The 72,089-nt window shown below is 41.8% G+C and overlaps 1 non-coding gene across 1 annotated transcript; it reads right to left on the minus strand.

Annotated features, from left to right (window-relative positions):
• Positions 1 to 31,488: 31,488 nt before the first annotated feature.
• LOC111747648 (small nucleolar RNA U3) lies at positions 31,489 to 31,606 on the minus strand. Its single transcript, XR_002783627.1, has one exon. It is a non-coding gene; the product is annotated as a small nucleolar RNA U3 (small nucleolar RNA).
• Between the last annotated feature and the right edge of the window lie 40,483 nt (positions 31,607 to 72,089).

Consider the following 72,089-nt stretch of genomic DNA (forward strand, 5'->3'; position numbering starts at 1 on the left):
TCACAAAGCCAAGAGGAAGAGCACAAGAAAAAGGTCATTCCTTATCTGAGTACATGGAAAGGCCTGGTGAAATTCAGATGGTCTCTGAGCCCAGCACCTGGAGAACAGAAGTTTTCTAAAAGTGGCCTTGGCTTAACCTACCCTCCTCATGGTTAACTCAGTAATTAGCCTTTAAAAACAAGGTCATGCCACAAAATTCTGGCAATCTTTGTTAATATTTTATATATATTCTCTCCTCTCCACTCCTAGGCAATTGCCTTAAAGCAGGCATGCATTTTTCACCTAAATTATGACAATGTTCTTTTCGTTTGCTCTCCTTGCCTCCACTTAAACACTTTCAATATTCCCACTTATCTTTAGGGTACCATTCAAAATCTACCATACAGTGGACAACAGCCTGCATTTTCAGGCCCTGCAAATAGTGGCTGTCCCTTAATAGCTAACGCCTGTCCTGTTCCTCTCCTAACCAGAGGCGGATTTGCCAGGAAACTACTGCAGCTTGAGGGTTAGGGCCTCTCAGTTCACAGCTCCTTCTAGAGTCCAAGACATTATTTCAGTGTCACGATGGGTCCTTTTTTTAAGAACTTGGCTGGTTGACAGTTCCTGTGGAGTTGACTCCAACTCATGGCGACTCCATGTGTGTCAGAGTAGAACTGCTCCATAGAGCTTTCAATGACTGATTTTTCAGAAGCAAATCTCCAGTTCTTCTTCCAAGGCACCTCTGGGTAGACTTGAACCTCTCTATCCTTCTGGTTAGCAGTGAAGATTGTTAACCATTTGTACCACCCAGAAACCCCATGTTAAGAAGTTGTCAAGTTGATTCCAACTCATAGCAACCCTATGTGACAGAGTAGAGAACCTCATGGATGACAACAGCTTCAGGTACTACCACATATTATATCCTCAGTGCATAGATGAGATACAGGTGAAATGTGTGTAGGATGAATAAATGAATGAAATCCAGAATGTTGCCATCTAATTTATCTAGTCATAACAATACCCAAAAGACCCACTGCCATTGAGTCGATTCCGACTCATAGCGACCCTATGGGACAGAGTAGAACTGCCCCATAGAGTTTCCAAGGAGCGCCTGGTGGATTTGAACTGCTGACCTCTTGGTTAGTAGCCATAGCACTTAGCCACTATGCCACCAGGGTTTCTGTCATAACAATAGCTAACATAAACTGAATGCTGATTACATGCAACTGACTATGATAAACAAGTTGTGTATAATATTTGATTTAAATCTCTCAATCCTAAGAATCTGAGTTTGTAGCTAAGAATATTGAGGCACAAAGAAATTAAATTGCCCATCCAATTCCCCCAGTGAGCAAGCAGTGGGACCAGGGTTTTAAATAGGTAGACTGACTCTTGGGCACTGTGTTACACTGCTGCTTCCAAGGATGAGCCCAGCTCACCTGAACTCTGAGTTTTCTTCCAGGCCCTTAAGGAGCACTGAAACCTAGCTAAAGAATCCTTAATGCAAATGAGAATACCTAGAAAGGACAGAAAAGAGGCTGTTATGTTGTGACCAATTAGGACGCCTCAACAATGTGGTCCCGACACCTGGGCCATCACAGAGGAAAGTGCTTTATGCTTTCATTGATCAAATAAGAAAGCTTAATTTTATGCATATCTCATAAGCTCTCTCGTGATTTTAGAGTTGTGAGCATATGGCTAAGCAGCATGTATAATAAGCTATGAGGCATTGGGGGTTCAGTGGGAGAATTCTTGCCTTTTGTGTGGGAGACTCAAGGGCACTTAACAACAACACAATAAGCTACAAAGGAATAAATGAGCAGAGTTGAGTGTAATATAAAGGCTAGTCTTCATGCTCTGTGTGGGCATTGGTGTTGAACATGAGTGGGTTCTATGCTCTTGCGATCAGCGCAAGAACAGCCCCTCCTTTGTCTTTTTCTTCCTCTGGGTTCTCTCTCTCTCCTGTTCCTTTTCCTATGCATCTTTCAGTCTCCCTCACTTTCTGGAATCTGCCAAGCAGCCCTCCCAAGTCCTACCTGATCTACTTCCTGATCCTGCTCCCCAACCCCCTCCTTCTTATCCTCCTCCCAGGCACCAATTCTAAAACAAAAGCAGGTGTGCTTGGGGCTGTGTGTAGCCACACCTGCACCTAGTTCAGTAGGGGGCTTTCACAGCATTGCTGGGCATCCAGGTTAGAATTCCTGTGTGCAGGAAATAGAATTGAGAATGCACTTCCCACAGCTAGCTGGGTATGACTAACTATAAATACCAGGCACCTCATTTAGTGAAGCTCAGATGTGATATAACTCTATGGACTAGGATGGCCATCAAGTGGCCCTGGTGGGAAAGAGAATGTCATAGATTTGCTGAGAAACAAAAGCTTCGATTTCCTTATCAAGTTTTTTTTTAATTGTTCATCCAACATTCCTGAATATTTCAATCGTTAAAACCCATTTTTGGGATTTTACCCATTGTAACTCTTTTTTTTTTTAAAGTCCATATAAAAAGATTGGCATGGGAGCTCTGTTGTTCGTATTTTAGATTCTGACAATCTGGCCTTGCCTGATATAAACCAAAACCAAACCTACCGCCGTCGAGTCGATTCCGACTCATAGCGACCCTATAGGACAGAGTAGAACTGCCCTGTAGAGTTTCCAAGGAGCACCTGGCGGATTCGAACTACCGACCTTTTGGTTAGCATAGGAGCTACTAAAGTCCATGGACTCAAGACTCATGGAGCCAACGTTTCCTTCTATTACCCCGGCGTCGTGAAAAAAGATAGGGTAGTGTTCAGGAGTCTATCTGCAGATGCTAATCTTATCATGATACCAAGAAATCTAAGTGCTATTTGTTTTAAGGTTTTCCATCATCATCAAGACCAGTGAGTAACTCAACTTGCCTCATAAAACAATTCACATAGATACTAGGACTAGTGGGTCTTTGAAGACACTGTCAATCACGATATGGCCACTTTGTATCCAACTGCTCCTAAATCCTGCTGAAGGCTGGCTCCTCCTAGCTGTCCAGCAATTCTTTGAGATCACTAATTAACACTGGGGCGTAGACCTCTGCTTGCCCAATGGCTATATGATGAAATGTCAGCTCACTCCACTAGACCATGTCACAAGTAAAAGGTCCCCTTTAGAATTAATCTGATGTGGTTAAGTCAATACCATGTTTATCACTTGCTTGTTTAATTTTTGTTTGATCTTCACTACAGATGAGATGTGGTGGTTTCTTAAGTCTCATGTCCAAAAACGAGCTCAGCAAGGAAGATGTCCTTGGGGAGACCAGGGCAAGAAAGAAAGAAATAGGTCTTCGAAGGCACTGAAGAAAGATCACTTCCCACCTCCAAGGAGAGTTTAGTTAGTGCTACTTGTCTCATTAACTACTTATGTGACATAGACAAGCACCCATGACTCCTGGAGCACGCTTACCCCCTTATTTAATAAAGGGGTTGAAATGGATTATTTTCTTTATGTCTCTTTCATTAAATTAGTCAATATGTTAATTAATCAACTGGCCTTCAGCTGCTCCTCCAGCCCCAGATTGGCTCCCTACCCTCTTGCTCTCCCATACTGGGGAGCTCACCCTGATCTTCCCACGGCTGCTCCTTCTCATCCACAGGAGTCCCCCAGTGGCAGCATCCCCAGAGGCTTTCCCCACAGCCTGGCCACCTGCAGAGATTCCCGGCTCTTCACCTACTGCATTTGGATAGCAGGTGAAGACTTTTAGTGTACTGCATTGCAGGTTTTGCACATTTGTGTTTTTTCTCTCCCACTGTCAGCTCCGTAAGAGCAGGGCTTCCCTCTGGTTCACAGTCATGTCCCCAGCTTCCCCTTCTCCCTTTTCTCCTTCCTTGTCCACCTCTTCTTCTTCCTTCCCTCCCTCTTTTCGTTTCCATTACCAGTATGACCTCATACGTTCTTATTCTATTCAATGGGTTATAATCTATTACTGTCCTTATTTATTTTGGTGCCAAAATTATTCAATATTTGGCCACTGGGAGTCTTGAAAATGTGTTTGGATGTAGAATAGTTCAGTAGATTTTCAACCAAAAGTCCTGTTTTTCCTGATATGAATTATATAGTTTAAATAAAGCTGAGAATATTTCTATGGCTTATTTGGAAAATGGTTACTCTTCCTGACGCAGTTTTATGTTACAATTTCACCCCTCCTACCCTATGGAGCTAAGTTCTACTCTGCAACACATGGGGTTGCCATGAGTTGAAATTGGCAGCTAACAACAACATTATAATCATACGCTTCTAGAATTGCAAGTTGTCGCAGATACGAAGTGCTACAATTCCCCTTGCACTGTCTTTTTTCTCTATATATAGATGTTCTGCTATCCTGTGTGAATATCTCCTGTAATGAAAAGCTCACTACCTTATGAGGTAGCCTGCTTGATTCAATAACAGTTCTATTCATTCATTTATTAAAAAATTTATTGTATGCCCATAATAAAGTACACATAACAGAAAGATGAACAATGGTATAAGGCTACGTGGATTTTCATTATAATCTTAAGAGAACCATAGAATCGGAGCTTTTTACACACCTACAAATTTTTGTTTTGAAGTCTTCAATTTAAATTGTTTGCTCCTATGCACACATATTGCAAATTCTTCTCTCAGAATCAAGATAATGCTAAAATGACTTCAGGGGAAATTCAGAGAAGAGAATAAAGCATTTGGAATTTCAAAACATGTTCAGACCACATTACTTTATGTCTCACTCATTTTTACTGTACGGGACCTCATCATCTGATGCATAAGTCTCTGAACTATTTCTTGCTGAAGCTCTTCAGAAAAGGGGTGTGTTCTACTTTTATCTGCTTAGTCTATGCCCTATTGTATTCTGCAATGGTCAGGTCACTCCTGAAATCCTTGACACTAAAATTAAACTTTAGGGGGTTTAAGAAGGCATTGATAAATGACTTCAGACTGAGTGCTCAGAAAGTGAGGATTTAGAAATCTTGGGACTCCAAGAACTGATGATGCTTAGTATAGAGAAGGAATGGCGGAGAGGGGGCAAGACAGTTACTCTCATTTAAAGGGCTAACTTATATAAAAGGGACTAAAATTTTTCTTTATTGATCTAGGAGAAACAGGGAAAACTTAGATCCAATGGATATAACTACAGAGAAGCAGATTCTGACTAAATACAGTATGAACATCCTAACCCTACACTGACTAGCCCAAGCCCAGCCATCATTCAGACACTGCACGTTCTCCAGCTTTGGTCTCACCTGCCCCCTTCTGTGCCATGCGCTGAGTCAATACTGCTGACTTCGAGCCTGTGTCTTTGCTACAGCGCTCCCTTCTCCTCCAGCCTCTTCCTTTCACAGCTTCATCTCAACGTGTACTCGCCCTTCAAATACATCATCTATGGACTTGTTCCTGACTTAAACCAGTTGCTGTCCGGTCAGTTCCTATGTGTGGCAACCTCACGTATGTCACGGTAGAACTGCGCCCCACAGGGTTTTCAATGGCTGATTTTTCAGATGCAGATCACCAGGTCTTCCTTGCTAGGTGCTTCAGTGAGCAGCTGAGCATGTTAACTGTACCATCCAGAGACTGCTAGCTCCTCATAGCATTGCTGAAGCAATTTATTTGTATGCTCCAGAAGTGACACCTTTATTCTTTGAACATTCATTCAACCAATAATAAGTGAGCCTCACTTGGAGCCAGACTCTTACACAGCTGGGAAATTGGCTTTGAGCCAGAGGGAACCCCGCTCCCACGAAGCTGACACTTAGTGGGAGAGAAACAACGCAAGTGTGCAAAACCTGCAATGCCGTACACTAAAAGTCCAGATGGAAATGCGTGCTATCCAAATGCAGCAGGTGAAGAGATGGGAATCTGCAGGCTGTCAGGCTGTGGGGATGTTGCCACTGGAGGATTCCTGTGGATGAGAAGGTGAAGCCCCAGCCTGGGGGAAGTGAGAGTGTAGGAGCCAGCCAGGGCTGGAAGAGCAACTGGAGTGGGGGGTGGGATGGAGTGGTAAGGCAGGGTGTGCCAGAGGGCAAAGGTACAAGGTGTGCTTAGAAATGGATGCAGGGCTGGTTCTTACCCTAGAAGGCTTCCATGAGGAGCTTGGATGCCATACTTGGTATAATGGGAGCTGTTGAGGGCTTTGTGCAGGGAAGTGAGGAGGCTTATTTGAGAAGTAAGATGGATAGTTCGGTGGTTAAAGTATGGGTTCTGGGGACACTGTGCTTATATTTGAATCCCAGCTCTGCTGTTTACAAGATATTTGATCTTGGGCAGACTATTGAACTTTTCTGGGCCCTGGGCTGCAAAAAAGAGAATAGTAACTTCCTAAATGATATTTTTAAGGATTAAATGGCTTAGTATAGGTAAATAATAAGTGTAGTCCCTAGGTGGTACAAATGTAGCATGTTCAGCTGTTAACTGAAAGGCTGGCAGTTCAAGTCCACCCAGAAGTGCCTCAGAAGAAGGGCCTGGCAATCTACTTCCCAAAAACTCAGCCATTGAAAATCCTGTGGTGCACAATTCTACTCTGGCACACGTGGGGTCGTCATGAGTTGGTGTCCAGCTATATTTATGTTCAAACCACATCATTCAGACTGCTGGGTGGAGAATAAAGGAGAAGCTTCAAGGGGCTGCAAACAGAGCAGGTAGGGCCTCTTGCCACCGTCCAGGTAGGGGATGATGGCGGTAGCAGTAGAGCTGCAAAGAAGATGCAGTTGGACATGTTTTGAAGGAGATATGCCTTAAAGGTAAGAATGTGTTGGTGGATTGGATACAGGGTTGAGTAACAGAAAGTGAAAAAGGACAGCTTTCCTGGCTTTAAAGATGGATAATTTGAGCAGCCATTATCTGGAACTGAGAAGAGTGGATAAGGAGAGGTTTGTGAGGGTTTGAAAGACCAGCTAATCATTCAAATGGAGATATACTGAGTCAGGAGGATGTACAAGTTATTTCCTGAACTGTGTGTATTTTCATTGAATATGCTTTAAATACTTGGTGCCTCCCTTAATTCAAAATGACTTAGTTTCTTGTTAAGTGCCATGGAGTCGGTCCTGACTCATAGTTACCATATGTATCACAGAACGAAACACTGCCCAGTCCTTTGCCATCCTCACAATTGTTATGCTTGAGCACATTGAAACAGCCACTGTGTCAATCCATCTTGTTGAGGGTCTTCCTCTTTTTCGCTGAACCTCTACCAAGCATGATGTCCTTCTCCAGAGACTGATCCCTCCTAACAACATGTCCAAAGTATGTAAGACGCAGTCTCGCCATCCTTGCTTTTAAGGAGCATTCTGGCTGTACTTCCTCCAAGACAGATTTATTTATTCATTCTCCTGGCACTCTGTGGTATATGCAATATTCTTCACCAATACCACAATTCAAAGGCATCAATTCTTTGGTCTTACTTATTCACTGTCCAGCTTTTGCATGCACAGAGGCGACTGCGAACTCCATGGCTTGGGTCAGGCACACATTAGTCCTCAAAATGACACTGTTCTGAACCCGAGAAGGTGGGTCCTTGTCCTGTGTGCTCAGACTTGCCAATTATCTGGACAGTCTTTGAGAAAGAGAAAGTAACTCTGTTGCAATACACACAGCAAGGAGCCAGGAGGAAGTTCCTCAGATCCGGCTCCCCGAGCGATGGGCGAACAGGGCTTACATGTGATTTGGGCAGCAAGATGATGGCCATGCAGGCATACTTAAAAAAAAAAAAAAAAAAGGCATACTAGGGAGGGAAAATTCTAGAAAGTGGCCAGGAAACAGGAGGTGACGTGGTTCTCATTGGACCTCTTGCTTTGGAATAGGGTCTGACTGATGATTTTCCTTCTGATTCATTCCACCTCTTGCTGCGTTCTCTGTTGAAGTCTGCTGGCCCTTCTGGGCACGCAGGGTGGCCCAAATCTGGCTTGGGCTAGTTTAAGGACTAATGGAAATTTACTGGCATTCATAGGATCAGGTTACAAGCTCCCTTTGAGTTCTAGCAATTCCTTAATCTTAACGGATAAGAGTCAGTGACTCATCGGCTACTTCCTGCTGACAAGGGGTAGAGTTTTAGAGACCTAGGAACAGGCAAGGAATGATTAGCTCCTGGAGGTAGCAGGCAAAAAGGCTTACTAGATGGTGCCCAGCTACCAGCACCGACTGCTCTGACAGGGATCACCATAGAGGGTCCCCGACAGAGCTGGAGAAAAACATGTTACTCCTGAGGTTCACCCTTCAGCCAAAGATTAGACAGGCCTACAAAACAAAATGAGAGACAATAGATAAGTGGTAACTCTGGTGAAGGGTAAGATAGCCAAGGTCACGGAAGCTCCATAGACACATCCAAACTCCGAGGGACCAAACTACACAGGGTGAGGGCTGTGGCGTCCATGGTCTTAGGGAACATCTACCTCAATTGGCAAATCATAGTATAAAGAATCTATGCCAGGCAATGAGCTAAGTAGTTTTCAGTTTTATCTGATTTAATTTTCACAATAATCCTAAAAAGCTGCCATTCTTGTTTACTGCCATTTTGCAGATAAGCAAACTGAGCCACCTGGAAGTGAAGCCCCTTGACCCAAAATCAAAAGCTAGCAGAGCCAAGATTTGAACCCAGGCAGATGGTCTCCAGGATCCTTCTCTTATACTGCCACCAGAAGCTTTACTAGCTTTCTCCTGTCTCCAAGCCCTTTCATATACTCAGAGGTTTCCTTTCAATCCAATTAACAATCTCTCTGTAAACACCGCTGATGGCTTCCAACTTCTAGGCACCAGTACTATTCACCAGCTTCTGTCACCTCGCTCCACCCCTAAGACTTAGGAGGGCGAAGAGAATGGCCGATCTTAGGTGCTAAGAGAAGCAGAAGAAATTGCCTCGTATAAGCAGAACACACAGCAATAACCACTTAAATGCAAGTCAGCCTCACCCCAGCCCAGGAGAAATGGTGCAGGGGATGGGGAGCCCAGATGCTAACGTGTTTAAGCTAATGTTACCTAAGATACCTGGAAACACTAAGTTCCTGGACTACTTGATCATCTGAAGCACTACTTCCCCAGACTGCCTTAAGGAAAGGTCTCCCACAGAGCATTTCACAGCAGCTCAATCGGAGCCTGCTTCTAGGGGGTCACCCGGACTCTCAACAGGGCAACGTAGCAGTTGCATGCAGCCAGGTTGGTCTCTCAGAATACACGTATTCACCCACATTGCCCGCACTAGCTGAGGTTTCTAATTAGACCTCTTAAGCACGCAGTCAGTGCAGTAGTTACTGTGGTCTCCAGGGAGCACGTAAAAAAAAAAAAGCTTCCACCAAATCCCTAAATGTCCTGACTTTGGATACAAAGGCTCCTCTGTTATTGCTTTGCGAAGTCAAGGAGTAATTTCATTGAGGAGAGCTTTGCTTAACTTAGATGCCTTTTCCTTTCGGAAGGGGAAGGCTTCTGAACCTCTGGTCAAGGTTATCTACAAACACTAAAGAATACTTTAAATCTCCTGTCATAACTGTTAAGTCCACTTGCCAGTCTTCTCTGGGTCTGGTCCCGCAGGCTTGCACCCCAGGCATAGGAGATAGGGGCCTGATTTCGGATTGTTCACTACCTTCTAGATATTTTGTATATTAGGCTCTTTTATCAGTTTGAGTAGCCAGTGAAACATTAGCATCCCGACATAATGTCTGCTCTCATGAGCTGCCTTTATTATCGGGTGCCATCAGGTGTCCTGGTATTAACAATTGTCCTTGGGAACTGTAGTACATTATTCAAGAAAGGCATCTCTAGCAGGCTTTCTTTCCTCTTTGCTGTCACAGGCCTGCCAGGATTTGGGGCGAGGTAAGAATGGTGACTGTCTCGCCAGGCTCTGAAGCTGTGTGCTGCCTGTACTTGGCAGCTCACTACCACCGATGAAGCTGGCCAAGGGCTGGGACTGCAGACTCATCCCTGCCTGGGGTGGCTGGAGGGACCCTGTGTGCCTGGGACAGAAGCAGAGGCCATGTTCAACTGTCTAGTCTGTTGGCTCAGTAAGTTGTCCTCTCACTGTTATTCCAACCCTGGGCTCCTCATGGATTGCAGGAGTCTCTGGGCCCCATCAGTCTGAGTCATTGGCTGACAGCTGTGGGAGCCGTATTATGGATTTCCTGCTTGGACTTGGTTGGCCAAGAGGGGCACTCTGGTTTCCAGTGGCCTTCTTGTTTGCAATAGGCACTCTGTCCGGGGCCTAGATTTATGGGGCGTTGAGTTGGCCACCGGCTCTTTTGGGGCCCACAAGGACTTACCCCACACGAGGCCTGCCAGGATGGTGGGTTACCTCTCAGAGCTGCTGCCAAGAGCATGGCCTTTTTCCTCATACCGGTTCCAGTTATTGAAGACTTTAAAAGCAATGTCAGCAAGTTGTGAAGTATTCATTCCTAGACCTTCTTCTAACTTTTGAAGTTTCCACTTGATGTCAGGGGCACTCTGGCTAATGAATGCCATATTTATTAACCTGATCTTCAGGGTTTATATCAGTAAAATGTCGGTATGCTTCGTTCACCCATTCTAGGAGGCTGGAGGGATTTTCCTTGGGGCCTTATACATCCTAAACTTTCCCAAGGCTCTTCTGTTTTGGTGCCCCTTGCTGTCAAACAGTTTTTATATTGCTCTAGTTGTCCTGCCCCAGCTGGTATATATGGCAGATACAGCCTGGGCTGCCGGGAGTCTAGTACCATCCTGAGGGTTGAGGTTTTGCAACCTGTTGCCCTCTTGGCATGCCTTTTCTAAGACCATCTTCTGTTCCTCTAAAGTTAAAAGAACATTTGGAAGTGACTGACAGCCCAACTCAGGTGATGCTTGGCAAAGATGGACACAAACGAAGCTTCTGTGCATTTTGAGTCATCTCTGTTCTTCTAATTACACAGATCAGAGGTGGAGAATGGTAAACCCTCTAGGCTGGCCGTTGTAATCCAATCTGGCAGGCATTTGTCTCAGCAGAAATTGCCCTAAGGAGACTTGGGTGCATTCCTGGCCAAATTGTACCCCACTATGGGTGTGTGCTGGGGAGACTATTCCTTGGGCAGGACAGGGAGTTTCTGACTCTGCAGGGACTGGCAAGCTATTCATCTGAGGGATGGTGGATGATTTCCCTGGAGGGAACGGAGGGGTATGGCTACCTGGGTGAGGCTCAGGTTTTTGACCTAAACCCCTGCTCGATAAACAAAAAGTCTGTGTTTCTCCCAGGAAATCCTAGTTCCCCTTTTAGCATCTCCAATTAAGTATTGGCTGCAGGTGGAATTACATGCTCTCTATAGTACATTCAGATAAACGCATAATCCTAAACACATAACCATTTTTAAGAAGATTCCAAATTTGTCTTCTCTTCACACCCTATCTTCCCGTTTATATGGATATGACCTTTGGCCTCTGGCTGGATGTAACCAGAAGACCCTGGCCCCCTATAAATCATCCTGTTTATCTGGCCTATTTTGCCCACAGGACTCTTCAGGTGGGGCTTTTCTCCCCTTCCTTTTTCCCTGCACCATTAGCTTACACTGTTTTTGTAGGTTTTTATTTTGTCAGAGAGACAGAAAGTCTTGTATGTAGGGGATTTCATTCTATTTTTTCCCTCTTTTGTCATAGTTAAGTGGCCCCAAACAGTAATTAGAATCCACATGAAAAAACAAACAATACCAGTAAAGGTACACCATGTTGATTTCCTGTATTTCACTCACTCACTCAGAAACAGAACCAGCACCTGAACTTAACCAAAGTCAGCAACCATAAACTAGGCTGCCCACTCTCTGCCCCCGGCTAGGGCGAGTGGCGGGGCAAGATAAGGAGGATGCTTTTAACGGGGCTTCCATCCTCCCTAATTGTGTTGTCTTAGTCCTACCTCAATTCTCCAGATAATGCCCCCCGCCTCCAATCTCAACCACTTATATTTAACAAGAGAAATTCCTAGGGCACTTACCTAGTGGATGTCCATACTAGAGTTAGGTTCTAATTCTCATAGTAAAAGTGCCTCAGGCTGGTCACCACCTGGGTCAAGGTTAGGAGACCCACCCGATCCTCCCGAATGAGAGGATCGTGCATGCTGATGGTTGGTGGAATTTCTGTTTGTGGTAGAGGGGGTGCTGGGTTCTGGATGGAGGCCCCACGTTGGGTGCCAAAATTGTTACCGAACTCTAGAAGGTGGGTCCTTGTCCAGAGTGCTCAGACTTGCCAATTATCTGGACACCATGTTTGAGAAACAGAAAGTAACTTATTGCAATGCTCAGAGCAAGGAGCCGGGAGGAAGTTCCTCAGATCTGGCTCCCCAAGCTATGGAGAAGCAGGGCTTATGTGTGATTTGGGCAGCAAGATGATGGCCACACACACATAGCCGGGAAGGAAAAATCTAGAAGGTGGTCAGGAAACAGGAGGTGATGTGGTTCTTGTTGGACCTCGCACTTTGGAATAGGGTCCAGGTGATGATTTTCCTTCTGATTCGTTCCACCTGTTTCTGCATCCTCTGTTGAGGTCAGTTAGTGGTTACAGTTGGCCCTTCTTCAATGCGGGGCAGGCCAAATCTAGCTTGGGCTGGGTTTAAGGACTAATGGAAATTTACTGGCATGGATTCATAGGGTCAGGTTATAACATCTTTGCTTTTGAACACTTTAAAGAGCTCTTTTGCAGCAGATTTGCCCAATGCAATACATCATTTGATTTCTTCATTGCTGTTTCCATAGGCATTGATTGTGGATCCAAATAAATGAAATCCTTGACAACTTCAATCTTTTCTCCTTTCATCATGGTGTTGCTTATTGGTACAGTTGTGAGGATTTTTATTTTCTTTATGTTAAAATGTAATCCATACTGAGGGCTGTAGTCTTTGTTCTTCATCAGTAAGTCCTTCAAGTCCTCTTCGCTTTCAGCAAGCAAGGTTGTGTCATCTGCATATTGCAGGTTGTTAATGAGTCTTCAATCCTGATGCCACATTCTTCTTCACATAGTCAATTTTCTCAGATTTATTTGCTCAGCATACAGGTTGAATAAGTATGGTCAAAGGATACAACCAGTGCTGCTATAACAGAAATGCCACAAGTGAGTAGCTATAACAAACAGAAATTTATTTTCTCACAGTTTAGGAGGCTAGAAGTTCTAATTCAAGGCACTGGCTCTAGGAAAAAGCTGTCTGTTGGCTCTTGGTAAAGGTCCTTCTCTCTTTTCAGATTCTGTTCCTGGGGTCCTTGGCATGGCATCTATCAATCTTCTAATAGGCTCCTTTTGTATCTCAAAAGTGATTGGCTTAAGACATACCATAAACTGATTTGGCCTCATTAACACAACAAAGAAAACCCTTTTCCCACAGGTATAGGGGTTACTCTAAACTCCAGAGCAAGCTTCAGAGTATCTTCTGACATCCATTTTGGTCTTTTCTTTCTTTCCTGTCTTTTTAATGACCTTTTGCTTTCTTCATATATGATATCCTTGATGTCATCCCACAACTTGTCTGGTCTTGGTCATTAATGTGCAATGCATCAAATCTATTCTTGAGATGGTGTCTAAATTCATGTGGGATATACTCAGTGTCATACTTTAGTGGACTTATTTTAATTTTCCTTAGTTTTTTTTTTTTTTTTCAGCTTCAACTTGAACTTGCCTGTGAGCAATCCATGGTCTGTTCCAAAGTCGGCCCCAGCCCTTGTTCTGATTGATGATATGGAGTTTTCCATTGTCTTTTGCCACAGATGTAGTCAGTTTGATTCCTGTGTATTCTATCTGGGGAGGTCCATGTGTATAGTTGCCGTTTATGTTGTTGAAAAAAGGTATTTGGAATAAACGAGTCATTCGTCTTGGAAAATTCTATCATGCAATCTCTAGCATTGTTTCTATCACCAAGGTCATATTTTCCAACTATTGATCCTTCTTCTTTGTTTCCAACTCTTGCATTCCGATCATCAGTAATTATCAATGCATCTTGATTGAATGTTTAATTAATTTCAGACTGAAGACGCCAGTAAAAATCTTCAATTTCTTCATCTTTGGTGTTAGTGGTTTGAATAATAGTTGTATTAACTGGTCTTCCTTGTAGGCATATGGATATTATCCTATAAATGGCAGCATTGTACTTCAGGATAGATCTCAAATGTTCTTTTTGATGATGAATGTGACACATTCATCTTCAATTTGTCATTCCTGGCATGGTAGACCCTATAATTGTCTGAAACTTGCTCTTGAACATAGAGTAGCTAAAGCAAATGGAAGAAATTATGAAGTCAAAGAGCTAAACAGGTGATTCAAAGAGTGGCTTGAGAAGACAAAGTATTATAATGAACTCTGCAAAGACCTGGAGTTAGAAAACCAAAAAGGAAGAACATACTTGGCATTTCTTCAGCTGCAAGAATTGAAGAAAAAATTCAAGCCTCAAGTTGCAGTATTGAAGGATTCTACAGGCAAAATACTGAATGACACAGGAAGCTTCAAAAGGAGATTGAAAGAATACACAGTAACTGTACCAAAAAGAACTGGTAAATGTTCAGACATTTCAGGAGGTAGCATATGGTCAAGAACCAATGGTACTGAAGAAAGAGGTCCAAGTTGCACTGAAGACATTGACAAAAAACAAGGCCCCAGGAATCTATGGAATAGCAATTGCAATGTTCCAACAAATGTATGCAATACTGGAAGTGCTTACTCCTATATGCCAAGAAATTTGGAAGATAGTTTCCTGGCCAACTGATGGGAAGACATTCGTATTTGTACCCTTTCCAAGGAAATGTAATCCAACAGAATGCAGAAACTTTCAAGTAATATTATTAATATCACAAGCAGGTAAAATTTTGCTGAAGATCATTCAAAAATGGTTATAGCAGTACCTTGACAGGAAACCACCAGAAATTCAAGCCAGATTCAGAAGAGGACGTAGAATGAGGGGTATCTTTGCTGATGTCAGATGGATCTTGGTTGAAAGCAGAGAATACGAGAAAGATGATGACCCGTATTTTATCGACTATGCAAAGGTATTTGACTGTGTGGATCATAACAAATTATGGATAACGCAGCAAAGAATGGGAATTTCAGAACACATAATTGTGCTCATGTAGAACCTGTACATAGACCAAGAAGCAGTTTGAACAGAACAAGGGGATACTGAGTGGTTTAAAATCAGGAAAGGTGTGCGTCAGGACTGTATCCTTTCACCATATTTATTCAACCAGTATGATGAACAAATAATCAGAGAAGCTAGACGATATGAAAAAAAAAAAAAAAACATGGCATCAGGATTGGATGAAGACTCATTATCAACCTGCAATATGCAGATGACACCACCTTGCTTGCTGAAAGTGAAGAGGACTTGAGGCACTTAGTGATGAAGATCAAAGACTACAGCCTTCAGTATGGATTACACCTCAACATAAAAAAAAAAAAAATCCTCACAACTGGACCAATAAGCAACATCATGATAAAAGGAGAAAGACTGATGTTATCAAGGATTTCATTTTACTTGGATCCACAATCGATGCCTATAGAAGCAGCAACGAAGAAATCAAACAATGTATTGCATTGGGTAAATCTGCCGCAAAAAACCTCTTTAAAGCGTTCAAAAGTACAGATGTCACTTTGAGGACTAAGGTGAGCCTGACTCAAGCCATGGTATTTTCAGTCCCCTCATATGCATGTGAAAGCTGGACAATGAATAAGTAAGACTGAAGGAGAATTGGTGCCTTTGAATTACGGTGTTGGTGAAGAATATTAAATACACCGTGGACTGTCAGAGGAACAAAGAAATCTCCCCTGAAGGAAGCACAGTGAGAATGCTCCTTAGAAGGGAGAATGGTAAGACTTTGTCTCACATACTTTGGACATGTCATCAGGAGGGACCAGTCCCTGGAAAAGGCCGTCATGCTTGGTAAAATAAAGGGTTAGCAAAAAAGAGGAATATCCTCGACAAGACAGATTAACACAGTGGCTGCAACCATGTGCTCAAACACAGCAACGATTGTGAGGATGATGCAGGACTGTTGTACACAGGGTTGCTGTGAGTCAGAATCAACTCAACGGTCCCTGACAACAACAGCAACAATATTTATTGAGAATTTACTCTAAGCCAGGCAATTTTCCTGGGCTCTGCGTTTTTAAATACATGATCTCTTTTAATCCCCATATCCAGTTTATGAAGCAGATACACTTATCATTTACATATTACAGATGTTGAACTTGAACCAACCAACCAACCAAACAACCCTTTGCTGTTGACTTGATTCTGACAGGGTAAAACTGTTCCATAGCGTTTTCAAGACTGTAAATCCTTACAGAAGCAGACTGCCACATCTTTCTCCCTTGGAGCAGCAGGTGGCTTTGAACTGACCATTTTTGTTAGCAGCTGAGCACTTTAACTATTGTGCTGCCAGGGCTCCTTGAATTTGAACCAAGCCCATTGCCATCGAGTGGATTTCAACTCGTAACAACTGCATAGGACAGAGTAGAACTGCCCCATAGGGTTTTCAAGGAGCGGCTGGTGGATTCGAACTGCTTGAACTTGAACCAGGTAGAGCTAAAATAACTTTCTAAGGGCTCAGAGTTCATAAATGGCAAACTCAGGGTTTAGACACAGTCAGTGTGGTGCTGGAGACACTGGTATGAAGCAGAATGCCACACCGCTTACCCTCGTTTATTTAGGATAAAAGCTCACTACACTATTAAGGGAAAAGGAACCTTGAGGTGACTTTATCATTCCAGATGTTATCTAATTAGCCTAGGTTTTACTTATTTCGAAATGGAAATAGTCCATCTCCTAACTTATTTGTACCCCTGTACCTTGGACACTAGGAGCCCTGGTGGCAGAGTGGTTAAGGGCTATGGCTGCTAACTGAAAAGTTGGTGGTTTGAGCCCACCAGCTGCTCTGCAGGAGAAAGATATAGCAGTGTGTTCCCTTAAAAATTACAGCCTTGGAAACAGTTTGGAGCCATTCTACCCTGTCCTATAGGGCAGCTATGAGTTGGAATCAACATGGGTTTGGGTTTTTTTTTTTTTTTTTTTTTGGTTTTTACCTTGGATACTACCTTACACGTAGTAAGTGCTCAATAAATTTTACTAATAATCTTTATAAATATACCTGATGCATATGGAATTGTACACTTTATAAGGCATGTTCATTTAAATGACTCCATTCAATTGTACGATATTATCATTCAGGTTTACTGTCTCCTATACAACAAGTACTGTGCTCAAAGCTTGTCCTGGATTCTTGTCCCTCTTTCTTGTAGCTACTCTATGAGGGAGGTGCTATTACTCATTCCATCTCATATTGGGAGAAACCAAGGCACAGAGAGATCAAATAACCTGCCCAAAGCCACACAGTGAGCCAGTGGCAGAGCCTGTATTCAAACCAGGCAGTCGGACGACACAGCCCATAGGCTAAATCACTATTCTGACTGCTTCCTCCAAGCCCTGCTACCTTCCGCGAGGACATGTTGAGTTGAAGACAGGTAACACAAGTATAATGGTGATCCCGCTATAGAAATGATAATTAAAATCAATCAATTTGGGCTTCTGATGAGTTCTTAATTAGAACAGATCTAATACTTGCATTTGAATGCTATCTCAGTCGGTTCTTTCATTACCCTCTCCCTCTAGTTAAAGTTTCAAAATGAGAACACCTTTGTTGTTTTGTTGTTAGGTGCCATCGAGTTGGTTCCGACTCATAGCGACCCCATGGCGCAACAGAACAAAACACTGCCCTGTCCTGAGCCATCCTTACAATCGTTGTTATGCTTGAGCTCATTGTTGCAGCCACTGTGTCAATACACCTCGTTGAGTGTCTTCCTCTTTTCCACTGACCCTGTACTCTGCCAAGCATGATGTCCTTCTCCAGAGACTGATCCCTCCTGACAACATGTCCAAAGTATGTAAGATGGAGTCTCGCCATCCTTGCCTCTAAGGAGCATTCTGGCTGTACTTATTCTAAGACAGATTTGTTCGTTCTTTTGGCTGTCCCTGGCATATTCAATATTCTTCACCAACGCCACAATTCAAAGGTGTCAATTCTTCTTTGGTCTTCCTTAGTTGTTGTCCAGATTTCATGTGTATATGATGCGATTGAAAATACCATGGCTTGGGTCAGGCGCACCTTAGTCTTCAAGGTGACATTTTTGCCCTTCAACACTTTAAAGAGGTCCTTTGCAGCAGATTTACCCAATGCAACTCGTCTTTGGATTTCTTGACTGCTGTTGATTGTGGGTCCAAGTAAAATGAAATCCTGGACAACTTCAATCTTTTCTCCATTTATCATGATGTTGCTTATTGGTCCAGTTGTGAGGATTTTTGTTTTCTTTATGTTGAGGTACAATCCATACTAAAGGCTGTGATCTTGGATCTTCATTAGCAAGTGCTTCAAGCCCTCTTCACTTTCAGCAAGCAAGGTGGTGTCATCTGCATAATGCAGGTTCTTAATGAGTCTTCCTCCAATCCTGATGCCCCATTCTTCTGCATATAGTCCAGCTTCTCATATTATCTGCTCAGCATACAGACTGAATAGGTATGATGAAACAATACAACTCTGACTCACACCTTTCCTGACTTTAAACCAATCAGTATCCCCTTGTTCTGTATGAACAACGCCTCTTGATCTATGTAAAGGTTTCTCATGAGCACAATTAAGTGTTCTGGAATTCCCATTCTTCTCAGTGTTATCCATAATTTGTTATGATCCACATAGTTGAATGCCTTTGCAAAGTCAATAAAACACAGGTAAACATCCTTCTGGTATTCTCTGTTTTCAACCAGGATCCATATGACATCAGCAATGATATCCCTGGTTCCACATCCTCTTCTGAAACTGGCCTGAGTTTCTGGCAGTTCCCTGTCAATATACTGCTACAGCCATTTTTGAATGATCTTCAGCAAAATTTTGCTTGTGTGTGATATTAATGATATTGTTCTATAATTTCCACATTTGGTTGGATCACCTTTCTTGGAAATAGGCATAAATATGGATCTCTTCCAGTCAGTTGGCCAGGAAGCTGTCTTCCATATTTCTTGGCATAGATGAGTGAGCACCTCCAGTGCTACAACCGTTTGTTGAAATATCTCAATTGATATTCCATCAATTCCTGGAGCCTTGTTTTTTGCCAATGCCTTCAGAGCAGCTTGGACTTCTTCCTTCAGTACCATTGGTTCCTGATCATATGCCACCTCTTGAAATGGTTGAACATCGACTAATTCTTTTTGGTATAATGACTCTGTGTATTCCTTCCATCTTTTTTTGATGCTTCCTGCATCATTTAATATTTTTTCCCCATAGATTCCTTAACTATTGCAACTCGAGGCTTGAATTTTTTCTTCAGTTCTTTCAGCTTGAGAAACTCCAAGCTTGTTCGTCCCTTTTGGTTTTCCATCTCCAGTTCTTTGCACATGTCATTATAATACTTTACTTTGTCTTCTCGAGATGTCCTTTGAAATCTTCTGTTCAGTTCTTTTACTTCATCAATTGTTCCTTTTGCTTTAGCTGCTCGATGTTCAAGAGCAAGTTTCAGAGTCTCCTCTGACATCCATCTTGGTCTTTTCTTTCTTTCCTGTCTTTTTAATGACCACTTGTTTCTTCACGTCTGATGCTCTTGATGTCATTCCACAACTCATCTGGTCTTTGGTCACTAGTGTTCAATGCGTCAATTCTATTCTTGAGATGGTCTCTAAAGTCAGGTGGGATATATTCAAGGTCATATTTTGGCTCTCGTGGACTTGCTCTGATTTTCTTCAGTTTCAGCTTGAACTTGCATATGAGCAATTGATGGTCTGTTCCACAGTCGGCCCCGGCCTTGTTCTGACTGATGATATTGAGCTTTTCCATCATCTCTTTCCACAGATGTAGTCAATTTGATTTCTATGTGTTCCATCTGGCGAGGTCCATGTGTATAGTCACCGTTTATGTTGGTGAAGGAAGGTATTTGCTGTGAAGAAGTCGTTGGTCTTGCAAAATTCTATCATTCAATCTCCGGCATTATTTCTATCACCAAGGCCATATTTTCCAACTACTGATCCTTCTTCTTTGTTTCCAACTTTCACATTCCAATCGCCAGTAATTATCAATGCATCTTGATTGCATGTTCAATCAATTTCAGACTGCAGCAGCTGATAAAAAGCTTCTGTTTCTTCATCTTTGGCCCTAGTGGTTGGTGCGTAAATTTGAATCACAATCGTATTAACTGGTCTTCCTTGTAGGCATATGGATATTATCCTATCACTGACAGCACTGTACTTCAGGATAGATCTTGAAATGTTCTTTTTGACGATGAATGCAACACCATTCCTCTTTAAGCTGTCATTCCCAGCATAGTAGACTATATGATTGTCCGATTCAAAATGGCCAATACCAGTCCATTTCAGCTCACTAATGGCTAGAATGTTGATGTTTATGTGTTCCATTTCATTTTTGATGATTTCCAATTTTCCTAGATTCATACTTCGTACATTCCAGGTTCTGATTATTAATGGATGTTTGCAGGTGTTTCTTCTCATTTTGAGTCGTGCCACATCAGCAGATGAATTTCCTGAAAGCTTTACCCCATCCTCGTCATTAAGGTCGACTCTACTTTGAGGAGGCAGCTCTTCCCCAGTCGTCTTCTGAGTGCCTTCCAACCTGGGGGGCTCATCTTCCAGCGCTATATCAGACAGTGTTCCACTGCTATTCATAAGGTTTTCACTGGCTAATGCTTTTCAGAAGTAGACTGCCAGGTCCTTCTTCCTAGTCTGTCTTAGTCTGGAAGCTCAGCTGAAACCTGTCCTCCATGGGTGACCCTGCTGGTATCTGAATACCGGTGGCATAGCTTCTAGCATCGCAGCAACACACAAGCCCCCACAGTATGACAAACTGACAGACACATAGGGGGAGAACACCTTTACATACTAGTAATTATAAAACAAGTGCATCTGTGTAATATCATACCATTTTGGTTGCTATATCATGCCATTACTTATTTTAGTTTTACATTGTTAGAGTGTATTTCGCATTAGTAGTACCTAGTAACGCTAGCTTATTATTCCCTTTCATCAGAAGTCATCTTACTATAAACTAATGCTGCAGCGTCCTGGAAAGGTGAATAATTTCCTCACAGTTACTGCAGGTTCAGTTTGTCAATTCCATTTACATTGTGAGGCTCTATTTACCCAAACTGAAACCAAGAGTGGATCAGAAATCTGGATAGCTCAACAATTTAGAAAACTATTCTAGTTTATATGGGTTGGCTACTTTTACTTTTCTTTAATAGCAGTTCTCCCCCTCCCCGCCGCCCCCCTTTCTCAGACGTACCATTTTTGAACAATTCCCTAACCTTTGTTTTTAATACTCCTGGTATTTGCTGGCGTACTTGCTTCCTTATCTATTCATCTTACCATTTCTTCTCCCCATCACTTTTCTCTTCTTTAGCTGGGAGTTAGGGGTTGTAGGTAAGAAGCCAACTGAGAATACAGCAAGTCCTTACATTCTTACTTGTCTTTTATTTTTATGTAAATTTGCCCTCACTTTGAAACCATTGAACCAACCCCTACTCCCAACAAATTCGTCATCACAATCGCCTTCACTTGCTGCATGTGCAGCTTTAAATCATTGAAAAGGCTTTGAGCCTTTTCTCGCACTAGCCTGTAAAGACCTATTGCCTTCCAGCTGATTCCAACTCATAGCGGCCCAATAGCGCAGAGTAGAACTGCCCCATAGGGTTTCCAGTGGCTGGTGGATTAGATTTGAACTGTTGACCTTTTGGTTAGCAGCCGCAGCTCTTGACCACTGCTGCCACCAGGGCTCCTAAAGTGCAGCTAAATAAGAACCGTATGCACCTGTTCTGACTTACCTACAAATTCTTAAAGATACACTTAGGAATGAATCTCCTTTGTAACCCAGGGACTGCCTCTAATGATAAAGCACGAGTATGTTTAATTTTTAGATCCCTTTGGGAAAACTGAAATGTCCCTGCAGCAATCTCCAGGTTGAGCTCCTGGGGGTGTGGAGGGCAACAGAATTGAAACAGAGACAGCAGGACACCACCTGCTCTGTGTTGGTCACTCGGAGAGGCATGGAAGGGAGTCTGGAGGTCACGGCCATCAGTAGCTCCCTTCTCTGAGCCCAACAGAGAGTGTACCATCATTCACACCTCATTGTTTGTCTTGCACTATTAACACAGAGCAACGAGCAGCCTCATCACTTATCCTGCACAGAAACCATTTCTTCCCTTCTGCACAGGCAAATATTTACCGGTCTATGGGCTTCCAGGTGTATCAGCATTAGGGAGGCCCACCGTGACATGCAGCCAAGTCAACCTGGGGTCAGACGCCAAGGGGCACAGGGCTGGGTTTCACTTTGCTGCCCTGGAAACAAGAGCAGAGAGGGCAAGAGGGATTGAATTCTGGGCATTGAAATACTGTTGTCATTTTGCCCAAAGATCGTATTGAAAATAATCTTGGTCCCAGGTATAAGTTTGTAGCCTCCACAGTTACCTCATTGTCAATCAACATCAAGGCTTAGAAATGAGGAAAGAAGAAAAAAGGAGAAGAAAAAGAAAAGAAAAAAGAAGAAAGGTGCTTGCAGCCGGTGCGTGGCTGAGTAAGGACACAGTTCCTTTCCGTGACTTTCCCTGCACTGGGGTCATAGCTTGATTGCCTGACCCAAACCACAGTATGTGAATGGCAGGGTCCATCAACAGAATTAAAAACCCAACAAAACAAATTATCAGATTATTTTGGGAAGCATAACTTACCTTGTAATAAGGGTCCGGGACCCAGAAAAGTCCCAGAGCTGGAGAAGTTGTGACATTATCAACAAATAAAACACTGACTGAACTATGCATTATAACAGTTTTTTTTTTTTTTTTTTTAATATTATTGTGGTAAGCGTGTATGTGACATACTTTTTTGCGGGGGGGCGTTTATGTAACAAATTGTTTGCCTTTCAACACTGGTCATATCTACAATTCAGTGACATCAGTTATGTTTATCGTGTAGTACAACCGTCACCATTATCTGTTTCCAAATTTTCCCAACACGCCTAACAGAAGCTCACTGTTCCCTAAGCAACGAGTCCCCTCTTCCCCTGCCTCCTTCCTGCCCCTGGTAACCACTAATAAACTTTGGTCTCTATACCCTTGCCTCTTACGGATATTTCATATAAGTAGGACCTTTTTTTTTAGGACCATACAATATTCGTCTTTTTCTGCCTGACTTACTTCACTCAGCATCATGTTTTCAAGGTTCGTCCATGCTGCAGCATGTGTCAGACTTCATTTCTCTTTCTGGCTGAGTAACATTCCATTGTGTTTGTACCATATTTTTTTTTTATCCATTAATCCAGCATTACAGAAGGTTTTGACTATTTATCCTCAACTAGTCCTAAGAGGATAGTACTTTGGTCCCCATTTGATGAAAGAGGATCTCTAAGTCAGAAGGGCCCATGGGTCGTCTTATCCACAAGAGAAGATGGCAGAGCCAGGAGTCACTTCTTGTTCTGACTCCAAAGCCTGCCCTCACTTCTCCACAGACTATTTACTGCCACTTTAGCCCCAGAAAAAAAAAAAAAAAAAAACAGCCACGGCTCTGGAAACAAGTCTAAAAGCAAACAGATTCCGTCGAGTGCGCTTTGGGGAGAAGCCCCAGCTTGTAGAGGGCTAGGGAGAAGGAACCCAGGACTGAGAAAACTGAGGAGGAAGTGGCCATGGTGCTCAGAGCCTCGCCCCACTCCCACGCACCCCAGACCTTGCACTTAGAGCAGATGGTGGCCCACGTTTCCTCACAGGTCCCACACCCATTGTTCTGCCTCTATTACGCGGCCTGACTGTCTATCATAGAAGGAAGTGAAATTGGTCTGGAATGGTTTCCTCTTCCCACAGTCTTCTTGGTTGTTATGAGGACTGTGTTATTGATATATGACTTTTTAAATATAATATCTTTGCAGATATGAAAATTAAGCTGATTTATCTATTTAATGTCCAGAACTGTCAGGACTGTTTTTTGTTTTTGTTTTTTTTTCTTTCTATTCTAACAGGAGAGACAATGCATTTGCCTTTTTTTTAAGTTCTGTAAGACTTCCTTCTCATACCGTAGTCTGTCCAAAAAAAAAAAAAGTGACTTAATTTCTCAGGGTCATCAAACAAGATTGGTTGGAATACATCTGGAGTCAACAGTTTTCTCACTGTCAGAGCTTGATTTCCCTTCTTCCCAGTCCCGAGCCCTAGGCCAGCTGAGCCCAGTTAAGTGCTTTTATAAAGGTAGGTGAAGGAGGCGAAGAAAACAGGTGAGGGTCTGCTTCCTCCCTCAGCCTGGTGTTTTACTTGGCTTTCTGGGACTCACCGATTTTTTCTGCTGCCTTCTGTGTCCTATAGAAGGCCTATCCCTTCTCGAGCTCTGGATTTTTTATTTGACTTACAAACAACGTATCGTTTTTTTTGTTTGTTTTCTTTATTCCTCTGGAGGAGTCCCTGGGTGGTGCAAACAGTTAAGCACTTGACTACTAGCCAAGAGGCTGGCAGTTTGAAGCCACCCAGAGGTGCCTCAGAAGACAGGCCTGGCGATCTGCTTCCAAAAGGTCACAGCCTTGAAAACCCTATGGAGCAGTTCCACTCTGACACACATGGGGTCGCCATGAGTCAGAATCAACTGGATGGCAAGTAACAACAGCATTCTTCTGGAACCCCATTTGTCTTTCAGGCCTTTGGCTCTTGTAGGTTGATATTTTCCTATTTTTTTCTGTCAGTATTACTAGTTATTCCTGTGGCTCTTGAAATGTCTGTTAAAAAAAAGTTCCATATGTTTCTTGTAGAACTTTGTGCTGAAGATTTTCTTCTCATCGAGTTCCTTTTGCTCACATCCAAACCAGGAGTGAGGAGAAGCTCATGCCGATTGTGCTTATTTTCCCCTTTCTTTAACACCATGAGTGGTATCACCTAGATGACCCTTGCAGTGCTAATGTTTACAAAGGCATTTTTATATGCACTTTCTTATGCTAACATGCATTATCTCATTTAATCTCACACAACCCGTGAGGTAGGTACTGTTATTGCTCCCCACTTTATAGGTAAGGAATCTGAGTCTTAGATGATTAAATAATTTACCCTCATCCCACAGCTTGCATCAACAGGGCTGGGATTGGAGAACAGAGGCTCCCACTTCAAAGCCAGGCCACAGCTGGTGAGAGGCCTAGGTTGGTAGAAATGCTGAGAACAAACTGACACATGTAGCCCAGAAAGTCTTCGTTTCTTCCCAGTCCTCATGCCCCCTCAGGAGCCCCTGAGTTACTGAGTAGATGCTGCCACTTTTTCACTTGCTTTTATCTCAGCGGCGTCACTAGGGTTGGAGTCACCCGGTGCAGTGACTTAATGGTGTCACCCTCCCCAGGGATCTCCTCCCCTAACAGACCACACGGAATGCTTAGTAATGTTTTTTGTACTGTTACTTAGTAAATTGTAATTCCTGTACATCACTCCTTCTTTTCCTTTAATTACTACTTCATTCTCAAAAAAGTTATTGATATAAGTTCACAGATACTAATTAGGGCAATACTGTAGCTAAACCTGCTGCCGTCCAGTCGATTCTGACTCATAGTGACCCTAAGGGACAGAGTAAAACTTCCCCATAGGGTTTCCAAGGAGTGGCTGGTAGATTCAAACTGCCGACCTTTTGGTTAGCAGTCTGACCTCTTAACTGCTGTGCCACCAGGGCTCCACTGTAGCTAAAGCACCAGAAAATTTGACAAAGCCAACAACTATAAAAACACCGGTAGCACGTGCGGACGAAACCACAATATTTGAAGCATCCTTGTAATTGGGTAATAATGACAGCTCTGACTGGAATGCACTAGAAGGTTCAAAAAGTAAATTAGCATAGAGTTTTAGCCTTGTAGGTATACTGATACATGCAAGTTCAGCTTATTAAAAATGTTTTTGTTGTTGTAACTAACTAAAAAAAAACAAACCCGTTGCCATTGAGTCGATTCCTACCCTATAGGTCGATTCTGACCCTATAGGACAGAGTAGAACTGCCCCGTGGGGTTTCCAAGGAGTGCCTGGTGGATTTGAACTGCCAACCTTTTGGTTAGCAGCCATAGCTCTTAACCACTACGCTACCAAGGCTTCCTATAACTAACTAAAAAAAAAATTTATTTTTTATAAAAAATAATAAATTTCTGCTGAAACACTGCACAAAAATTTTATAGACAATCATTTTGGTGTTGCCCCTTGACAGTGTCAGTGGGTGTGGTCCATGCCCCCTGTGCCCCCCTAGTGATGCCACTATTTCATCTTTAAATATAACTGCTTTCATTTGTAAAAATTAAATCAAGAACCCAACCTGAATTATGTCATCTTCTATATTAGGAAGTAATTTAGAAAAATTATTGACCTGAAAGATTATATTTGCTTCCTAAAGGGCCATTCTTTCTCTCTGAAGCAGAACTGTCCAAAGCACCTCTTCACTGGAGAATCCAGCCCCTTGTCTCATACGTGGAACTCTGGAGTTGGGACAGAATTTTCACACTGTTTTATCATCTGGTGAGAGTTTTAAGGGGAAAGTTCAACATGAATTTGGAATTTCCTGATTTCTGCAGATTTGAGTTATAAGCTTGACATGACTAGAAAGGAAATCTCAAAAAAAATTTTTTTTTGGAGTGTTTTATTGTGAAAATGTCCCCAAACATTTTCATCCCATTTTCCCAGAGAAACCTGACAGCACGGGGAGGGGCGGAGAAGGGGGGAGATGAACAAAACCCAATGCCACATCCTTGAACTCCTTTGTGTACTCAGAACAATGTCCAGTTAAAACCAAACAATATTGCTGCTAAATAAGTCTAAAATAGTCCTTGGTGAGTGCTCTTGCCCGTCGGAACAGCTCTAGGAGAAAGAAGGGCCGTTTGTAGAAGTGATAAGAGCCATTGATTCTCCGAAGAGCAGGGTCCGAAGGCCCTCGAGATACATTATCTTCCCAATAACCATGTCCTCAGCTCATTTGTGGCTGGGGGCCGAGCGTGGAGTGGACACCACCACTGCACCCAAAAGGAAAAGAGAAGGCCGTGCAGGGGCCGGGGGTGGGGTCAGCCTCGTAAAGGCGAAGTCACGAAGTCTGGCTTTCTGGCCAGATTTCCTCTGAAGGTGAGGTGTGGCCGGCGCTGTGTGTGTGGACCGCCGGGGAGGGGACGCGCGCCCTGCCTTCAGGCGGCAGGACCTGGGCGCTGGCCGGCCGCCAAGCAGCCCGACGCCAGGCCGGGCTCTCAGCAGTGGGAGCGGTCGCGGGCCTGGTTACACAATGGTATTATCTCAAGCCAACCCCTGCAGCAGAAACACACAAGGCTTCCTGTCCTCGCTTTGCAGCACAAACTGTCCCATTTCCAGCTACCTATGGACACACTCACCCACACTTGGTCGCCAGGCTTGGCATATGAAGGTCTAAAGCCACTTCTTCCTTGGGAATTGCAGACGCTGCAATGCCTAATCCATTGTATTTTTTATCCCCTCTGGAAGGACCTGCGCGGTCATGAGTCACACAGGGAAAGGGATTAACTCTCAAAACAATTTCTGTAATGCAGGCAAATGCCTGGAGCTTCCAAAAGCAGGGGGAAAAAAGTCTTTAAAGCGACAACACCATATACAACACAATTTGTGTTGGTTCATCTCATTCTCTTTCCTATTTTTTTTAACCCCCAGGTTCTTTTTATACAAGGAAAGCAGAATAGAAGAGGAAGCTAAGTGACTGTTCGAGAAATCTTGCTTTTACTAATAACCACTTCCAATAAATTTTGACTGAATTCAATACTCTTAAACAGAGCAGAGATTCACTTAAAAAAAAAAGAAAAAGCCATAAAACCTGTACTACCATTGTTTTCAAAGCAACAAGCAAGACTGATGAGATGGTTATTATTATTCTTTAAGATACCTGTTTAATGTTCTTGGCTTTGCAACATTGCAATTAGGTTATTCAGCATCTGACCAAGTCTTTCAAACTACTTACCCATGCCAGAACTTTTAAAATATTAAACAACCTGCTACCAGAAATCAGGGGTCTATTTCAACAGTTACCAGAAGTGCTCTCAACCTTCTGCTTCAAGGTCAAGAAGTTTTTGGCAGGACAGTTTTCAGAGGAAGCGTAGACTCCGTTCCACGCAGTGCAGTGACCTCAGCAGTGTGAGCAGGTGGGTTTCAGGGAGAAAGCCAGGCTTGCCAGCAGAAACCCTCTGCTCTGCACTTAGTATGACTTCCTGCTAGTGTGTTCAGACCCAGTTTTCTATAGAATTAGAAGGCCATTGTTCAAAGTGCTGTGGCTCTTGGCTTACCTTTTGAGGGATCCAGATAGATTCACTCCCTCCTAATTAAACAAGAGGGTCCTTCCTGGTCCTTGCTGCTGTGGCGATGGGCAGGTTCTTTTGGACTGGACTCATAGTGTGCTGGCAAGTGTTTAACAACAGCTCCTTGGAAAACAAACAGCCCTGAGCAGTGCCTAGAAATGTAGAATTTTTTAAAACTATGAAATATTTCCAGTACACCAAAATATGTAAAGCATAATGTAATAAATGTTCACTTACTCATCAGCCAGGTTTTGTCAAATCTGAATGTTTTGTGATATTGACATTAGATTTTTCTTTTAAAGAGACAGCGCTTTTGTGTGCTGTTTCCTACCCAGAGCTGATCGCCGTCTTGACCTTGGCGCTTACCTTGCCCCTGAGGTAGAGCGATGCCCTTCCAGCTCTCACCGTGGTATAAGGAACAGCCCCCATTTATTCTGGTCTGTCAGCACCAGGTTCTCAATATTGTGAGCACCACACTTGCCTGCATGTCTCCAAACCTGTGTTTGCTTGTATACCCAATACGTAATATTGTTTTGCATCTTTGACAATTTGACTATATGTCATGTTATAATATACATAACCATTTTTAATAACAGTTTTGTTGGAATATAATTCACATACTCTACAATTCACCTATTTAAAGTGTACAATTAAATGACTTTTATTATATTCACAGAGTTGTGCAACCACAATCAATTTTAGAACATTTTCATCATCCCAGAACACTGTATCCATTAGAGGTCACTCCCTTTCCCCACCCACCCTACCAGCCCCTGGCAACGGCTACTCTACGTTCAGTCTATGGATCTGCCTATTCCGGACATTTCATGTAAATGGAACCGTAGAACATACGGTCTTTGTGAGTGGCTGCTTTCACCTAGCATAGGTCCATCCACGTTGCAGCATGTATCAGTATTTCATTCCTTTTAACTGCTAGATAATATTCTATTGTATGGATATAAACCAAAAAACCAAACACAGTGCTGTTGAGTAGATTCCGACTCATAGCGACCCTATAGGACAGAGTAGAACCGCCCCATAGAGTTTCCAAGGAGCATCTGGTAGATTCGAACTGCCGACCCTTTGGTTAGCAGCCATAGCACTTAACCACTACACTACCAGGGTTTCCTTGTATGGATATGTCACATTTTATTTATCCATTGATCGACATATGGATTATTTCCACTTTTTGGCTATTGCTGCTGTGAACATTCACATACAAGTTTTGGGTGGACATAGCTGTTTTAAACATTAAAAAAAAAAAACAAACCTTATTGACTGTCAAGCTAGGGCAGCCTTTGAAGGACAGATAAACTCCTAGGGCTGCTTTTTGTTTGTGACACAGGGTTAAGAAATTGTTGCAATAATATATTCTTGTGTATCAATAGCTGTGGAGACCCTCAAGTAAATATAACAATATAAATAACTGTACCAAGTGTTTGCATGGCAGAGTTGACTGTGTGACTGTGTTTATTATTTAGAACTATATTTAGTATGGATCATATTAAATCTGCAATATAAACTTTTTGCTATTGACTAATAAAAAATTCTAGAATTTGTTAGTATAAGTCGTTCACAAATTCTCCAGCCGCCCGGGAGCCCCTGGAAAAGTGGGGTGCATTCACGTTCACTTTACTGGTCCCAAGTCTTCCCTTAGTCTTGCTTCTAATCGTTCTAAAAATTCTTCAGCATTTTCTCATATAGTTTAACTCAACTCTTTAATCTTTTTTAAAAGTAATGTCTTCTGTAGCACATACATAATATATACTTTGATTGTGATGCTTTCAAAAAATGAACTCCACTTTATGGGCAAAGATTAAATAACTGAGACCAGTATATTTCCATTTGACATTTTTAGCAGAGTAAAATTCACCAGTCTATATTCTAGATATCTCATTTAAGTTATAATTAAATGAATATAATATCACATTTTCCAATATAACATTTACATAAGGAAGAAACTTTTAGTGGCAAATAGAGTTGTTTTTCTTTCTTTTTTTTTTTAATCTGACTAGAGTTTGATTAAACAAAAAACTCTGACAAAATATGGAGTCTTTGGATATTTCCCTCTAGAAAGTTTCAAGAATTTACTTAGTCAATCCTTTTTGCTGTACACACAGAGCATTCCCCTTCAGAGTAAAAGGAAATCCTGAAATGTTCTGTCTCAACTCCACTGAGCTGAGGTGATGACAGATTAAAGCTCAAGCATCAAAATTATTCTCCCCTGAAAATTGGGTAGATTCCAGCTTGCCCCAGACCCTCTTGGCCCCGACTCTCTCTTTTCAGTGGGCAGAGCTCAGGGCTCTTGGTGTAGTTGGTAGAAGCTGGCCAATGGGATGTTCCCACACTGAGTGATGTAGGGTGTGGAGGGGGCAGTTCTGAGCCCTTTTCCCATGCCAGTGGCCCTCCAGTGGGTCATAAGCTTCGTAAGGAAACAACTTCTGGTGTGGTATTGGCCAGGGCAGAATCATGACACCACTGAGGAAAAGATCCAGCTGACAACGAGGGAAAATGTCCACGTCACAGGCAATGCGACTCATACTTACTTCCCAGTTGCTGTCGAGTCAGTTGTGACTCATGGCGACCCCATGTGTGTCAGAGTAGAACTGTGCTCCGTAAAGTTTTCAATGGCTGATTTTTCAGAAGTAGATCACCAGCCCTTTCTTCCAAGGTGCCTCTGGGTGGACTTGAACCTCCAACCTTTGGGTTAGCAGTGGACTGATTAACCGTTTTTTGCACCATCCAGGGACTCTCTGCTGATCACACCTGTCTCTTAAATAGTTAATATAACATTAAGGAGTAACGTGGGTTAGATCTGTTCAATATTTTAGCTTTGTCACATATTAACTCTTTTACTTCTCTGTGCTTCAGTTCCTCATCTGTAAACTGGGGATAATAATAGTACTACCCCACAGGACTAAAGAATTAAATGAGATTATACATGTAAAGTACAGAAATAAATTGTATCTGTAAAATAGGAAATGCTCAGTATGTTAGTTAGGACTGTTATCATTATTAAAACATCAGATAAAGTCAGGGGAGAATAAATTAACCCCTGATGAGGACAAAAAAAAAAAAACTGTTAGGCCAGATCTTTAGAATTTTTAGAGATATTTAGGTGCCTTCAGATAGATCCAGAAATCAGTGTAAGTCAGCTCAACTCATGGTCAAATTGAACTTAAATATAAAGAAGAATTTTACATGCCATGTAAAAATGGAGACATACTAGGTGGTCTTGTAAGTCTGAGTAGTTTTGCACCGCTTCAGAACATATTCATTAACACAGAAATAGTCTGTGGCTTCATTTTAATGGTGCTCTACACGGGCAGAGAAACTTCTCCAGTAACGAACTATAGAAATGATCCCTGAAAGTATAGTCTTGCTATGCGTCGGAATCGACTCGACGGCAGTGGGTTTGGGTTTTTTTTTTTTTTTGTCATTTTAATATTAAAAATGAGAAAGCATATGTGCTACTATTTCAACGTGGTACGTTTTTTAAATGTCCAGAAAAATTAAAGTATAAGCCCACAAAAATTATTTTCCCAAATATGTACTGCAGAGGGAGTTCATTTTTAAACCACCTGGATTTTAACTCCCTGGCTATTTTTTGACTTACACATTTAAGAAACAACAAAGTAAATATTTAAGTAAATAGGATTTAAACAACTTACAATTAATTTTTTTTCTATTTTTTATCATCGAAGAGAATTAGGAACAAACACACACACAACTTCCCAAAATTAAAATCTGTTTAGACAGTGCCATTTCATGACATAATTGTGCCATACACAAGTTCTTTTCTAAATAAATAATTCTTTATAACTCATTTAATCACTACATAATAATAAACCTTCACTAAAATTCACATTGTTCAAGAACAAGGGAATTTTCTTTTAAAAAAAGTGGCTCAGCAGTGTTCTCTTAAGGAATAAATTAGGGAAAATCTAGCTCAACTGGCATAACAGTTTATAAAGAAAATGTTCTCCATTCTACTTTGGTGAGTAGCGTCTGGGGCCTTAAAAGCCTGTGAGCAGCCATCTAGGATACTCCACTGTTCTCACCCCTTCGGGAGCAAGAAGAATGAAGAAAACTAAAGATACAAGGGAAAGATTAGTCCAAAGGACTAATGGACCACATCTACCACAGCCTCCACCAGACTGAGTCCAGAACAACGAGATGGTGCCCGGCTACCACCGCTGAGTGGTCTGACAGGGATCACAATAGAGGGTCCCAGACAGAGCTGGGGAAAATATAGAACAAAATTCTAACTCAGAGAATGACCAGACTTGCTGGCCTGACAGAGACTGGAGAAACCCTGAGAGTACGGCCCGCGGACAACCTTTCAGCTCAGTAATGAAGTCACTCCTGAGGTTCACCCTTCAGCCAAAGATTGGACCGGCCCATAAAACAAAATGATACTCAAGGGGCACACCAGCCTGGGGGCAAGGACTAGAAGGCAGGAGGGGACAGGAAAGCTTGTAATAGGGAACCCAAGGTTGAGAAGGGAGAGTGTTGACATGTCATGGGGTTGTTAACCAATGTCATAAAACAATATGTGTACTAATTGTTTCATGAGAAACTAGTTTGTTCTGTAAACCTTCATCTAAAGTACAATAAAAAGACAAATTATAATGACAAATTAGCAATAGTATCTTAAATATTCCCTTGATTTCCAAGTACAGAGTGAAAAATTTATTTCAGAATTATTTCTGCTACCAGGGAAGTTAAAAAAAAAAAAAAAATCACCCAGCTGAAGAAGACTTCCTGATAATCAAGGAATCTTTGAAAGTTTGCCACTGAACATCACTGTATCACTGTTTAACCCTGGGGTTTCCTTAGAGAGGAAACTGGTGAGAGCTGAACCTCTCTATAGCTGGAGGGAATGCCTGAAAGCAAAGACCATTTTGGAAGAAGAAGGTATAAATAGCACAAATAGTCAAAGACAAATTTCAGGAAATTATGGCAAATGTCCTCATAAGGGGAGTTGCTAAGGTTTTTTAAATCTTGGAAATTTTTTTTTTTTTCTTTGGAGGTGAGAAGAAAAAGCTGGCACTATGCCTTTAGTCCTTCATACAGTAGAAATATTTCCCAGCCCAGTAATGGAAAAACACCATGCTTCAAAAAGTCCCAGAAAGTGATGGCCATGATTAGCTGAGTATTTGTGTCCTAGAGCTGCTATAACAGAGGTCACTTAAAACAAGAAAAATTTATTCTCTCACAATCCTGAAGGCTAGGAGTCCAAACAAGGTGTCAGCGGGACCACGCTATCTATGAAATTTCTAGGGGAGAATCGGTCCTTGAACCTTCCAGCTTCTGGTGGTTCCAGGCATCCCTGGGCCTTGAAGCAGCCTAACTCCAGACTCTGCCTTCTCTTCACACGGCGCTTTTCCCCCTATGTCTTCCCCCTTTTAGAAGGACAGCAGTCATTGGATCAGGACCCACGCTACTGCAGTATGGCTTCATGCTAACCTAGTAACATCTGCGGAGACGCTATTCCTCAATAAGGTCCCACTCCGAGATACCTGGGTTAGATCGTGGACGGATCTTTTAGGGGAACGCAATTCAGTTCATGATGACTTGGCTAGTTTTTTTTTTTTTTTTTCTGTACCGAAAGATTTACAAAACATAAATACAGAGCTTGGTGAATTTTATCAAACTGAACACACCTGTGTAATCAGCACCCTGATCAAGATCGAGAAACACATACTCAGCATCAAAGAACCCGCTCTGTTCCCGGTACCCAGTCACTGCGCACTAACTTGTGTATTGCAGGGTAACCGTGTCCTCAGTCCGTGAGGGGTTGGGTAGAAGGCGGAAGGCCAAGGTCGGTGCCTCTCTCTTCCCAGCAGTAGCTGCACATTTCGCCTATTTTATATACTGAGCTTTAGCCTTACTAAAAAAAATTGGAAACTGCTGCCTCAGAAAATGCTCCTCTTTTCACTTCCACATTACCTAGACGAAGGTCTGGAGCCTACCCTTCTGCGACTCCGTTTTTAGCCGTTAGGGCAGCCTCTCTGGCAGGAAGCCTCTCCACGTGCCAGCACCCTGTGGATTCCGCGCGCTAGTGCTACATTCCTGCGTGACTCCCTGAGCAAAGGAGCCTTGGAGGGTGGGCCCTTAACATCTGCATGCCCTCCAGGCCCAGCACCACCTCTGGCTCTGAAGGTTTTCTGTAAATGCTGGCTGAATTCAGTGGACCTAAACCAGTGGCCTCAGGTAATTCTGGAGCTCTTTGCGCTTCCAGAAGTCGTGGAACTTCTCTGCCTGGGGCACTTTAGCAAAATGAGGGAATGTGACCATATTAACCTGCCTTCAAGGGTTTCCATAGACAAATGCCTGGGCCCCTCTCCTTGTCAGACATAGTATGCACACTTCAGTCCCTTATTTCCCTGAGAGAAAAAAAATTTTTTAAAAGCTCCCATTTAACAGAATCAAATTTCTTGATCTGCATACAAAAGATCTCCCAGTTTAATTAGACAAAAGTATACAATATTGCATGAAGATTTACCAAGAAATAAAACAAGGTTTTTCTTTTTAAAGTAAGATTAGGTAGTAACGTTGAGTCAACCATGTAGTTTTATTTATACCTTCTCTTTGCCTTGCAGACACCAGGGGATTAGCAGATATGTCTTTCATTTTCTCAGATATAAGACAAACGGGAAATGACACAGAAGTCCTACAAATGAATTTAAATAACTCAACCTGAAGTTGTTGTTGTTAAGTACCCTTGAGTCGGTCCCAACTCATAGCCACGCTATGTACAACAGAACAAAATACTGCCCCATCCTACACCATCCTCACAATCATTGTTATGCTTGAACCCATTGTTACAGCCACAATGTCAAGCCATCTCATTAAGGTTCTTACTCTTTTTCACTGACCAACTGTCCTACCAAGCATGATGTCCTTCTCCAGGGACTGGTCCCTCCTGATAACATGTGGAAAGTATGTGAGACGAAGTCTTGCCATCCTTGTTTCTTAGGAGCATTCTGGCTGTACTTCTACCAAGACAGATTTGTTTGTTCTGGCGGTTCATGGTGTATTAAATATTCTTTGCCAGCACCGTAGTTCAAAGGCATCGATTCTTCTTCTGTCTTCCTTATTCATTGTCCAGCTTCTGCATGCATATGAGGTGACTGAAAATACCAGGGCTTGGGTCAGGTGCATCTTAGTGCTCAAGGTGACATCATTGCTTTTCAACACTTTAAAGAGGTCTTTTGCAGGAGATTTGCCCAATGCAGTGCATCATTTGATTTCTTGACTGCTGCTTCCATTGGGTGTTGATTGTGGATCCAAGTAAAATGAAATCCTTCAATCTTTTCTCTTTTTATCTTGGTGTTGCTTATTGGTCCAGTCATGAGGATTTTTGTTTTCTTTATGTTGAGATGAACAAATGAACAAATTCTCTGGCGGAAGGCAGGTAGAGGGGAGCGAACTACAGTAGGAACCAAGTCCACCTGGTTCAAACCTGACTTCCCCCACAGCCCAGTGATGGAGAAAAGCATCACAGGAGACAGATCATGGCTGTGATGTGGGTGAGCACAGAGGGTGTCGGGGTCCAGAAGAAGGGCACCTAGCCCCAACTTGGGTTTGGGGGACAAGGATTAGATGAATTGTGCTGAACAAGGACATGCCCAACTGACTGGAGAAAGGCTTTCCAGGCAGAGGGAACAGCAAGAGAAAGTTTCAAAGGCAAGAGGGAGCCAGGCATGGTCAGGGAGTTCCCAGTGGTCCAGTGTGCATGGAGGTGTAAGTTGTGAGCACAATGGACCGGGGCTGAGGGGAGGAGGGAGATGGCCCTGGACACTGTGCTGTGGTGGGAGTTGGCCTTTCTGCCAAGGCTGCAGGGTGACCTTGGCTCATGTTACGCAGGGAGGCAACACAAGCAGAGACATGAGATAGATCACCCTGGCAGTGACGAGGAGCACGGGCAGCAAGGCCTGGCTGGCAGGAGGGAAACTGGTCATGGCTGAGGCCATAGTCCTGATGGCACATCCAGTGGAGACTTATCTGCTTGATAGCAGAGCAACTGTAGGGCGGGGGTTGTCAGGATTCACTGTTTGGATGAGACCCTGAGGATGAGGGAATAAAAGAGCACTTCCAAGGCGCCTGGGCAAGGAGCGGTTGTGGTACCCCATCCAGCAGGGGGAGGAGCAGATCTGGAGGGCAGGAGGGTGTGTCAGGCCACCGTGTGCTGGGTAAGGTGTGTCCACATGTCTGGCCTGGGCTTGATGGTCGGCAGTCCCCTGGAGGTCTCTCAGAGGAGAAGTGGAAACGAGAGGGCATCACCTGTGGGCAGTCAGCAACACTCTGGTAGGGGACGGGGTCACTCAGAGACAGGCTGTGGGGTGAGAAGGTGCCAAGGGCCAGACTCCTGGGAGCAAGGAACATTTAAAGAGTGAGTGAGTCAGAAAATGAAGATGAGGCAGAAAGATTCCATCAGATAGGCAGGAGGCCAAGAAGCCAGTGGGGTTGAGGTGGGGTGGGCAGAAGGCCACTGCCCTCCGTCCCTGGAGAACACTGGGTTTGTCAGGTACAGGCTGCAGCAAAGGTACAGCTGGCTTCTGCTCACGTCCACAGAGAGACAGCCTGCTTCCCTGCCCCACCATAGTTTATTTTTGTTATTGTTGTTGAGGAAACCACCTGCCTTTGAAGGCTGGTGCTGCCAGACCCCCCGCACTGGCTGTGGGCAAGCTCAGCCTGCTCTAGGGCTGCTGGCGGTGTCAGCCCACTGAGGTGCTGGCAGCAGGCCCAGCTGGTCAAGGTGCTAGCACACTGGGCTCTGGTTCAGCGCACTCTGAACCTGGAACGTGTGGTCCTCCTGGTTCTTCTATTGGGCTCTAAAAGTAATTACAATGTGCTTTTTTTTTAGTTTATGAGGCTAAATTAGATTTAAAATTCACAGTCTATTTTTTCCTCAAACACCAGGATTTATTTTTTAGCAGTAAGAAATCTGATCATTTTTAAAAGTACCACAGGATTTCTTTCCTCCCCATTCAGAATTGAGAAGCTAATCACTTCTTATTTGACGAAGCGAAATGAGGAAATGTCATAATGCATTTTATTAAAAGGGATTCTGAACTGAATAAGTTTTATTCTTTTAGTGATTATGTAATATCTTTTCTAAGCCAGATAACTTTTGAACTTTAATGAACTATAAAATAAAACGTGATATATACAATCCTATTTCTAAACAACATGGCATCAAACAACAAAATAACCTTATTTTAAGGAAATGGACAATAAATAGAAATATCTTTATTACATACATCTTGCTATTGTCGCAGCATCTCTTGTTAAGTTTGACATGGAGAGGGGTGTGTACTATGATGCAGCAGAACTGCCTCATAGGGTTCCAACGAGCAGCTGGTGGAGTTGAACTGCTGACTTTTTGGTTAGCAGCCAAGCTCTTAACCACTGTGCCACTAGGGCTATTAAAGTAGGATGGAAAGAAAAAGAAAAATGAAGGAAGGTAGGAGAAAAGGAAGGAGGGAGGGAAGTAGGTGGTAAGAAATGAAGGAAGGAAAGAAAGAAAGGGAAGAAGGAAGAAGAAAGAGAAAGGAAGGAAGAAGGAAAGGTTAGAACTGCAATGTCAAATCAATGGTCCCAACTTAACCCGAGTCAACCATGCCAGCAGTCTGGGGTTTGGGAAACCCAGGCTCCTCATATCCCTCGACTCTCCAAACCCATTTCTGTTGACCAAAGTTAGGGTTTTTTTTTCCATGAATGCATTCATGACTAAGAAGACCTTTAGGCAGAACTGTATCTTTACTTGTATAAATACAAAAGAGAAAAGTAGCCTTACGTATACTAGTCACCACACAAGAGACCAATAAATCACCAGGGCAGACGCACAGCAACACCAGTTTCCAGTAAAAGCAGAATTAAGAAAAATATCAGGTAAATGACAAGAAAGGACAGGGAAGAGTTTTAATGTGGGCAAGTCTAGCCTCACTGTGATTTCACAAAAGAAGAAAGACTGGTGGGTAGGGCAGTGGAAGGTTGGTTTTGTTTTAATTGAGCTCCTACTATATCCTATATATTGTTTTCCATTGTTTACAACTATTATTGCATCCTTACAACAATATTGCTTGGCTGTGAGTGGAGTTTTTCAGCTGGAAATGCCTCGTAGTCTCCTGGCTGGTTAACAGATATCAAACATACAACAGAACTTGGCATTAAAACTGGTAGAAGTTAACTATCTTACAGCCTTGGACCTGTTACCTCTTTGAGCCTCGATTTCTCTGACTATACCATGGGGAGAATAATACTAACCTCATATGGTTGTTGTAAGAATTAGAGCTCTTTTGTTTATTCATCTCGTGCAACAAATATTTATTGAGGATCAGGTTCCTTAACTGGTAATATAGCTGCAAACAAGGCAAACAGCTTGCCTCGTGGAGCTTACGTTCTAGTGGGGAACTGTAACTAAGCTGTGTCTGGTACTTGGTTGTAACAGGCAAACCCTCCATGCATGCAATGGGCACCTCTGTATTGGAGAAATAGAGCACTAAAGAACCCTTTAGGGGTCATTTAAATCAAACCAAACCTGTTGCCATTGAGGCGATTCCGACTCATAAGCAACCCTATAAGACAGAGTAGAACTGCCCCATAGAGTTCCCAAGGAGTAGCTGGTGGATTCGAGCTGCTGACCTTTTGGTTAGCAGCTACCACAGCACTTAACCCCTGTGCCACCAGGGATCCTTTAGTTTCTTAATTATTTCTGTTTTTCACTGCTTATTCAAACAACCATTACTGCACACCTGGTTGCCAAATGCTGGGAATTCTACCAGGTTTCCAGACTAAGGCAGACTAGGAAGAAAGACCTGGTGTTCTACTTCTGAAAACCAGCCCCAAAAAACCCTGTGGATCACAACAGTCCGATCGACAGTCCATCATGGGGTTGGTATAGGACTGGGCAGCATTTCACTCTGTTGTTCATGGGATCACCATGAGTCGGGGGCCAACTCGCTGGCAGCTAACAACAACTCACTGATCACAAATCGTGTCACTACAGTTCCTTACTTGAGTATTCTATTAAAACCGTCCTTGCACCCCTTTGTGACTTCCACTTCTCCTACCGTCTCCCTGTTCATGAGCCCCTCCTCTCTTTGCTCTCCCTGTGTTCAAGTTGCATTCTGTAGTCCATCACACCAACCACTCTGCTGCAAACATTCTAAACTCTCTTGCTCTCCTTTTATTACACAAGCCTGGCAAACTTGAATCTGCATGAACTATACTCAAAACCTGGTCTTGTACCAACACAGCTGAGGGCTGCTGGGGAAAAGTCGTCCAGCGAGGCAGGCTGCTTCACTACACAGCCTTGGCCACCAACCACAGCTGGTCCTTCGTTTGGCCTGGCAATCTCACTATGCTTCTCTGATCAGCCTACCATCCCACCCTCCAAAAAATGTTTCAAATATTTTTTATTCCTTTCAACCTCAAATTCCCACCTCTTCCTCATTGACTTTGCTTTATATTTCACAAAAAGTAGAAATACCTACCAAGACCTCCCTCAGCTTCCTGCCATCACGTCTACAGGATGCCTGAGTTTGTCCTAGTTCTCCCCTTCTCTCTTTCTGGTACAGTGGAGTGGCTGTCCCTCCTCTAAAAAGATCCATCTCTCCTGCTCCGGATCATGTCACTTACCACTATCTCCAAAACCTAGAACTATCAATTATTCCCTTTCTGTTCCTCCTCTTCCTCTCTACTGGACCCTTCCCTTCAGCCTTTAGACTACAGTCTGTTATCTTGACAATGGTAATAACAGCTAGACAAGATCACCAGTGACTTCCATATTGCTGGAACCAAAAGCCACTCCTTGGTATCCTTAGGTGCTGTCCCTGAGGTAGTCCTGGATGGCAGAGTCTGGCAGGTTTATGCAAGTAACTTCCGGAAGAAGATTACATAATCAATTCCATAAGTCAATTCCACATTTATTCCATGCCAGGCTCTGTGTCAAGGAATGGGGACTCAAAATTGCATAAGACACAGCTCCGTTCTCAGGGACATGCAGGCTGACACGGTACATAAATGACAAGGACACGCAGAGATACAGGCGGCAGGAATTGAGTAAACACAGGGGCACTGCGGGCACGAAGTGGGAAAGAGGTACTCCCTTCCTCTGAAGTGGCTGGGCCAGGCTTCCCAGGAAAGTCCGTGCCTTCGCTGGATCTGAAGGATGAGCTGGGGTGGCTCTGCGGTTGGAGGAGAGAAGGTAGCCTGTGCAGTGGCAGGGATCCTACCACAGGGGCAATGCTCAGACATGGGGTGGAGGTGGTGCGTTTGGGGGCGGGGGGTGGCACAGCAGATGGGGCTATGGGGCTGTGAGCTCTGACCAGAAAGGCCTGGTGCTCACGTCGAGGATGCTGGCCTCTAGCCTGCTTCTCTAGTTCTAACGAGATAAGGCTGTTCAGTCAGGGTCCCTGGATTCCATCTCAGTATGCCCCTAGGTGTCAGCAGATGCTGACTAAATGAAGAATGATTGAGTGATAATTTTAGCTCATGAAATCCTGGCACACTATTTGTGCTGTTTAAATTAAATGAGTTAATGCATTTAAGTGCTTAGCATGTGGTTACGAACAGAGAAGAGGCAGTACAGCATAATGGTTGGGGCTTAAATGTATGGGGCTAGAAACCCTGGGTTTATATTCTAGCTTCCTGCTTACTGACTGCATGACTTTGGACCAGTCACTTAACCTCTATGTGTCAGTTTCTTGATCTGTGCATTGGGAATTCTAGCAGTACCTAACTCACAAAGTCATCATGAGGGTTAAAGGAGTTAATATATGTTAAGCATTTAAACACTGTCTTGTAACAATTCATAATAATTGCTCATAATTAGCATTAATAATAAGTGTGATTAAATGATTTAAACTATGATTCAATAATTATTGATTCATTTTTATTAAATCCCCCAAGAGCTCGGATTCCTAGAGCACCCCATTTCATTTTTCTCATGGTGTATCTTTCTCTTCCTTGGTACTCAGATCTACTCACCAACTGTGTCTGGTAGATGATGGAGCAGAATTTATGTGACAGACATCAGCCTGGGCAATTGGTTGCAAACATCTGTAGTCATAGTCCTTCTTCCTCATTTAAAGTACAGTTGAATAATTCATGTGTATAAACTAGTATATTTGTATAGAATTATGTTTTGAAAGGTTAAGGAAACAAATATCTGGCTAAGGTGTGCATGCTTGAGAAGGTTCAAGAAACATTCTGTCCATATTTTTTGGTTTATTGTCATGTCAGCCTTCAGCTCTACCACTCAACCATCCAAAGAGCATGTGTTTTTGCGTTCTGAAAAGCTGCATCAACCCACAGTGTAAAACAACAAAGCCAGCCGGGAAGCTTTCACTTTTAAAGAGTTTCCAAGAACCCTGCCCTTTTCCTAAAGGACTCTTTCCCTTTTATGGATGAGAGCACCAGGCTCCTAGACAGTGTAAATAGAGCTTCCTGTTCCAGGGAAGGGTTGGCTCCTACAGGAGCCCAGGGGTCCTCTGGGAAAAGCCGATAGGAACTAGGAGCTGTGTGTGACCTGGGGCTCGGGAGCCAACAGAGCCAGAAGGGAGGGAAACAAATTTAATAACCCCTTTGTGCAGAAGGAGGTCCCAGAAGCATTTCTGGGAAAATGAGTCCAGTGCCATACACACAGTCCTTGGAAGAATGGCAGGGAGACGGCCAGGTCTTGAGAGCCCTTCCCGGATTCCATGCCTGGATCTTGGATTTTGCCTCTTTGAGGAACCCCAAGATGCCTGGAATTCCCACAATTTGGGGATCCTGTGGCTCAAATGAGTGTAGTTTTCAAAAACAGAAAAAAAAAAGTTGATTTGTACAGATTAGCTCCAGTCCTAGAACAAAGACTTTCTAGGTGCTTAGTGTTGTACATACTAAAGACATGAAAATTACAACCTATTTTTCTTCTCCCTCAGGCCTTAACACTTTGCCATACTTTTAAATGATGGTAATAAAAGCATTATTTATTTGTGGTTGACTTGATGTGCCATTCACTCTTATAATTTTGATCATTGACTTTTGTGGGCTTCATAATCTCATCGGGGTGGCAAGAAAAACCAGAAAAGTACAAGTACTACTGGACTTAATGATAAAAATATGATTTGTTGTTGTTGTTAGGTGCCATCAAGTCGGTTCCGACTCATAGCGACCCCATGCACAACAGAACAAAACACTGCCTGGTTCAGAGCCATCCTTTCAATCGTTGTTATGCTTGAGCTCATTGTTGCAGCCACTGTGTCAATCCACCTCGTTGAGTGTCTTCCTCTTTTCCACTGACCCTGTACTTTGCCAAGCATGATGTCCTTCTCCAGGGACTGATCCCTCCTGACAACATATCCAAAGTATGTAAGACGCAGTCTCGCCATCCTTGCTTCTAAGGAGCATTCTGGTTGTACTTCTAAGACAGATTTGTTCATTCTTTTGGCAGTCCATGGTATATTCAATATTCTTCGCCAACACCACAATTCAAAGGCGTTAACTCTTCTTCGGTCTTCCTTATTCATTGTCCAGCTTTCACATGCATATGATGCGATTGAAAATACCATGGCTTGGGTCAGATGCACCTTAGTCTTCAGGGTGACATCTTTGCTCTTCAACACTTTGAAGAGGTCCTTTGCAGCAGAGTTGCCCAATGCAATGCGTCTTTTGATTTCTCGACTGCTGGTTCCATGGCTGTTGATTGAGGATCCAAGTAAAATGAAATCTTTGACAACTTCAATCTTTTCTCCGTTTATCATGATGTTGCTCATTGGTCCAGTTGTGAGGATTTTTGTTTTCTTTATGTTGAGGTGTAATCCATACTGAAGGCTGTGGTCTTGGATCTTCATTAGTAAGTGCTTCAAGTCCTCTTCACTTTCATCAAGCAAGGTTGTGTCATCTGCATAATGCAGGTTGTTAATAACTCTTCTTCTAATCTTGATGCCCCATTCTTCTTTATATAGTCCAGCTTCTTGTATTATTTGTTCAGCATACAGATTAAATAGGTATGGTGAAAGAATACAACCCCGATGCACACATTTCCTGACTTTAAACCAATCAGTATCCCCTTGTTCTGTCCAAACAACTACCTCTTGATCTATGTAAAGCTTCCTCATGAGCACAATTAAGTGTTCTGGAATTCCCATTCTTCGCAGTGTTATCCATAGTTTGTTATGATCCACACAGTCAAATGCCTTTGTATAATCAATAAAACACAGGTAAACATCCTTCTGGTATTCTCTGCTTTCAACCAGGATCCATCTGACATCAGCAATGATATCCCTGGTTCCACGTCCTCTTCTGAAACAGGCTGAATTTCTGGCAGTTCCCTGTTGATATACTGCTACAGCCGTTTTTGAATGATCTTCAGCAGAATTTTGCTTGTGTGTGATATTAATGATATTGTTCTATAATTTCCACATTCAGTTGGATCACCTTTCTTGGGAATAGGCATAAATATGGATATCTTCCAATCAGTTGGCCAGGAAGCTGTCTTCCATATTTCCTGGCATAGACGAGTGAGCACCTCCAGTGCTGCATCTGTTTGTTGAAACCTCTCAATTGATATTCCATCAATTCCTGGAGCCTTGTTTTTCACCAATGCCTTCAGAGCAGCTTGGACTTCTTCCTTCAGTACCACCGGTTCCTGATCATATGCCACCTCTTGAAATGCTTGAATATTGACTAATTCTTTTTGGTATAATGACTCTGTATTCCTTCCATCTTCTTTTGATGCTTCCTGCATCATTTAATATTTTCCCCATGGAATCCTTCACTATTGCAACTCGAGGCTTGAATTTTTTTTCAGTTCTTTCAGCTTGAGAAATGCCAAGTGTGTTCTTCTCTTTTGGTTTTCCATCTCCAGCTCTTTGCACATGTCATTATAATACTTAATTTTGTCTTCTCGAGAGGCCCTTTGAAATCTTCTGTTCAGTTCTTTTACTTCCTCAATTCTTTCTTTTGCTTTAGCTGCTTGACGCTCAAGAGCAAGTTTCAGAGTCTCCTCTGACATCCATCTTGGTCTTTTCTTTCTTTCCTGTTTTTTCAGTGACCTCTTTCTTTCTTCATGGATGATGTCCTTGATGTCTGGCCTTTGGTCACTAGTGTTCAATGTGTTAAATCTATTCTTGAGATGGTCTCTAAATGCAGGTGGGATATATTCAAGGTCATATTTTGGCTCTCGTGGACTCGCTCTGATTTTCTTCAGTTTCAGCTTGAACTTGCATATGAGCAATTGATGGTCTGTTCCACAGTCGGCCCCTGGCCTTGTTCTGACTGTTGATATTGAGCTTTTCCATTGTCTCTTTCCACAGATGTAGTCAATTTGCTTTCTGTGTGTTCCATCTGGCGAGGTCCATGTGTATAGTCACTGTTTATGTTGGTGAAAGAAGGTATTTGCAATGAAGAAGTCATTGGTCTTGCAAAATTCTATCATGCGCTCTCTGGCATTGTTTCTATCACCAAGGCCATATTTTCCAACTACTGATCCTTCTTCTTTGTTTCTTCCAACTTTCGCATTCCAATCGCCAGTAATTATCAATGCATCTTTGATTGCATGTCCGATCAACTTCAGACTGCAGCAGCTGCTAAAAAGCTTCTATTTCTCCATCTTTGGCCCTAGTGGTTGGTGCGTAAATTTGAATAATAGTTGTATTAACTGCTCTTCCTTGTAGGCGTATGGATATTATCCCATCACTGACAGCCCTGTACTTCAGGATAGATCTTGAAACGTTCTTTTTGACGATGAATGCAACACCATTCCTCTTCGAGTTGTCATTCCTAGGATAGTAGACTGTATGATTGTCCAATTCAAAATGGCCAATACCAGTCCATTTCAGCTCACTAATACCTAGGATATCAATATTTATGCGTTCCATTTCATTTTTGATGATTTCCAATTTTCCTAGATTCATACTTCGTACATTCCAGGTTCTGATTATTAATGGATGTTTGCAGGTGTTTCTTCTCATTTTGAGTCGTGCCACATCAGCAAATGAATTTCCTGAAAGCTTTACCCCATCCTCGTCATTAAGGTCGACTCTACTTTGAGGAGGCAGCTCTTCCCCAGTCGTCTTCTGAGTGCCTTCCAACCTGGGGGGCTCATCTTCCAGCACTATATCAGACAGTGTTCCACTGCTATTCATAAGGTTTTCACTGGCTAATGCTTTTCAGAAGTAGACTGCCAGGTCCTTCTTCCTAGTCTGTCTTAGTCTGGAAGCTCAGTTGAAACCTGTCCTCCATGGGTGACCCTGCTGGTATCTGAATACCAATGGCATAGCTTCTAGCATTGCAGCAACACACAAGCCCCCACAGTACGACAAACTGACAGACACATGGGGGAAAATATGATTATAATTATAAATATTTTTTATGATGGTTAAGATTTACTGCGCACTTACTTGTTATGTGCTAAGCTGTAAGGTTAGCCAGTTGTCTCCATCAGTTAAAAACTGAGGCTGAACTGACAAACTGTGCTTGCAAATTTAATATGAAATATGTAAATAGAACAGCATACTATTGTATTATGTACAGGTGTAAAGCTTAAACAAAAATAAAATTGAAAGGAATGACATAAAGTAAGCATAAAGAGAGGTCCTTATGTTTTCTTCTTGCATGCCTGTGGATTTTCTATTCCTGGAGACCACTCTGCAAACACTATATAAACTGTTATTATTTCCATTTTAAAGATGAGCAGACAGGGGCTTACAGAGGCTAAACTCCTTGCCCAAATCCCTGAGTTGTGACTGTGGGCAGGCTGTGCTGCTCTGCCCTCCCTATGACTTCAGGACCTCCCTGGCATGTGTAGCACCTCCAGCAGCACTTTTGGGAAATTTATCATCCTTCCTGTTTAGTCATATTTCTGTCCTTCTTAATGTGAATATCAAATGCATGATCTTAAAAAGTGTGTCCATATATGGTTTAGATTTATTACCTGAGATCTTCAAAACTGTTTGAATGAAATCTGTAGCTTTATCCTTAGAAAAGACATAAGAGTGTCAGAAGGAGTTGAGATTTCTTCTTCTGAAGCTTTCTTTCTTAATCCAGAAATGAAGTTCAGATATCGGGCTTGCTGCAGTTAAGAACAGGCATGGAAACCAGAAATGAAATTAAGAAACCAATTCTATTTACAATACCATCAAAAAGTATAAAATACTTAGTAATAAATTTAACAAAAGAAGTATAAAACATATATTCGGAAAACTACAAAACATTGTTGAAAGAAAGTAAAGAAGACCTAAATAGTGGACAGCAACTGCATGTTCATAAGATTGAAAGACTTAACATTGTTAAGGTGACAATATTGCCCAAATTTATCTACAGAGTCAGTGCAATCCATGTTAAAGCCCCAACTAACTTATTTACAGAATTTGACAAGCTAACCTTAAAATTCATATGGAAATTCGAGGGACCCAAAATGGTCAAAATGATCTTGGAAAAGAACAAAGTTGGAGGACTCACACTTCTCGATTTCAAAACTTAGTAGAAAACTGCAGGGATCAAGGCAGGTGGTACTGGCAAAAGGAAAGACACAGAGATAAATGGAATAAAATTGAAAGTCCAGAAATAAACCCTCACATTTACGATCCATTGATTTTTGTGAAAGCGTGTCAATGGGTATAAATAATCCTTTCAACAAATGATGCTGGGTCAACTGGATGTCCACATGGGAAAGAATGAAGTTGAACCCTTATCTCATGTCTTAGTTATCTAGTGCTGCTGTAATAGAAATACCACAAGTAGGTGGCTTTAACAAACAGAAATTAATTTTCTTACAGTTTAGGAGCCTGAAAGTTTGAAATCAGGGTGCCAGCTCTAGGGGAAGGCTTTCTTTCACTGTTGACTCTGGAGGAATGTCCTTGTCTCTTCTGAGCTGCTTCTGGGCGATCCCCATGTGGTTTGGTGTCTCTCTTCCCCCTTCTCTGCTAGCTAGCTTATGTTTTATCTCTTTTATAGCTCAAAAGAGTTTGACTCAAAATATACCCTACATTAATCCTGTCTTGTTAACATAACAAAGACAACCCATTCCCAAATGGGATTATAATCACTGGCATAGAGTTTAGGATTTACAACACATAATTTGCAGGGAGACACAATTCAATCCATAACATTACACACTTTGACCCCCCAAAATTCATGTCCTTGCCGCATGCAAAACATATCCAACCCATCACATCATCCCAAAACTCTTAAATCGACTCCAAGTCCAAAATCTCATCTTCTGAATCATCTAAATCAAATACGTGGGAGACTTTAGGTGTATTCCATCCTGGGGCAAAATTCCTTTTCACCTGCGACCTCGTGAAATCTAGAATACAAATTATCTGTTTCCATGGTACAGTGGTGGAACAGGCACAAGGCAGACAATTCCATTACAAATGGGAGAGGTTGGAGGAAAAGAAGGGATGTATAACAGACACCAAACAAGTCCAAAACCCAGCAGAACAAATTACATTGGCTCTCAAGTCTTGAAAATTATCTTATTTTCTCTGAGACCATCTGGGCAATGGCCCCACACTCTAGACTCTAGGTGTTGGCCATGCCCTCTGGATTCTGGGTGGAGGCCCCTAAGCCCTGGGCTTCAGCTCCACCTTCCAGGCCCTCTGGGGTGGCAACTCTACTCCCTCAGCTTTGGTTGGCCCCATTCTCCTAGTCTATCTGAGTGCCAACCCCATGCCCTCAGACCCAGAAGGCCCCGTTCTTCTGCCCCTGCGACATGGAAGCCCCGCCCCCTCAGCTTTGGGTGGTGGCCTCATCCCCCTGGCATACCTTAACAGCAGTCCCACACCCCAGAAACCGAGTTGGCAAACATCCGACTCTTTGAAACCTAGGAGGTTATGGTCTCACCCTTTGAGATTCAGGAGACCATGTCCCCACTCTTTGAAATCGAGAAGGCCCTGCTTTCCATGCTGCTTTCAACAGTTCTGCTGATTTCCAAGCTGCTCCAGGGATAGTCCTTTTCTCTTCTTGGAGAACAATAGATGTAGCTCATTAGGCCCCGTTTCCTGCCTGTAGAATTCCAAGAGGCAGACAGCATTCTTCCCTTTCATTCTTTCTCTGTCCCTTTTAGTCTAAGCTGATGGTTTTTCTGCTGTGGTAGTTGGTTAGATCCATCAGTCACAGGCTTAATCTCTTTAACAAAAGATTGTGTAGCCAAGCCCTTGGTGAAAATTCTAGGACATGTGTCCTTAGTTTGTACAACAGAATTTTCCTAATCTTTAAGTTCTGTTTTCATTTTGCAAACTTCATTGTTAAGTCCATCTCTTTCCTTCTGCATTTTGCTATAAGTGGCAAGGAGAAAGATCTTGCTTAGAACTCTCATCAGCCAGATATCCAAGTTCATCACTTACAAGTTCTACCTTCCACCAAATATTTGACCATAATTCAGACTAGTTCTTTGCCACTGCATAAAAAAATCACCCTTCCTTTATTGTTCAACCATTGTATTCTCTAAGTCAGTAGAGACTTTCTCTAAGGCTCTCCTCACTTCCTTCTGAGCCTTTACCAGAATTGCCTTTGATGTCCGTAATTCTACCAACAGTCTCTTCAAGGTAATTTAGGCTTTTACAATTAAGTAACTTAAAACTCTTCCAGCCTCCACCCATTACCCAATTCCATATTTTAGGTATCTGTTAAAGCAATACCCCACTCTTCCAGTACCAAATTCTGTCCTAGTTTATCTAGTGTTGCTATAACAGAAATACCACAAGTGGGTGGCTTTAACAAACTGAAATTTATTTTCTCACAGTTCAGGAAGCTAGAAGTCTGAGTTCAGAGCACTGGCTCTAAGGGAAGGCTTTCTCTCTGTATGGGCTCTGGAAGAAGATCCTTGTCTCATCTGAGCTTCTGCTCCTGGGGGATCTTCGTGTGGCTTGGCATCTCTCTTCCGCCCATCTCTGCTTGCTGGCTTATGTTTAATCTCCTTTATATCTCAAAAGAGATTGACTCAAGATACACCCTACACTAATCCTGCCTTATTAACATAACAGTCTATTCCCAAATGAGATTATAACTCCAGGCATAGAGATTAGGGTTTACAATTTACATTTTGGGAGGACACAATTCAATCCATAACACCTCATACTATTTAAAAAAAAAAAACAAAACTAAAAATGGATCAAAGACCTAAGAACTAAACTATAAATCTGTAGTTCTAGAACTAAACTGTAAAACTCTTAGAAGAAAATATAGTTACGAATCTTTATGACCTTGGATTAGAGCACATTTTCTTAGATATGACAACAAAAGCATAGCAACCAAAAGAAAAAGTAGATAAATTGGACTTAATAAGATTAAAAACTTCTGTACTTCAAAGGGCGCTATCAAGAAAGTGAAAAGGCAACCACATAATGTGAGAAAATATATGCAAATCATATATTTGATAAGGGAATCTTATCTAGACTATATAAAGAACTCTTATAACTTAATAATAAAAAGATGAATATTACAATTTAAAAATGAGCAGAGGATCTGAATAGACATTTCTCCAAAAATATACATGTAAATGGCCATGAATATACATGTAAATGGCACATGAAAAGATGCTCAACATTAGCCATCAAGAAATACAAATCAAAACCACAATGAGATACTAATTCACACCTATTAGGATGGCTATAATAAAAAAGACAGATAATAACAAGTGTTGGAGAGAGTGGAGAAATTGGAATCTTCATACTTTGCTGGTGGGAGTATAAAATGGTATAGTCATTTTGGAAAAAAATCTGGCAGTTCCTCAAATAGCTAATTATAAATTTTTACCATAAATTTTTTTTTTTTTTTTTACCATAGGACCCAACAATTCCACTCCTAAGTATATACCCAAGAAAAACAGAAACATATGTCCACACCAAACTTGTACATGAAAGTTTATTGCAGCATTATAATAGCCAAAGAGTAAAAACAACCCAAATGTCCATCAATTGAAGAATGGGTAAACAAACAATTTGGTATATCCATACAATGGAGTATTATTTGGTCATAAAAAGAAATATGATGAGAATGAACCTGGAAAACATTATGCAGAGTGAAAGAAGCCAGTCACAAAGAGCCACGTATTGTAGTTTTCATATATATAAAATGTCTAGAACAGGCAAATCTATAGAGACAAAAAGTAGATTCACAGCTACGTAAGACTGGGCTTGATGAGGGGTTAAGGAAAATGTTCTAAAAGCTGTTGAATTGTATACTTTAAATGGGTGAATTGTATTGTATGTGAATTATGTCTCAATAAAGTATTTTATTTTAAAACAGTAAGCAAAGAGTACTTGATATATATTTACAGAAAATGTGTGCCAAGTTTTAAATGCTTATTGAATAATTTTAGTAAAATTAATTATTTAATCTCACTTTGCTCTCAGATATGTGAATACAACAAAACAATTCAGGCTAGTCTTTGAAGGGGTGAAATGTGGGCCATGGGAAGGAGAGTGACTTCCTACTTTTTTTCACTGTGAAAAAAATGGAAGTGGAGGACTCCATGACCTTGCTCCCCATCTTTTTAAAAAACGGTTTTCAGGTGTCAGTTACATACCATAAAATTTATCATTTTTTAAGTGTACAATTTAAAGACTTTTTGTAAATTTATACTGTTGTCCAAATATCACTACAATTGAGTTTTTAGAACATTTCCATCACTCCAAAAAGTTCCTTGGTGTCCATTTGCGGTCAATTCCCCCTCCAACCCCAAGCTTACTTATCTGTTTTCTGTTTCCATGATTTCACTTTTTAAAAACAATTTTACGTAAGTGGAATCATACAATATTGCTTTCTTCTTCTTGCTACTACTTTTCTGAAGCTGTTTGTGGCTAGATTACCTAAGAATTTCTAATTTCAAAATCTAGTTCACGTTTTTATTCTTTATTTTACTTGACTACCCTTAAACCTCTGACATTACTGTCCATTTCCTTCTGGAAGATCTTTTTCCCCTCTGGTGTTTGTAACACCAACCCTTTCTATATTTCTTCCTCCTGTCTTTGTGTCTTTCCACTCTCCTTTGATTGTTCATTGCCCCTTCATAATATTTATTTTTCAGGGTTTCAATCTAGGTTTTCTTTTCTTATTGCTTTGTGCATGTCCTCTGGGCTCTTTCAAATCTTTGGCTTCAGTTGCTACTAAAAGACTAATGATTTCCAGATCTTCATTTCTTTCCTGGGCTTGACACGCCTACTTCAAAATGTGTATTAATGTCCCACAAGTGTCTCAAAATGAACATGTCCAATGAAAACTTATGAACTTCCTGATCCCAAATTTGCTCTTTTACTTGCACACTTATTTTGGTTAATAACATCATTATCCATTTTTTGGAAACAACAGAAAAGAAAACCTAAAACGATTGTTTTAAAAAAATTTTTTCAAGTTATCTTTGATGCCTTCTCTGCCTTTACCTCTCGTGGGCAGTAGACTTCCAAGTCCATGTCTATCCCCAAAACATCTCTCATATCTATTCCTTGCTTTTGTTCCTCTTATGCTCACATCATCCTTTCTCTGATCTATTGCCATTAACATGTTGGTGTGCCAATCTCCAGGCTTTCTTCCAACTGCTGTCAGAGTTATCTGCCAAGCATATTCATTTGTCCATTGTCACTGTTGGTGTTTAAACTTCTCCATGTTTCCTTCTCATTCACAGGATTCATTCATACTCCTTAACCAGGCAAAGACACATTAAAAAAACTGTTGCTGTTGAGTTGACTCCTACTCATGGCCACTCCATGAGTGTCAGAGTAGAACCGTGCTCAGTAGGGTTTTCAGTAGCTGATTTCTCTGCAGTAGATCTTCATATCTGTCTTCCGAGACTCCTCTGGGTAGACTCAAACCTCCAACTTTTCACTTACAGCCGAGCATGTTAAATGTTCACATTCCCCAGGGACATGAAGTCTTTCATTATTTTGACCCTGTTGAGCTTTCTGGCTGTGCCTCTTGCCACCCCCAGTATATACTCTACTCCCCAGCCACACAAAAGCATCCCTTGTGTTGTAGTGTCTGTGCCTTTGTTTCTTGTGGTTCTTCTGTCTAGAGGGCCCACACTTTCTTTATTAGTGAAGCACATCCTATGGATCTTTTTCCCCTAGTCTCTCCTTAAAGGTCATCTCCTCTGTGATATCTTCCCTCTCTCTCAGCCCCACTCCTCACCCCACCCAGGCACATTTGCTCTCTTTATCTTCCAGCTCCAAAATCAGTTTGAAATCAGCCCTTATCACACCTGACTGCATTAGCGATATTGTTTGCATATCCATTTACCCCGTAGATAACGCGCGTGGGGCTGTACCTCCTCCGCACCTCACGCCTGTCCAAGCCTGCTGATAGGTGTGCACACGGATTCGCTGGGTGGGTGGACATCGGGATCGTGCTTCCTTGCTTTCGTTCTCACTGTACCAGTTGCAGAGAGATTCATTTATCATCACAGTTAAATCTAGATGTGAATATTGAATAGCTTGATCCTGTAGGAAAATGGTCACATAATGAATAAGGTTGGGGATGCAAATGGAAGGAAGTGTCCCTCTGGCTGAGGGACCATGGGTAGTAGTTTTGTTGTTTGCTTCCTCTCATAGATTAGTAACGTGGAAAAGGGCTCCAAGAAAAAGATGCTGTGGGGGACTAAACATGGGGAAGAAAAGGAAAACCAGGTTAGGTACTTGGAAAAGTTTGGAAAGAGGATTGAGGGAGGTAGAAAAAATAAAAATAAAAAGGAAAAGTACTGTGGGAAAGAATGATGAGAAACAGTAGCAAAGAATAGTCAGTTTGCTGCCAATAAGGAGCCACAGGGAAAGAGAAATACAGGAATGAGAGGAAACTCAGGCAGGATGAAGCTTCACAATTCTTTTCAGAGCCCCCGTGCATACAAGCGTCTAGACTGTCCCTAGAGTATGTGTCGGCCCTGGCTCTCACACCCATGCACATTTTCTCTGAAAGCCTCTCTTGGGTAAAAGGTCAGAGGCCCCCCACTAGGATAGGAACAGTCTTTTCTGGATATATGGAACATTGTAGGAGCAAAACCAGCCCACACCCCACTAATTTGATGAAATTATCTCCAATAATTATGAGTTTGGTTTAGGATATTGAGGAGATGACTATAGAACTAAAAAAAAATTACAATCAATCGGTACGTTCATATGGGATTTAAATAAAATCCTATGCCAAATTTTAACATTCTTTGAAGTTAAAATCAGAAATAACTTAACCAGGCTTGTTGGTCTAACAGAGATTAGAGAAACCCCAAGACTATGGCCCCCAGACACCATTCCAACTCAGTACTGAAGTCACTCCTGAGGTCCATCCTTCAGCCAAAGATTAGACAGATCTATAGGGCCAACAATAACATGCGTGAGAGTCATGGTTCATAGTTCAATGATGTATATGAGACTAATGGTCACACCAGCCCAAAAGCAAAGACATAAAGGCAGGAAGGGACAGGAAAGCTGGACAAATGGAAGCGGGGAACCTAGGATGGAGAAGGGGAGGCTGTTGACACATTGAGGGGCTGACAACCAATATCACGAAACAATTAGTGTATTAACTGTTTAATGAGAAACTAATTTGCTCTGTAAACTTTCACCTAAATCAAACACACACACACCAGAAAAATCAGAAATAACTCTTGTTAAATGAACATATTAGAAATCAAGTCTTCAGTCAGTAACTGCCTTGGCCAAAGAGTGACAAAGCTATAAATTTAATCAAAATTTTACAATTGCTGCCGAACATGAGGCTGAGCTTACCATCTCTCATTTTCTTTATGAAAGCTTTCTCCAGAATTGGAACTGTTGTTTAGTAATAAGATACACCTTGGTTGAAATAGATCTAAAAGTTAGGAAAAGTGTTGTGATAAAACTTTAAAAGTAGAATATGTTTTCTTATTGAATGCATTAGTTATACTTGCCTGATATTGAAAGACAACACCACATCTAATTATTTTAAAGTCAGCAGAATATACAAAAACCTAAACATTTTTTGGGATGATAGGAACTGTAATAGTCTTCATTTTCAAATACTCTCCCACTTCTTGTTAAGGTCAACAGAACAGTCTCCCTCATGTATACACCTTCATTTCAGTTATTAGTCACCATCTGACTTGTTAGTCCTCTTCAAATGCAAAATCAAAACCATTAGGAAAAAGCAGTTTCACAAATTCCAGCAACTCAAATAAGGTTTCCTTAGTTCTGCCCACTGATTATCAATCAGAAAGAAGATGGATCTGTGGGCCAGAAACGGAGGCAGAAAAATAATGCTTCTGCTCAATTTAGTGTTCGGGCTAACACTCTTCCTTAACTGGCTCCTGCCATCTTTGATACTTTGCCCAAACCTCTCAGGTCTTGTACGACAGAACTGTAGAATGCTTAAGCCTGGGGGAGTATGGAGATTTTCCTGGCCAGCTCCTCATTTGACATAGCAGGAAAGGGAAGGCCAGACAGGAACAGAGACTCGCCCAAGGTTGCTCAGCTTGTCTGGAGAAGAGCTGAAGCCGAACTCCGGTCTAGGATCCAAGAGTCCGCTCTGTAGTATCACATCACCTCTGCTGGGCTCCTGTGCCCAGTGAACAGATGGCACTTCTGGGATTCTCCAAAGTATCATGGTCCAGGACAGATCCACAAGCTCAGGTCAGATCCATGAGCCAATCTGTTTTAAGAGAATTCACGCTGGCTCCCCTTGTTATTCAACAATCTTTCGTGTATGTTTACAAATGATAAAAGAAGATGTTAAAGGACACTGAGTAGGGTAGCATAATAGAAAAGCAGTTTTGCATAGCAATTAGGAGAAAATGTTCTGGGCACAGGCTGCCTGGTGTCCTTCTCCCGTGCCATGCACTAACTTTTGTGTGACCAGGGGCCAGCTGCTTGGTGTGTCTGTGCCCTGTCATGTGAGGAGGAAGTGAGCTAAAGCATTTACAACTAGGACAGGCACGTGGCGAGCATTACGTGGGTTGGCTGTTACAGGAGGTGCTAGATGTAGCACCTTATTTGGAGAAAAAACCAGTTTCCATTGAGTCGATGGCAACCCCATGTGTGTCAGAGTGGAACTATGCTCTGTAGGGTTTTTAATGGCTGATTTTTTGGAAGTACATCACCAGGCCTTTCTTTTAAGGTACCTCTGAATGAACTCAAACTGCCAACCTTCAGTTAACACCCAGGTGCTTAACCACATGGACTCCTAACCACTTGCCATTGAGTCAGTCTCGATTGATGGTAACCAGGGACTCCTTGTTTAGGGAAACCCAACAAAATTTGGCGGTATCTGAAGGTGTCATGTATCATCACTCACCTGTGAAGGCATGAGGTCTTTTTAGTAGTTCTTCCCTTAATGGGGTTCTGTTAAGCTGCCCACATTTAAGACAACAGCTAGGTCTATTAGTGATACTAAGTTGTGTTTTTCAATGTGACCTTAAGAGATCCATACAGGAATTGTACAGGAATAAAATCCATGATCTTCTTAGGGCAATAAATGAACCAGCTCATTTGACCTACCCAGGCCCTCCGAAGAGCAAGACACTGCTGCTCTCTAAAAAGTTAGGGGTCAGAGTTGCCTCATTCTCATCAGTATCCCACACTTTCATTAGTTGAACCTGAGAAGGAGATTCCAACCATTCAGGTAGTTAGAGACAGAAAGACCCCAAGGCAGAGAAGTCAAACTACAAAATCATTCAAAGATCTTCCCTTTCTCTCTTTCCCCCATGACAGTATTTCAGGTTTATTAGACATTTTGTCTGCTAACATTATTCATTTGAAACAAACAAAAAAAAAACCTGGGTGTGTGCTTTTCAGAAAACGACGTAAATCAACAAAGCTATACATAGAACCCAGTGACTTGTCCACCACAGAAAGCATTACATAGACATTGCCGAAGAGAGGAAGGGCTGTGCTTCCTTATCTTTTTACCATCCCAGGCTTACAAGTCAATACAAGCCCTATATCCAGTGGGCTATTAAAATAAATACTGAGAAACCATTCTGGTTATTACAAGGACTTAGGCTGTATAGTTATAGTACGAGTAATGGTGGAGCCCTTTTCTGAAATTTCAGTATTACGTAGATTCATTATGTTAGTCTTAATTTTGGAGGCAATTCAGAATTGGAATATTTAAGAATAATCACATATTTAAATTCATAATGAATTAGCAAAACTAAAATATCATTCATATACACACTGAAAAAACACGAATAACAACTCTGGTCTAATCCGGTGGAACTACATTGAGACATAGATTAGCAGCATTCCTGCAGAGCTAATGGCTTTCTCACATTTCCTCAGTGATGTTATAATTACCTGTGGAGATACAGAAAGTCATTTCCCATCTACCCAATAACAACGAGGTGCCTCCTGTCCCGCATTTCCTTATAGGGTCCACAGCACTTCTCCATCAGTTTTCTGGACAGATTTCAGTCCTGAGGTAAATTTTTTTCTAAATTTCTTTTTAGATTCTGTGTTGTTGTTGTTAGGCACCATCAAGTCGGTTCCAACTCATAGCAACAGAACAAAACACTGCCCAGTCCTGTGCCATCCTCACAAATGTCCTTACGGTTGAGCTCATTGTTGCAGCCACTATGTCAATCCATCTCGTTGAGGGTCTTCCTCCTTTTTGCTGATCTTGTACTCTACCAAGCATGACGTCCTTCTCCAGGGGCCAGTTCCTCCTGATATCCTGTCCAAGGTACATGAGACTAAGTCTTGCCATCCTCACTTCTAATGAGCATTCTGGCTCTATCTCTTCCAAGACAGATTTGTTTGTTCTTCTGGCAGTCTGTGAGGAGGACCTAGATTGACACCTTTTTGGTGTGAAACTCTGGGGTTAAAGTAAACTTCTTGGGTTGCCAGTTAGTGTTCTATCTTTTCTATGACTCCCTTCCAGACGCTCCCTATAACGTGCCACATGCCAAGACGCCCTGCCCAGACTTCTCTGCTGCCTGCCAAGGACTAGTTCTGACTCACTCTGACAGGCTTTCTGCACAGTCTTCATGTGAACAGCTTAGAGAGGAAGCAAGGTTGCCTTTGTACTCGGCTTTAGTGGAGCCTCACTTTTCAGACCCCTTTCATTCAATCATGCTCAGGGGCATAAGCTTGAAGGGAGAAGGCAGGGCAGCCTCGGGCTATTTATGCAGAACTGGTAAGAACTTGCCCTTAATTGAAGCTCAAATTGTCAAAATTCTCTATCAGCAAGTATGTTCTTCCCCGCAGTTCATCCAATTGGTGAACACACAGCTCTGCCTGGCCAGGTCTGTTCCAACCTCCTAATGATAGAGACCAACGGCCACTTATACTTTCTTTGGTAAATTTTATTGTGCCATAATACATATAATATATAACAGAAACTCCCATTCTGTCCTTCCCCCAGCCCCTGGTAACTTTAATCTACTTTCTGTCGCCAAGAATTTGCTTTAGCTGTTTCATATAAGTGGGAACATACACTATACGTCCTTTTTTTTTGTCTAACTTATTTCACTCGGCATGTTTTCAAGGTTCATCCAGGCTGTTGCATGTATCAGGATCTCATTTGCTTTTTGGCTGAATAATATTCTATTGTATGTATATATGTACCACATTTTGTTTATCCATTCATCTGTTGATAGACACTTCAGTTATTTCCACATTGTGGCAATTGTGAATAATGCTGCAAAGAACATTGGTGTACAATTATCTGTTTGAGTCACTGCTTTTCAAGTCTCTTGGGTATATACCTATAAGTGGAATTATATGGTAATTCTATGTTCAACTTTCTGAGAAACCACCCAACTATTTCCTAGAGTGGCTGTACCACATTACACTCTCACTGAGAACGAATGAAGGCTCCGATTTCTCCACATCCTCTCCAACACTTGTTATGTTCTGGTTTTCTGATAATAGCCATTCTAGTGAGGAGCCCTGGTGGTGCAGTAGTTAAGAACTATGGCTGCTAACCAAAAGGTTGGCAGTTCAAATCTACCAGGGCAGTTTTACTCTGCCCTATAGGGTCGCTATGAGTTGGAATCAACTCAACAGCAACCGGCTTAGTAGGTGTGAAGTGGTATCTCATTGTGGTTTTCATCTGCATTTCCCTAATAACTAATTGGAGCCCTGGTGGAACACTGGTTAAGTGCTTGGCTGCCAACTAAAACAAAGGTAGGTGATTCGGAACCCACTAGCCGCTCCGTGGCAGAAAGATATGGCAGTCTGCTTCTGTGAAGATTTACTGCCTTGGAAACTCTATAGGGCAGTTCTACTCTGTCCTTAGGGTTGACTGGACTGCAACTGGTTTGGTTTTTGAGTTTTGATGACTAATATATTGAACATCTTTTCATGCCCTTATTGGCCACTTGTATTTCTTCTTTGGAGAAATGTCTAAGTTCTTTGGCCATTTTTTAAATTGGGTTACTTGTCTTTTTGTTGTTGAGTTGTAGGAATTCATTATATATTTTGCATATTAAATCTTTATCCAATATATGTTTACCAAATATGTTCCCCCATTGTGTGAGTTGTCTCTTCGCTTTGTTGATAAAATTGTTTGATGCACAAAAGTTCTCAATTTTGATAAAGTTCAATTTATCTATTTTTTTTCATTTGTTGCTTGTGCTTTTGGTGTCATATCTAAGAATTCATTGCCAAAAACAAGGTCCTAAAACTTTACCCTGATGTTTTCTTCTAAGAGCTTTATGGTATTAGTTTTTGTATTTAAGTCATTAATCCATTTTGACTTAATTTTTGTATATGGTGTGAGGTATGGACCCAGCTTCATTATTTTTTATGTGGAAATCCAGTTGTTCCAGCAACATTTATTAAAGAGATTTTTTTTTCCCCATTGAACAAACCCTTGTCAAAAATCAATCGGTCATAGATAATATGTGTTTATTTTTGGAATATCATTTCTATGCCATTGGTCTATATGACTACCCTTATCACACTGTTTTCATTACTGTAGCTTTATAGTACATTTGAAATCCAGAAGTTGGAGTCCTCTAACTTTGTTCTTCTTTGTCAAGATTGTTTTGGCTCTTCAGTGGTCCTTGAAATTCCATATGAATTTTAGGAGCAGCTTGTTAATTTCTGTAAATAAGTCAGCTAAGATTTTATAGAGATTGCATTGAATATTCTCTTAGGGTTCTCTAGAGCCAAGAAAAAAAATCTTGACAACAAAATATAAAGCTAGAGGACCCTCATTTCTCTCTCTCTCTGTAGATATATATGTATGTGTGTGCATATATAGAGACAGAAAAAGAGAGATTGATTTATTTCAAGGAATTGGCTCACCAAATCGTGGGGGAAATTGACACATCCAAGATCTGTAGGTAAGGTGACAGGCTGTGGAATCCTGAGAGCTCATGCGATTGTGTGGCTGGCAAGTCCAAAATTCATAGGTCAGATGACCTAAGAGTTAAGAGAGAGAAAGTATTCTGAAAAAAATGTCTACTTATATTCTGGAGGCAGGACATACCCTAAGGAAACCCCCTTCTTGCTCTTAAGATTTTCAAATGATTGATTGAGGTCCACCCAAATTATGGAAGGTACTCTGATTTACTTAAGGCCAACTGATTTAATCCTATTTTAATTAATTTATAACAGCAACTAGACTGATGTTTGACCAAACAACTGGCCACCAGAGTCTAGCCAAGTTGACACATAAAATTAGCCATCACAGATATGTAGATTAATTTTGTGAATATTACCATTTTAAGAATATTAAGTCTTTCAATCCATGAACATGGGATATCTTTATTTAAGTCTTCTTTAACTTCTTTTAATGATGTTTTGTAGTTTTCAGTGTAACATAAATTTGTTAAGTTTATTCCTGTTTTATCCTTTTTTTAAATATAATGTATTTTTGTTGTTGCAAATATACAGTAGAACATACACAGCTTCAACAATTTCTACATGTAAAATTCAGTGGCATTGATTACATTCTTCATGTTATGCAACCATTCTCACTGTCCTTTTCCAAGTTGTTCCTCTCTCATTAAAATAAACTCTCTGCCCCTTAAATTTCCTCTCTAATCTTTTCACTTGCTGTTGTCAATACGATCCCATGTGAAAAGATCCCATGATGCTCAGGGCAGACATTCTTTACTAGTTAAGCTAAACTGTTGTTTGATGTTAAGAAGGCTTCAGGGGATATTTCTGGTTTAAGGTTTGTGGTTTAAAGATTATCTCAGGCCAACAGTCTCAGGGGTTCATCCAGCCTCCATGGCTCCAGAAATTCTGAATTCTATGAGAATTTGAAATTCTGTTCTGCATTTTTTTTGTCCTTTTGATCAGGATTCTTCTATACAATCTTTGATCAAAATGTTCAGTAGTGGTAGCTGGGCATCATCCAGTTCTTCTGGCCTCATGGCAAAGGGGGCAGTTGTTCATGGAGGCAATTAGCCACATATTCCATTTTATCCCCTTATTCCTGACTTTCCTTCTTCCTCTGTTGCTCCAGGCAAACAGAGACCAATTGTTGTAACTTGGATGGCTGCTTACAAGTTTTAAGACCCCAGACACTACCCCACGAACTAGGACCAGAAGCTCTGAGCAAGATATTAGGGCAATTAACTGGGATGTCCTGTAAAACCATGACCCTAAATATCCAAACCAAGGAACCAAATTCCATGATGTGTTTGGTTGTACATAAGCAGCCTCAGCAGTTACTCTTTTTTGTTGTTGTTATAACTATATCTATCACACAACTGTTGCCAATTCAACTTTTTTTTTTAGAGGTGTACAGCTTATTGACAGCAATTACATTAATTGGCTGTGCAACACTACCCTTAATCAACGTGGCTTTTCCGTCACTGTAAACTGAAAGTCCACAAGCAATAACCCCTTCCTTTCCTCTTCACTTCCACCCCTGGTAACCACTAAGAAGTTTTGGTTTCTATACATTTGCCTGTTTTTGTCTTTTTATATAAGTGAGGTCATACAATATTTATCTTTTTGTGATCGACTTATTTCACTCAGCATAATGTCTTCCAGCTCCGTCCATAGTGTAGTATGTATCAACACTCCATTTCTCCTACCGGCTGAGTAGTATTCCATTGTATATATGTACTACATTTTGTTTATCCATTCATCTGTTGATGGATATGTAGGTTGTTTCCACCTCTGGCTCTTGTGAATAGTGCTGCAATGAATATTGGTGTACAAGTCTTTGTTTGAGTCTCCGCTTTCAAGTCTTTTAGGTAAATACCTAGGAGTGGAATTGCTGGATCATATGGTAGTTCTATTTTTAGTTTTTTGAGGAACCACCACACTGTTTTCCACAGTAGCTCTACCATTTTGTGTTCCCACCAGCAATGGCTAAGTGTTCCAATTTCCCCACATCCTCAGCAGCCAACATTTGTCATTTTCTTTTTTTTTAATCTTAGCCATCCTAGTGGGAGTGAACTGGTATCTCATGGTTTTGATTTGCATCTCTCAGATGACTAATGACGTTGAGCATCTTTTCATGTGTTTGATTGGCTTTTGAATGTCCTCTTTGGTGAAATGGCTATTCGAGTCCTTTGTTTTACAATTGAGTTATTTCTCTTTTTGTTGTTATCAAAGTGTTATATATATTTTAGTTATTAGATTCTTATTGGATATATAATATCAGTTTCCAAAGATATTCTCCCAGTATAGCTTGTCTTTTCACTTTTTTGGCAAAGTGTTTTGGTGAGCAAAAGTTTTAATTTTTATGCAGTCTTGTTTATTTATTTTGTGTTTGCTGTTCATTCTTTTGTTATTATATTAGGTACTCCATTGTTAAAAGCTAGGCTGAACTGTATTGGCCCTACTTTTTCTTCTAAGAATTTTATGGTTTTAGTTTGCACACTTAGGTTCTTGATTCATTTTGAGTTTGTTTTTGTGCCTACAATTGTTTTCTAGGCCAAATTAAAAAAATAAAATCAACCCAATTAACAGTATATATAGAAGAAGCAAAAAAAAAAAAAAAGTGGAAGTTTCTCTATTTCCTCTTGAGTTTTTCATACTTGGCATTCATTTTGCCCCCCACAGAGCAGACTTGAGCCAGTATACATATGTGTTTTGCAGGTATTGACATGGATGCTCCAAAGTCTACAGGTATTTTCTCATGCCAGAGTCTTCCAGCTTTGCTTTGGGTGAGTCCCAGTGCTGGGTGAAGGCGTGCTTGCCAAAATGCCTTATCTCCTTCATAGAAGTAACAGGTTGGGAGAGGCTGAGTCCCTGTTGCCAGGTAATACTCCATCAAAGGTGTGTCTATCCTATCCATAAACTCTCAGTGGGTTTCAGGCTGCACGTGTTGTCTAATATACACTGTGTCAGTGACTGCACAGAAACCCACTAAAATATTTTGATTCAAAATTTGGCCTCTAATAATGTCAAAATTGTTTTTAAAAGGAAAAAACTATAGTAGATGGCCCTTATTCATTGTTTTCTTACTAAATTTTTGGTCAGGGGATCCACTGAGATCTTTAAATTCGTATTACTTATACAAACCATTATTTACATATTTAGATATTTCATATTAGAAAGAGCCCTCTTGGTGATCAGCCAACTCATTTGTTTCCACCATTACCAGTCATACTGAAAGAATAAAATCCTAGATGCATCAGAAAATTAAATCATTAAAATAATTTAGTTATATTAACAAGACCTCCATGTTCACTGAAATTATTTCATGTGCTTGATTACCAACTCATTTTAAAAAATTATTAGAGTTTGGACTAGATGAAGATCAATTGCCCTGAATGTTTAAATTGTAGATTATGCTATTCACCTTCTCGAAGGCATTATGAGCTTTCCAAAACAGGGGAGATTCTTAGTGCGTTGTTAAAGGTAAACTATGATCTATCCACCAGGCTGATTTGGGGAATTTGAGCATTTTTCTCATGCTTTCTTGCCAGCTCAGAATTCAAAATTCTCTTTTTTCACAACAGGAGTCTTTTTTTTTTTTTTTTTTTAATTGCTTAACCACAATCAACTTGGTTCTCTTTTTGTAAATATAACCAGAGTCTTACATTATTAAAATATGAAAATTACCATGTACTAAACTTCACTGAAAACACAATAAAGTGTTATTTTAAAGAAAGACAATGTACTTAAGTGCCTAATTTCATAGGACTCAGACCAGGAGTTCTACCGGGAGAAGGAAGAGAACTGGTCCCTTCTTTTTTTTTTAATTAATGTGCTTTAGATGAAGGTTTAGAGAACAAACTAGCTTCTCATTAAACAATTAGTATACATATTGTTTTGTGACATTGGTTACCAGCCCCACGACAGGTCAACACTTTCCGTTCTCAACCTTGGGTTCCCTATTATCGGCTTTCCTGTCCCCTCCTGCTTTCTAGTCCTTGTCCCTGGCCTGGTGTGGCCCTTTAGTCTCATTTTGTTTTATGGGCCTGTCTAATCTTTGGCTAAAGGGTTAACCTTAGGAGTGACTTCATTACTGAGCTAAAAGGGTGTCGGGGGCCATACTCTCAGGGTTTCTCCAGTCTCTGTCAGGCCAGTAAATCTGATCTTTTTTGTGAGTTAGAATTTTATTCTACATTTTTCTCCAGCTCTGTCTGGGACCCTCTATTGTGATCCCTGTCAGAGCAGTCGGTGGTGGTAGTTAGGCACCATCTAGTTGTGCTGGACTCAGTCTGGTGGAGGCAGAGGTAGTTGCGGTCTATTAGCAGAACTGGTCCCTTCTATGTAGACGTTTGAGTCAGACAGCTAAGGCCAGTCATGTGCACATGTTTTTACGGGAGAACCAGCAATGCAGGATGGGACATTACTGTGCTTAATCTGTGTACAGATCAAACCAAAGGGCATCTACCTGGGGGCAGGAGGGGCCATAATTAATTGAATAATTTGAAGAAAAGGAAACATTCTTGAGTTATTTAGATTACCCGTTATGAGAGAGTTGTGGCATTTGGGTCATGTTTCATCAAGACAGGGGCTACAGAGTAGCAGGGATGGGGATTTGGGGACCAAATTTCAGGGGTTTCAGGGGACATCTAGGTCAATTGGCGGAACAAAATGTATTACGAAAACGTTCTGCATTCCACTTTGGTGAGAGGCGTCTGGGGTCTTAAATGCTAGCAAGTGGCCATTTAGATGCATCAATTAGTCTCAACCCACATGGAGCAAAGGAATGAAGAACACCAAAGACATATGGTAAAGATGAGTCCAAGAGACAGAAAGGGCCACATAAACCAGAGACTCCATCGGCCTGAGACTGGAAGAACTAGATGGGCCCGGCTACCACCTATCACTGCCCTGACAAGGAACACAACAAAGAATCCCTAATGGAGTAGGAGAACAGTGGGATGCAGATCTCAAATTCTCGTAAAAAGACCAGACTTAATGGTCTGACTGAGACTAGTGGGACCCTGGAGGTCATGGTTCCCAGACCCTTTGTTAGCCCAAGACTGAAACCATTCTTAAAGCCAACTCTCCAGGCAAGGATTAGACCGGACAAACCCTGGTATCATAGTGGTTAAAAGCTACGGCTGTTAACCAAGAGGTCAGCAGTTTGAATGTACCAGGCGCTCCTTGGAAACCATACGGGGCAGTTCTACCCTGTCCTATAGGGTCTCTATGAGTTGGAATCGACTCGACGGCAACGGGTTTAACGGAATAAGACAGATAATGATACTGGTGAGGGGTGAGCTTCTCGGCTCAAGTAGACACATGAGACAGTGTGGGCAATTCTTGTCTGGAGGTGAGATAAGAAGGCAGAGGGTGACAGGAGCTGGCTGAATGGACACAGGGGATACAGGGTAGAGAGGAGGGGTGTGCTGTCTCATTAGGGGGAGAGCAACTGGGAGTACATAGTAAGGTGTGTATAAGTTTTTGTATGAGAGACTGACTTGATTTGTAAACTTTCACTTAAAGCACAGTAGATAAATAAATAGAGGGGCTCCCCTTTCAGATTTCTTGTCTATTTCTGGCTGTGGTTGAGGTCCTCAAGTGGGACTGCCCCTATCTGTGCTGCCTCTAGCCTGGCCCAGCTCTTCTGTTACAGCCCACCCCACTTTGGCTCTGATATTTCCCTATACCCACCACAAGGGGCAGGCCAGCCCCTCTGATGGTGGTCGTCTAGGTCCCCAAGGAGCATAAGGATTTTCAAGCCCAGGCCTGTCCTTCCTACTCCTCCCTCCCTGCCTGCGGCATGGCAAGCACCCCACTCTGCAGCATTAAATCGACTCCCTAGTCCTGACATCTTGCTCCTGTTGCCCTGTCGCCCTCCCGTCCATACCCAAGTCTGACAGTTTACACACCTTGGACATTTGAACATTCCTCAGTTTCACTTATTGTTCAGAAAAGATCTATCTGAGTGGATCACTTATCATCGAGTGGGCTGAATAGTGCCCTCACTGGAGTAGGTTGGGGTTATCTCTGATTGCTTATTTTAGAGAAATGCATCCTTGTGGGGTGGAAATCAGGGCACTGCGATTCTGCAGCTGACCCTAGTGAAATGCCAAGGAAGCCAAAGCTCTCACCTCTGAAAACGGTCCTGCTGGAGGAGGCTGCCAGTGTTCCTGACAGTGGAGCTCCCTGCAGGGCTATCTTTCCAGCACATTCCCACCCTGTATCCAGCCATGGCCCAGACCTTCCATGCTGTGCCGGTTCTGGCCCTCCACTTGAGGTAGGAAGCAGCACCCACTCCCCTTCCCACCCTGCTAATTGCACCCTAACATACATTCTTATCTCCGCAAGTGCAGACCAAGTCAGGCCAGGTGAAAACACAGTCCCTGTGGCCTGTCGGTCCTTGACACCTGGCAGGTCACGGGGAGGTGCAGGGTAGGGAATCTGTCCTCTAAGGAGAGCTCCAGCATTTCATGGCCTAGCATTCTCCCTTTCTCCTTCCAAACTTCTTTATCCCCCCAAACTTACCAAGTTCAATACTCTGCAACTCCGGACTTGTATCATCTTTTGAGAAGTAAGGGAAGGCTGAGGAGGATATGCTGAGTAACTGTCGGGCTGAATTGCCTTATCGATGTTCTTATCAGGGCAAATCTGTTTGCCTGACAATAATTTGTGAGCTTTCAGAACCAACGTTTTGTGTGTGTGTCTTGTGCTGTAGTTTTGTTTTATTTTAGTATATGGGAACAGGTATTTGAATATACATCTTCTTTACAGGTTATTTCATTTCAATGAAATAACTAAGTAATATTCCAAAAAAAAAAAAAAAAATCTTGTTGCTGTCCAGTTGATTCCCACTCATAGGGATCCTATAGAACAGAGTCGAACTGCCTCATAGGGTTTCCAAGGAGCAGCTGGTGGATTTGAACTGCCAGTCTTTTGGTTTGTAGCAGAGCTCTTAATCACTATGTCACCAAGGCTTGGATAGCCAAAGGGGGATTCTATTAGCATTATCTTAAACCAAAACAAACTCATTGCCATCCATTCCGACTCAGCGACCCTATAGGATAGAGTAGAACTGCTCCTTCGGGTTTCCAATTCTGTAATCTTTAGTGAAGGGGACTGTCACATCTTTCTCCCCTTAGAGGCTCGGGCGTTAGGGCTGCCCACTTTTCATTAGCAGCCCAGAGCTCAGCATTATCTTAAGGCACATCTAAAATGTGTTCCCAAATCCCCAGTGTTGGCAGCGTTCACGAGCCTTCCCAGCCCTTAGAAGAGGTACGAAACTGCTAAATGTGCCCTCAGTGAGGCTCTCGGTAACACTTTAACCAGCTCCTATTCTAGACCCCCTCCCAGGGCGCGGCTTTGATGCGGAGCTATTCATTCTCTGGGCTTGCCGTATTTGCCTTTGTGAACTCCATTCCCTCGGAAAAGTAGCTAAGGCTACAGCAAAGCGACTTTAAGATTTACGCTGTTGAGTTAGATATTTAGTTGGAAATCGGCCGAGAAATAGACCACATAATAGCAGAGTAATAAGCACAGGGAAATTATCAGGACAGGTGAGGCCCTACTCCCAGCCCAGTGGTTTGCATATGCCATCTCTCAGAATCTCACCATCGCCCGAGGAACCAAGCACCATTATTACCTGGTTTGAAGATGAGCTATTCAGAGTAACGTAGCACATAGCAAGTGGCAGAGCCAAGATTTGAAACTAGACTTTTAAGCCTCATATTACATAAATTGATACTTACTACTCTCTCACTGACTCCTTTCCCAGGAGTTTATATGCATTATTTATTGAGAGTCCAAAGCACAGGAAATGAATTGGTTCTTCCAGTACGTGATCTCGGTGGTGCAGGAATTATAGGTGGAGAATGGGAATTCCGTTCTCCACTACCGACACTGAAGGAGCCGGTACCCTCCTAGAGCTGGAGGCTGAAATCAGTTTGAGCTGTGCAAAACAGGCTCTCCCAAAACGCCAGTCTTGAAGGGAGTAACACACAAGGGAAATAATAAGAGCCATTTCTTCCACATTAATTCCTGCTTCCAAAATAGCTCCTCTGGTTAGCCACGCAGATTACTCCAATCAATTTTCCCTTTCTGTTTAAATTAGCAAGATCTGATTGCTGTAGCTAGCACTCAGAGAACCTGGGTATTTGAAATACTTGTAAAGTTCATGGCATTGTACATGACATCAAGCGATTTAACCCTCACACTGAGGTGCCAAGGAGTAACTTTCTCAAAATCATGTCAACTAATAAGTGATAGGGCTGGTATAAGCTCACCATGCTTCATCCACAATTCTGAAATCCAGGCAGCTCAGAAAAAATACTGGTAAAACCTGGGCTGAACTGATAGGTACTTATTCACAATCTTTATACTACTTAATGTGAAGCTCAAGTTGGTGTGACTCCCAAATCCATGCTCCTCGCCACTTTTATGTGTTTGAAGGCTTATTTTAAAAGCCATGAGACTATTGACCTATGCCCATTTGGTTATTCACCATTTTATGGCTTCTTTTTTAATTGTGGTAAAATATACGTATATAAAACAAAATTTGCCATTTTAACCATTTTAGGTGTACAGCTCAGTGACATTAATTACACTCACCATGTTGTACAATCATTACCACTATCCATTTCCAAAAGTTTTTCATCACCACAAACAGAAACTCGGGTCCCCTTCAGCAATAACTCTCATTCTCTCTCCTCCCCAAGCCCTTAGTAACCACTAAGAAATTTTGTCTCTATGCATTTGCATAGGTTTTCTAGATATTCTGTGTAAGTGGTACGTACAGTATTTGTCCTTTTGTGTCTGACTTACTTCACTCAGCTTAATGTTTTTCAGCTTCATCCATGTCGAGGCATGTATCAGAACTTCATTTCTCTTTATGGCCGAGTAATACCCCATTGTATGAATATACCACATTTTGTTTATACATTCTGCTGTTGATGAACAGTTGGGTTGTTTCCACTCCTTGGCTATTGTGAATAGTGCTGCCATGAGCACAGTGTACACGTTTCTGTTTGAGTCCCGGCTTTCACATCTTTTAAATAGAATTAAGTAGTGTGTTTAATGCTCTATGTTTAACTTTTTGAAGAACCACCAGACCATTTTCTACAGCTGCTGTACAGTTTTCTAAACCCACCAGTAATGGACTAGGTCCCACTTTCTCCATATCCTAGCCACCACTTGTTATTTTCCATTTTTCTGGTAATAGTGATGGTTTCTTTTCATAAATGTTAGTAGTTTTTAGTGAACGGAGGTAGGTAGGGGCTGGCTATACAGTCTCTCAGGAAAAATTGCAAAACTTGGATCAAATCCTGCCAGATGAATAAACAAATTTAGCAAGTAGCACACACACAAAAATCACACTTTCTGATCTCTGATGCTTGGGGAAGCCCTCATTTTCTGTCCTCAGTCACTCCAAGCACCACAGGACAGGCTTGCTCTGAGAGTGCACAGCTATATTCTGATGTTGGGACAATTTCGGCTGGATGGATCTTTTTGCAGGTCCACACTTCCTCATCTAAAATCCCCAAATCCAAAAGAAAACACTAAAACTCAAAATTATTTTTATAATTTGTTTGGCAGAAAAATCTGATATCGAGGTTCTTTATGATTTCTTTTTTCCACATAGTATGAATACTCACGTTTTGTGCAGAAATTATAATATATCTGTTTACCATGTGCTGCCCCAGACCTTTCTGGGGTTATTAATTATTATATGGTTATGCATCATATTCTCTTTCTACTTGACCCCAAAGGTTTTGAAGATGAGATTATAATCCTGTAACTTGTTCGTGCAAGAGCAAAGGAACTGTGTCATCTTTCTAGTCAGCCATGTATCTGGATCACGACGACTTTCACCAACGAAAAACAATTCACCATATTTTATTCTCATTTGTGAATACAAGACTTCATCTCACGTACTTTGGCCATGTTATAAGGAAGAACCAGGCCCTGGAGAAAGACATCATGCTTGTTTAAAAAAGAAAAAAAGGTGAGCGAAAATAGACGAAGACCCTCAACAAAATGGATTGACACAGTGGCTGCAACAATGGGCTCAAACCTAAGGATTGTGAGGATGGCACAGGACCAGTGTTTGTTCCGTTGCACACAGGGCCACTGAGTCGGAACTAACTCGAAGGCAGCAAACAGCAATAACAAAGAATACGCTGTCGGTGTAGTTCTCAGTAATACACTGCCTCTTAGCCATTTGACTGGCAGGCAGCTCGAATCCACCAGGTGCTCCTTGGAAACTCTGTGGGGCAGTTCTACGCGGTCCTATAGAGTCACTATGAGTCGGAATCGACTTGATAGCAAAGGGTTTTTTGGGGCCTTTTTTTTTAGTCATTTCTACAGAGCGCTGGTGGCATGGTTAAGAGTTTGGCTCTAGCCAAAAGGTCAGCAGTTCAAATCCACCAGCTGTTTCTTGGAAGCCGTATGGGGCAGTTCTACTCTGTTCTATAGGGTCATTATGAGTCAGAATTAGTGGGAAGGCAATGGAGTTTTAGCCATTTCTACAGTGAAATTTCTAATTCAGGCACTAGAAATGCTTGCTAAAGACCTCCACTGTGTAGAAAAAATACGGTTTACATAGAAACAATCGTCATGTAGTTAGGTGGCTGACACACAGGCACTATAATGTTGTAAGCATTGAAATTTTAAGAAATGTCAACTATTTTGTATGGAATTATTTTAATATTTATTATAAACCTGCCCATATTTTGAAATGGACAAGTTTAAATGATGTTTAGAAAATACAAAACATTTAAAGTTTATTTGAAAGGCTACAGGAGTGTGAGGTCAACCAGCATTACTAACTCTCCCTACCACCCATTTCTTTTTCATCATCTCATGACTATTAAAGTGGTGCTATTGTTTGTGAACAGAAATGCAAGCGTGAGCACAGGAACTGAGTGTCAGTGATTGGTTATGAGGTAGTTAGCCACATGACCGAGAATATTTTTCTGTATTGATTTTTTTTTTCTAGCCAACAGAAAACCAAAAACTGTAAAACTGTGTAGAAAATACATAGAATCGAAAGAATATATTTCCAGTTTTCTAAGGCTCATGAACTCTACTTTGAAAATCACTAGATAATTCCTCTGCCATTATATGTGAAACGCAAAAGTAGAATGGAAGACTGATCCCAGTACATGACAGTATATCAAAGATACCCAAGCAAGCAAATTTATTCAGCCTACCTGTAGTTCTTCTACCCCAGTAGTTCCTTGGGGTGTGATGCAAATATAAGTATACCTAGCATCCACTAGAGTCCTACCAAGAAGGGCCATAGTTTCTTATAAATGCTAACAGATGGCCAATCTAAATTGCTAAAGATGACTTGAAGTGAATTCATATGAGGCAATAAAATTTCAATGTATTTAATTGTAATTGAGTTCATTGGAAATTTTCGATGTCTAGCTTTACTGCTGGTAGGAAAAAAATTGCTAAGAAATCTCATTTATTGCATTATCTGGAACTATGAAAAAAATACTTTGCTCATCTTACTGATATATTTTCCTTTTAGTGCGGGCAAACACAGCAGGTAGTTTCTATTGGAGGATTTGAGGCCTGATATTATCATAAAGGGGATCAGCGGAATGGCTTCATTGGTAGTGAATTGCGCTTCAGAGAAGACCAAAAAAAAAAAAAAAAGAAGGAGTTTTATGCTCACCAAGGGTGCTGAAAAATAGATGAAGAAAGTATGCTCAGAGCAGTCTGGAAAAGTTTAAGCTTGTTTTAGGTTATCTGCAAAGCTGGGTTGATGGAAGGCTGACTTGAGGAGGTCTGAGAGGATCTTCAGTTTCAGCATTTGGCTCAGAACTCTGGACAATTCCAGCGTTTTCCCAAGCTTATCCAAAACCAGGTGGTCAAGAGTAGAACTGTGCTTCATAGGTTTACAATGGCTGGTTTTTCAGAAGCAGATCCACAGGCCTTTCCTCCAAGGTGCCTCTGGGTAGATTCAAACCTTTAACCTTTCCTTAGCGGCCAAGCACATTGACTGTTTGCATCAGCCAGGTACTCCAAGAAATCTGTAAAAAGACTCAAACATACTTGAGGGGTGGGTTAGAGAGTGCAGGGTCCTTTGTTTGGTGGCTTTATTTTCTATATTAGACTTCTCTTTCTTATCATGGTCTGTCAAGTTGATTCCAACTCATAGTGACTCTATAGGATAGAGTAGAACTGCCCAAAGGGTTTCCAAGGCTGTAATCTTTATGGAAGCCAATTGCCACATCTTTCTCCCACAAAGTGGCTGGTGGGTTCTAACCACCAACCTTTCAGTTAGCAACTGAGCACTTAACCACTGTGCCACCAGGGCTCCTGTAATAAGAGAACACTCGTCCCTTAAATGAGGCTTACTTGTGGTTGGTTTTTTTTTTAAGTATGATCACTCAACAGGATAAGGTATCATAAATAAAAATGAAGTTGATCGAAAACAGCATGCTCAATATATAATACTGTTCTAATGTGTAAATTTTTAATGTAAAAGATCAGTTTTAGATGATTTAAGTCTTTCAAAATTAACGTAACAGCAATCAACAGGATAACGTGTGCGTGTGTGTGTACAAATCAGTGATCAAGGTTGAGAAATGTTGTAATCATACAGGAAA

The sequence above is a fragment of the Loxodonta africana genome, chromosome 18, assembly GCF_030014295.1.
Source record: "Loxodonta africana isolate mLoxAfr1 chromosome 18, mLoxAfr1.hap2, whole genome shotgun sequence".
Taxonomy (NCBI): domain Eukaryota; kingdom Metazoa; phylum Chordata; class Mammalia; order Proboscidea; family Elephantidae; genus Loxodonta; species Loxodonta africana.